This window comes from Schistocerca gregaria, chromosome 3 (genome assembly GCF_023897955.1).
Source record: "Schistocerca gregaria isolate iqSchGreg1 chromosome 3, iqSchGreg1.2, whole genome shotgun sequence".
NCBI lineage: Eukaryota > Metazoa > Arthropoda > Insecta > Orthoptera > Acrididae > Schistocerca > Schistocerca gregaria.
The window spans coordinates 747,242,973-747,315,061 of record NC_064922.1 but is presented as its reverse complement, the minus strand read 5'-3'; the positions used below and the strand labels follow the sequence as shown (position 1 = coordinate 747,315,061).

General features: G+C 42.3%; 2 protein-coding genes across 5 annotated transcripts; one reads left to right on the top strand and one right to left on the bottom strand.

Annotated features, from left to right (window-relative positions):
* The first annotated feature begins 13,371 nt into the window (after window positions 1–13,371).
* Window positions 13,372–17,992, top strand: LOC126355594 (trichohyalin-like). Its single transcript, XM_050005957.1, has 2 exons — window positions 13,372–13,403; window positions 13,651–17,992. The coding sequence occupies exons 1-2, from the start codon at window positions 13,372–13,374 to the stop codon at window positions 17,990–17,992; spliced, it is 4,374 nt and encodes a 1,457-aa protein (XP_049861914.1).
* A 13,864-nt stretch (window positions 17,993–31,856) lies between these two features.
* On the bottom strand, window positions 31,857–71,581 carry LOC126353866 (uncharacterized). 4 transcript variants are annotated; one of them, XM_050003038.1, is made up of 12 exons: window positions 71,467–71,581; window positions 71,237–71,321; window positions 70,840–71,043; window positions 64,894–65,019; window positions 51,682–51,793; window positions 35,758–35,946; window positions 35,169–35,521; window positions 34,943–35,053; window positions 34,798–34,859; window positions 34,656–34,715; window positions 34,208–34,447; window positions 31,857–34,116 (listed from the first exon to the last, which is right to left on the bottom strand). In XM_050003038.1, the coding sequence occupies exons 2-12, from the start codon at window positions 71,266–71,268 to the stop codon at window positions 33,443–33,445; spliced, it is 2,163 nt and encodes a 720-aa protein (XP_049858995.1). In that variant the 5' UTR covers window positions 71,269–71,321; window positions 71,467–71,581; the 3' UTR covers window positions 31,857–33,442. The 4 variants fall into 4 exon arrangements, with proteins under 4 accessions (XP_049858995.1, XP_049858994.1, XP_049858996.1 ...); XM_050003037.1 differs by having other exon boundaries at window positions 71,444–71,535; XM_050003039.1 differs by lacking the exon at window positions 70,840–71,043 and having other exon boundaries at window positions 71,467–71,573.
* Between the last annotated feature and the right edge of the window lie 508 nt (window positions 71,582–72,089).

The window sequence follows — 72,089 nt, the reverse complement described above, 5'->3', positions numbered from 1 at the left end:
CTTTAAATACTGAGCAGTGTTCCAGAAGCCAGTACCAAAAACGTCGGCGACAATGACGAAGGTACATCTAACATCACAGTCAGGGCCGACAGTGCAAACAAAGGTACTATCTTAAAGTTCCATGCGAAGGTAGTGGAACTAAAGGTGACAGAGCAAGGCTGGAGTAATGTTCTTAGGAAGAGAATGAAGGCCAAGGTCAACACGGCCCGCCACACAAAGCAAAGGTGGTGAAGGGTTCAGACGCAATGGGAAAGTTGCAGGTAGCGTGAAGTTGAGCTGTCTGAGCAAGATCTGAAGGCAAACTCCAGGTGGTCACAGAAGAGGGACATGCAATCAAAGGAGTCAACGAAGGAGGCGGCATGGGATGGATGACCACACTTGGCAGGCATACGGTATGCATATCTGCTAATGGAGGACGTCATGGCCGTACGACAGCGGTAGTTCAGCAGCTTCTGCATGCAGACTCTCAACCAGGCTAGTGTAAAAGGCACCAGTGGCCAAACATGCCACGATGGTGGATAGTATTGAGACAGCATAAGAGGGTCGGACATGAAAATGCGTAAACGAGACGCCCATACTCTAGTTTTGAACGGTCAAGGGACCAGTACAAACGAAGGAGGCTGGTTTGACCTGCACATACGGCGCTGGGGACCGCATACTGTGGGCTGCCAGGTTAGACGTGGGAGGACCAAGAAAGTTTCCTACCCAGAATAATCCCAGAAATTTTGTAGTTTCAACGAACAGAAGAGCAACAGGTCCAAGATGTAAAGGTTGTGGAAGGAAACAATTGTGCCGCCAGAAATTCAACAATCTGTTTTGTCAGTGGAAAAAAGGAAAGCCATTGTCGACGCTCCATTAGTAAAGATGACAGAGACATTTCTGAAGACGCCACTCAATGAGGGAAGTCCATGGAGAACTGTAATAGGTGGCAAAATAGTGAACAAAACTGGAGCCATAAATGCCAAGCAGGAGACGTGCCACTATAGAGTTAATGGCAATGCTCATAATGGAACAGAGAGGTACACCGTTTTCCTGGATGAAAGTGTCTAACAAGGGAGAGCTCACACATACCTTAAAAACTCTGTCTCTTAAAAATTCCTATGTGGAGAGTACAGAGGATACCAGTCCTCCAGAAGGTGTCATAGGCTTTCTCCAAATCAAGAAACATTGCCACTGTCTGGGATTTCTGCAGATAACCATTTATGACATGGGTGGAAAAAGTGATGAGATGGTCAACTGCAAAATGCCGCACTAGAAATCCACACTGTGCAGGGTCAGTAAATTGCGAGACTAGCCACTATACCAGCCTTGCACGAATCAGTCGCTAAAAGGAAGGCGTTTGTCTTTATGAGGCTTGGGTATGGGTATGATAGTGGCTTCATGCCAGCATCTGGGGAAATAAGCCTTCTGCCCAGATGAGGCTGCACATATGAAGGAAAGAGGGCTTGCACACAAGAAAAGGGTGGTGCAACCTGACTCAACAGCATCTGGCTCTGGGGCAGAGGATCAGGGTGAAGTGAGGTCATGATCTAGCTCCTCTTAGTAAAGGCAGCATTGTAACACTCACGATTCAAAGAAGAGAAGAATATTGTCCGAGCCTCCTCCATTCGTTTCCAATGGAGGAAAGCTCTCTGATAGTGGGAGGAGCTCGAAATATCTGCAAGGTGTTTGAGACTGAAATAGGATCCACGATGACACTGTCTGCTAGTCAGGCCAGAAATTGGGGAATTATCTTGGTACCGAAAAGCCATTGACGGTTTGCCCACATAACAGAAGAGTGAATCGAATTGTTGGAAGAACTAATGAATGAAACGCAGGTAGCTTTTTTGCTATCTCGAAGAATGCAACAACAATGTGCACACATCTGTTTATTATAAATTCAGTTTTTCCATCATAGGATGACAAAAATATAGGGAGCATGTCTCCATGTGCGATTGTGTCTGGCACGTATCAGTCCACCAAGGCACCAGAACATGGCATGGTAAAGAGGAACTGTAAGGAATCTAACGTTCTGCGGCAGTAAGGATAATGTTTGTAAGATGTTCCACCTGGTAATCACAATGAGAGAAATGTTTTTTGAAGGTCACCAGAGGAGTAAAGTCTTCATTTGGCCTTAGTAAGCTGCCATTTGGGTCTCCACATGAGTGGGGTATGAGTCAGCATATGGGTAGCACATGGGAAACGGTCACATAAGAATGTCAAAGAGAATGTACCACTCGAGGCGATGGGAAAGCTAGGCATTGCAGACTGGTAAGTCCAAATGGGAATAAGTGTGCATGGAGTCAAACTCTAGTTGGTGCTCCTGTGTTAAGACAGCAGAGGTTAAGTTGATTGAGGTGGTCAGCCAAGAGGGCACCTCTCTGACAGGTTGGGAGAACCCCAAAGGGGATGGTGGACATTAAAGGCACGGAGCAACAGAAAGGTGTGAGGTAGCTGCCCAATAAGCTGGAGGACGTCTCCCCTGGTGACAATGAAAGTTAGAGGAATATAAACAGTTCGAAGGGAAAAGCTCAAGTGAGGATGGAAAAGGCTAACTGCAACAGCTTGAAGGTGGGTAGTTAGGGAGATGGGTCGAGTATGAATTTCATACTGTATGCACAGCATCACTCCCCATTAGATGAAATGCCACCATCGGGGAGGGGAGGGAGGGAGGGAGGGAGGGAGGGAGGGAGAGAGAGGGAGGAGAATCAAAACGGACCAGGAAGAAATGCAACAACTTAAATTATCATGAGGACGCTATTTTGTGTCTTTAAGGCAGATAGCAAGTGAATGCTGCATGCTGCAATTTTAATTACAGCCATATATCCTCTGTTGGATTCAAGGTCATAAACGTTCCACTGGAGGACTCATAAAAAGGGAAAAAGTGGTCACCTTGGTGGCTGCCAAGTGCCAGCTTTCGAAGACTCGCTGCTACAGGCCACAGAGACAGAATCCTGTTCTATGAGGTCTATTGAAGCATCAGCATTCTTCTGTCAGCCTACAGAGTCCAGGGCATAAAACGGTTGGTGGTGTGCCCGGCAACACAGAGGTCAGCCAGGCGAGGGAATAAGTGGCGACATGTCCAAGAGGATCTTTGAGTCAGTGAAGGAGAAGACCGTTGACCTTTGTTCGATTTCTTCAAGTCTTTCCAATCATGAGGGGAAGACTTAAGCGTTGGTTGGCTGGACGAATGTAGGAAGTCTTCATGGAAATATTCCTTCTGTCCTTTCCAGCCTGCCAGTTGTGTGGCTTGTGACTTCGCCCTGTGAGGCAAGAATTTGGTAGTGTGTTGCACAGCTGGAGGAGACCGGGATGCTACCACGATGCTGGGCAATTTCACAGCTGCAGTGCTAAACTTGAAGTTGCATATCTGCAAGGCCATGTCCTTTGTGGAGCGAGATGCAGCAAGAACAGTACTGCAGGTGTCAGATGGTAGGACACAGTGTTTCCACTAACTAGCCAACAGCTTGTGAGCGACTGGGTAAGACTTTACCCTTTTCTCCTGTCTCCTGGACAGCCAGCTCATTGAGATACATGAGACAATCGCGGAAGGAGGTGGCATGATCGCCATTGCAGTTGATGGAGCAAGGAGATGGAAGCGGACAATCAACCTCATGAGCATCCCTACCACAGGTTACACATTTGGCTGGGTGTCATCAGGACTCTAGTGTGGTTGGAACGATGACACTGGTAGCAGTGCATTGGGTTCCGAATATTTGGTCTGACTAATAGCTTCAAAAACTGCTTTGATCCCTGCTGGAAAAACCAACAAATCGAAAGTGAGAGAGAGAGAGAGAGAGAGAGAGAGAGAGAGAGAGAGAGAGAGAGAGAGAGAGAGAGAGAGAGAGACTAGTGTAAATAATACCACAGGAAGAATGCAGCATTCGGTGGACCTCGACACCAAGGGATAGCCATTGAGGATCAAGTTGTCTCCAAAACCAAAGTGGCATTACATAAATGAGAGCATGATTTCATAGGGCCAGCAACTGCACTAACACCTTTCTGAATAATTAACAGATTTACCATAGTGAAAGACTGACCATCTTCAGTTCGTGAAACCTCATGGAACCACGGTGCAGTCGGGAGAGTCTGAATTGTTAGCCTCTTTCCATTTACGTTTTGTTGGCGTTGACTGTGCAGATGACTGGCTCATTGGAAAAAAATTCCCATGATTGCCAGCATCTCCAATGGCATGTTTCTTCCAACTGTGGGCCCCCTTCAGAAGGGGGCGCACCTACCTTAGGTGATTGTTCAAACCTCCTAAATACCTGACAGAGGGACCACTCAGCAATTTGGGAAGTTAGAAACTCAATCTCCCATCCCTAGGGCTGTCGTGTACCAGAGACCCTACCTGCCGACCTGGGGCTGTGAATTACTTGTTACCCTGTCATCTGTTATGCATTAGACTCGTGGGCTGGCCTTCAGGAGTGCATAGGGAGGAAGAAAAAGACGAATCTCTAAGGCCATAATGGAGGAAGGACAGGAGAAGGTGAACGAAGAGAAAAAAAGGAAGAGTGGACAGTATTATTATACTGAAAATGCAGAATACATTTACAGAAACAGCCCAAACATGCCCCCAAGGGAGGGGGAAAAGAACTGCAAGATGATACACATGCAACGTGGAAGGATAAAGATGCTGCAAACACTGGGGCCTTGTGGTAGCCAAACACAAACCTGCCAGTAAGAGGCGAGCCCCCAGGGAGGGGGGTGAGGATGTTAAAACAGAAGTTATTTCTGGCATTCCCCAAGTTAGTGTTACAGGCCCTTTGCTATTCCTTGTCTACATAAAGGATTTAGGAGAGAATACAAGCAGCCGACTTAGGTTGTTTGCAGATGATGCTGTCGTTAATCAACTATTAAAGTCATCAGGAGATCAAAAACTGCAAAATGATTCAGAAGAGATATCTGTATGGTGCAAATATTAGCAATTGACCACAAATAATGAAAAGTTTCAGGTCATTTACAAGTGCTAAAAGGAATCCATTGAACTTCGACTACACAATAAATCAGTCAAATCTAAAGGCCCTAAATTTAACTAAATATATCCTGGAATTACAATTACGAAAAAATAAATTGGGAGACACAGAGAAAAATATTGTAGGGAAGTTAGTCAAAGACAGTTTTATTGGCAGGACACTTAGAAAATGTAACAGATCTACTAAAGATACTGCCTACACTACACTTGTCCTCCCTCTTTCAGAATATTGCTACAGTGTGAGATTCTTTCTAAACAGGATTGGTGGAGTACATCAAAAAATTCAAATAAGGGCAGCATATTAAAATAGGTGAGAGTCACTGAAATGATACAGGATTTGGGGTTAACATTTAAAAAAAGGCATTTTTGGTTGTGATGCAATCTTCTCACAAAATTTCAAAGAAAACCTTTCTCCTCCGAACGCGAAAATACTGTTGACGCCGACCTCCATAGAGAGAAACGATTATCATCATAAAATAATGGTAATCACAGCTGGCACGGAAAGATGTGTTTTTTTTCCGTGCGTGTACTGCACAAGATTGGAATAGAGAATTATTGTGAAGGTGGTTCGATGAACCATCTGCCAGGCACTTAAATGTGATTTGCAGAGTATCCAAGTAAATGCAGACAAGTTCCAGAGAGAGAGAGAGAGAGAGAGAGAGAGAGAGAGAGAGAGAGAGAGAGAGAGAGAGATGGATGAAGGTTGGGTTAAGAAAGGTGTGGGGGAAGGGACTAAAATGCGAGGTCGTCGGTCCCTTTGAAGCAAGCCAAGCAATGTATCGTGTGTGATACAGAGGCGAGCTAGTGTGCCGGGACTTACACAGTTCACTGGTAGTAGCGCCACGTCACTTTAACGCGTCTGCGCGTAGCGCAGAAGTATTGCACTACAATGAGGTATGAAAGTAAAAATCAAAATTTACGTTTAAGACTTTATTAAAATATAGTTTAGTGTTATAATGTTTCAAAGATCAAGTCTTTAATATTCTAGACTTTACGTTTGCGTAAAAATGACGTTTTAAGAGAAAAAGTAGCGCTAAGTAATAGAGCTAGAAAGCAAGAATTTTGTCAGAAGGTGCCGTTACAGCTCATAAGTGCTGCAGGATTCCAAAACCATATAACAAAAATTAACACCGAAATCCACATTTTTGGGAAAAATCAGAGGCGCTAAATAAGACTTTTAGAAACTTGAAAATTTGTTTTATGCTTCAGTTCACCCCAGAAATAATACTGAAAGACCATTTTAAGCTACCTCATAGTTTAAGTAATCAAGTAAAAACCGGTTTTGTAACTAAAATGTACCCAATTGTTTTAGATTAAGTACCTATGATTTTAATGACTGAGAATTTTGGTTAAAGTGAATGATAAAACATACCAAGTGATAGAGCCATACTAAATTTGAGAGCTGTAGTATTAGTAACAGCTGAGAAGTTCTAGTAAAGGTATGGTTCACAGGTAACGATCTGCCGTTAATTCCATTATAAAAATTCTTGAAGACAAAGTTTTCATTCTAGCGAGCTAAAACCTTTTCGGTGATTTCAAACAACTTAACTGAATACAAATAAAATTAAGGGCTTTCCGAAGTAATTTGTAACCATGTTATTAAAGATTGTGTGCCCGAGGAAGCGGTTGTTCGGAAGCTGCTGCAGTATGCACATAGCCGTACACAACAGATGTTCCGTCGGTCGACCGCTCCGGCACCTATATAAAAGCAGCCCGAGAGGCAGTAGTGAGGTTCACTTCGCACATAGCCACTGTAAGATCCACGTCTGTTCAACGTCGAATCGTGCTCTGCCTCGGATGACGTCAGAGCCGAACTGTGACAAATCGCTTAGTTTGGGGTAAAAACGAGTAGTGAACTCTCAAGGACTGTATCGCTTAGGATTCGCCGAAGTAACTGTTAGTGTGCTGTCCGTGAGAGTTACAATTTGGCGTGGCATTTGGTGACTATTTCCACTTTCATGGCGAGCATTAATCTGGAACATTTATTACGAATTTTCACTGGGTAATTTTAGTCAGGGCGAAAGACAATCTGGTAGCGATGTACCGTAGTGGTCGCCTCTGAACTAAATGTGCCATTAGAATAAAAAGACTTAGTTTCAATTGAAAATAGTGAATTTCCAAGTGTTGTTTGGGAGAAAATTTATGCAATATAATTTCGAATGGAAATTTATGCTTTTATTTAAAATCATATACCTGATCCCGCAACAAAATAGGACAAACTTTTCTTTCAATGGGCTGCACCAGAATGCGGCCGCACATACTGGAAACTAGGATCAGTACGTTTCCCTTCGCTTTTTGGCTGACCACAAAAATAGTTGCCAGGCTCGCGTAAGAAAAACGGCAAACAAATTAAAGCAAATTAACTTTTGCCCGCTGCCCCACACCTTGTTCCCAGTAAAATAATTACACAAGGGATGGAAGAAAAGGAGATGTACAGCACAATAACAGGAAAAAGGAAGAACCAGAAGAACGACAGGACAACCAACACTTCTATGGACGAAACAGGAAATAAAACTATAGAGAGAAGCAAGAAACAGGTAGAAGGGGGTAAAAACAAGAGCAGATGACCGTGGCTGGCCGACCACGACAATAAAAAAGAAAAGCCAGCCACTCTGCGCCAAAGTACAACATCCACCCGAAAAGCATTAGAGCAGAGAACACAAAGGGACAAAGGTCATGGTCAAAAACTTACATAGGATGATAAAACCCACCGTCACGTACAAAACGTAAAACTAAATTAGCCGATGAGGCATTGTCACAGCTCACCAAGATATGGGGCACTGACAGATGGGCGCCACACCAACACTGAGGTGGGTCATCACGGCGCAGGAGGTAACCGTGTGTCATCCAAGAGTGGCCAATGCGGAGCCAACAGAGAATCACCGAGTCCCTATGAGAGGCCTTCATGGTGAACTGTCACATATTTGTAGTCTCTTTAATGGCACACACTTTATTGTGCGTTCTGATGTTATGCAGCGTAGTACTGAATGCAGGTCAGTTGCAGAGAAGCGCATCTCCACAAGCGGTTTCCACGGAGCCTGTTTGACCAACCTGTCAGCAAGTTCGTTGCCTGGGATTGCGACATGATCTGGGGTCCTAACATTACTTAATGACTGGAGCATTCCAGGGCATAGAGGGACTCCCGGATGGTCGCTACCAAAGGATGACGAGGGTTGCACTGGTCTATTACTTGAAAGCTGCTTAAGGAGTCAGTACATAGAAGAACCGACTCCCCAGGGCATGAACAGATGGACTCAAGAACACAAGACATAGACACCAGCTTGGCAGTGTAAACACTGCATCCATAGCAAAAGGAATGCTGTTCAGTATGTCCTCCATGGACATACGCAAAACCGCCGTGAGCATCAGCCATCAAGTTGTCAGTGTAAACCACTTCGTGGCCTTGGTACATGTCAAGAATCGAGAGCAAGTGGCTGAGGAGTTAACTGAGTCCTTAGGCCCATGTGAAAGGTCCAGGCAAAGCTGCGGCCTAGGTGTACATCATGGAGGTGTATGAATGGACCTCAAATAGGTGGTGAAGGCAAGGACTCCAATTTGGAAAGAAGGGATCGGACATGAACTAAAATTGGAAACCCTGACCTAGGCCACTGATGTGGGAGATGAACCGCCATGGGAGGGAAAAGGAGACAGTGATATGGATGAGAAGGAGAACTACGAATGTGTGCAACGTAATTGGCCAGCAGTTATGCGTGCCTAACCTGCAATGGAGGGACTCCAGCCTCCACAAAGACGCTGGACAATGGACTTGTCCTGAAGGCTCCTGTCACTAGGCAAATGCCAAAATGGTGCACTGGTTCAAATGGCTCTGAGCACTGAGGTCATCAGTCGCCTATAACTTGGAACTAATTAAACCTAACTAACCTAAGGATATCACACACATCCATGTCCGAGGCAGGATTCGAACCTGCGACCATAGTGGTCACTCGGTTCCAGACTGTAGCGTCTAGAACCGCAGGCCACTCCTGGTGCACTGGGTCGAGTAAAATTAACACTGAGGGCACTGCCAACCCATAAACCAGACTCCCATAATCAAGGCAGGATTGAACAAAGGCTGTTCAGAGCTGCAGCAGTGCACAGCTATCTGCAGCCCAGATGGTGTTGCCCAGGCAACGAAGGGCATCGAGGTGTTTCCAGCACTTATGTTTAAGCTGACGAAGGTGAGGAAGCCAAGTCAGTCAGACATCGAAAACCAGTCCTAAGAATCGAAATGTCTCCACTAAGGCGAGGGAATCGTCAGTTAGGTGAAGTACTGGCTCCAGATGAACGATACAACATCGACAGAAGTGCATAAGAATGGTACGATGTTGACAGAAGTGCACAACATATGACCTTCCGGCTGAAAACGAATCCATGGGCTAGAGCCAATGACTGCGCCTTGTGGATGGCTTCCTGCAGGCACCACACACTAGTACCGGTGGAGCAGTACGAAATTCTTAAGTCGTCTGCATACTGGGGTGAGGTGGTCGGCCCTACAGCTGCTACTAGGCCATTAATGGCCACTAAAAATACAGATACACTCTCTACAGAGCCCTTCAGGACCGATTCTCCTGAGTATGGGAGGGCGAGGGGAGGGGAGGGGAATATGGGAGACATCAACCTGGACATGGCAAGTATGAAGCAACAGGAAATTTTGGATAAAAAAATCGGGAGTGGGCCTCTGAGACACCACTCATATAATGTCGCAAGGATATGATGTCGCCAGATGGTGTCACACTTTTCATAAATCAAGAAGAAGGCAATCAGTTACTGGCGTCTGGAAAAGGCAGTTCATATGGAAGACTCATGAGGAGCTCCCACTCTGTAAATGGGGCGTTATAGTATTCACTGTGGCATGTAGTGAACAAGAGGACTTTCCCTTTCAGCACCGTTTGAGAGAGCGAAAGGCTGGGGGGGGGGGGGGGGGGGGGGGGAATTCTCAGACACAGAGGCTCATGCATGGTGCTCAGTGAAGTGTTCAGCAATTGCGTTTACATCGGTAGATAACACGCCATTTATGTTAACACTGGCAACACCTGTTTGGGGGGTCTGGTACCTGAAAACACATTTGACCATTGCCCAGACTTGGGAAGGTGACGTATGGCACCCAATGGTCGAGAAGTATCTCTACCTACACTCTTGCTTCTGTCATTTGATAATCTATCACACGTGGGCACAGAGCCATTTGAAAGTTATGACGTGCTCCAGGGAAGAGTGCCGCTGTAGAGCTGGTCGACACTTCTTAATTGCCTCAGTGACCACCAAGGGACTGCCTTTCGCTGGGGGGGGGGGGGGGGGGGAGGGGGGGCTAAAGAACGAGGGATCGCATTTTCTACAGCAGAATCGATTGTTGTAGTTACCTGCTCAACACCACACTGATGTTACCCTGTGGGGGAGATTAAACAGTGACAGCAGAGGTGACATTTTCCCAGTCCGCCTTGTTTAAAGCCCATCTTGGCAGGCGTCCTTGGGCCTGACGCTGGGGCAGTGACTGGAAGATGGGGAAGTGGTCACTACGACACGTCATGTGCTATCCATTGGATAGATGGGAGAAGTTCTGAGCTGCTAATTGATAAATCAATGGCCGAATAACTACCATGAGCCACACTGAAATGTGTAGCGGCTCCAGTATTGAACAGGCGGAGGTCGAATTGTGACAGTAAAGTTTCGACATCTCTGCCTCTGCCAGTAAGCACGGTGCCATCCCGCAAGTTGTTATGGACATTAAAATCTCCCAAAAGAGGGAAAGGTTTAGGGAGTTGATCAATCAGTTAATACATTCAGGGATACTGCACCATCTGGAGAAAGATACACATTTCTGACAGTTACTTCCTGCGTCGTCTTTATTCTGACACTTGACAGCCACAGCTTCAGGAGGGGTTTGAAGGGGCACCACTATAGACTGAATTTATGAACGCAAACTCCATGTGACACTGAATTGTAGTCTGTACGGTTTCTGTAGTATCCCTTATAGCCACGGAGAGCAGGGGGCCGCACTGCCAGTAACCATGTTTCCTGGAGGGCAATACAGAAAGCAGGTGTAAAGCTTAACACTTGCTGTAGCTCAGCCAGGCAGTGAAAAAAAGCCGAAATTCCTCTGGACGATGACATCAGGAGACTGCAAAGTCATGGAACATTCAATGAGGCATTTTACGCCTCAGTGTCACCTGCTGCCACTGACTTTTTGCCTGTGCTGTCTATATACATTGTGTCCAAGGGACCATCCTCAACAGACAGCATCACCTCCACCTGATCTGCAGAGATTGTAGATAGTGGTAGTGTGGATGCCACCACAGTTCCTACGTCTTGGGGACCTTTTGGATTTATCTCACTGCTCCTAGGGTTTCCCTGGCTGGGAGGCCTTCACTGATTCAGTCCCCGGACCTGAAAATGAGCATGAGGCACTACGATCAGCTACTTTTGGGCTCTTCAGCCACTGGCAGGTGTCATCTTTCCCACTAGCAGAAACCTGGGAAGGGAGTGACCCAAGGGACCCCTTTCGAGCGAGAGGAGCCTAAGGGACAGGTATAGTCTTCCTGCTCTGAGAGGTGACTGGGGTTGGCACAGCTTAAGTGGCTAGAATTGCTGCAGTGGCAGCACATACCATTTCATACGTGCAGGATGTTAAGTGTTCAATTTTGCTCTAGTCTCAGTATAGGTCAGTCAGTCCAGGCTCTTCTACTCCATGATTTTCCTTTCTTTCTCGAGAAGATGGAAGGCAGGGCACATGGAGTATTGGGATGTGATGGGCATCCGCAATCTCGACATCTGATGCTGGAAGTTCAGCTGGAAGACATATGGCCGAACTTTCAGCATTCGAAGCACCACTTTTGAGGAGGGATATAGAGCTTTACATCACAACAGTAGACCATCACCTTGAGCTTCTCAGGTAATTTATCACCCTCGAAGGCCACAATGAGGTCACTCATGGCAACCTGATTATCCCTCGGACCCTGGTGGACATGCAGAACGAAATTTATACTTCGCTGCTCTAAACTGGCACACAGCTCATTGACAGACCACAAAAGAAGGTCTCTCAAATATGATACCATGGACCATATTTAAGCTCTTATGGGGTGTGATGGTTACAGAAACATCCCCCAGCTTGTCACAAGTGAGTAACGCCCATCACTGGGCAAATGATGCTGTTTTGATCAAGACTGACCTGTAACTCATTTTGGACACGCCCTCCACCTCTCCAAACTACTACTCTAAATGTTAAACAAAAAACTGAGGCTTCATTATCATGAAAGATTCCTATCAGCTCTCTAACATACAAGGTGCTGTGGCAAGTAAGAGCCGCTGCCTTGCTTAGCCTGACATTCCTCCATGGTGTGGCCACAGAGGGGAACTATTTGGGGTCGTGCTTCTGTGCATTGAATTGAGCCCATGAATGCCTAGACCACTGGTTTTTGAACTCCAGCAAGAGACGATGTACTACACATCATATCATCTGCCCTGATGCCACCCACTCCGACCAAGGCCCTCTCCACGGGCGCTACCCAGCCGCAGCAAAGGTCACCTGGCAGGATGGCCATTGCCGTGTGTCCTGATGCCCCATGGTGACAGGCATCTACTCCTCAGCATACGTGGGGAGTTAATGGCGCAGGCATCAGCCGAGCAATCTTTGGGTGGTCTGAGGGCTACAACAAACGGGCTACATGACGGCCACACCACAACGGACTTGCTACTGTGCTGGATATCATGTGAAACCGAGCAAACAAGCCCATTACCATCGTAGAAAACGATACTGCACAGTCGATGGCAAAAGACACACCCAGGAGGGTGATCTCTCCTAATGGTTGGAGAATGAGAAGAAGTGCAGATCCACATCGAAGCATGTGAGAGGTCTCAGTGCATGATGAACACTATGCACCATGTAAGGCACGCTTCCCCAATTGGATTGCTCTTCAGGAAAATTTTGAAACATAGTCGAACCCTACAGGGACCATCACAAAGGAAGAAACATGAGCCACTCCTTTTAGTCACCTCTTACAACAGTCAACCAACACTGACCAACAGGATTGCCAGCAACAGAAACAGTTGTCCTTTCAATACAACAACCAAAACGGACGAACTGACATTCATGTAATACTCAGTCTCCACATCCAAAATAGATTTGTAAAGCATAGTCTTCCATCGGAAGACACGATGTATCCTACGACGAGGCATGCTGCCGACTGCGTCAGCTACCTCAGGCCTATACTAGCCCCCGGACCCACAGGGGGATGGATGAAGAGATGAGATTATCATTGAGGACAATGCTAGCCCTGAACTGTGTAACTAATAAAAAGAACAATGCAACTTGTGATTGAAGTCGAGCAGGAACTACGAAGCAGAGTAACACGACGTGAGTGGTATACTGAACAGAATCGTGCTAGGAAGATATTCCAGTGACGTATGGGCCACCAGACAAAAATATGAAGAGACGAGATGAAGTAAAAATTACCGAGTGAGTGAGTGAGTGAGTGAGTGAGTGAGTGAGTGAGTGAGTGAGTGAGTGAGTGAGTGAGTGAGTGAGTGAGTGAGTGAGTGAGTGAGTGAGTGAGTGAGTGAGTGAGTGAGTGAGTGAGTGAGTGAGTGAGTGAGTGAGTGAGTGAGTGAGTGAGTGAGTGAGTGAGTGAGTGAGTGAGTGAGTGAGTGAGTGAGTGAGTGAGTGAGTGAGTGAGTGAGTGAGTGAGTGAGTGAGGGACGGACAGAGGGACGGACAGAGGGACGGACAGAGGGACGGACAGAGGGACAGAGGGACGGACAGAGGGACAGAGGGACGGACAGAGGGACAGACAGAGGGACAGACAGAGGGACAGACAGAGGGACAGACAGAGGGACAGACAGAGGGACAGACAGAGGGACAGACAGAGGGACAGACAGAGGGACAGACAGAGGGACAGACAGAGGGACAGACAGAGGGACAGACAGAGGGACAGACAGAGGGACAGACAGAGGGACAGACAGAGGGACAGACAGAGGGACAGACAGAGGGACAGACAGAGGGACAGACAGAGGGACAGACAGAGGGACAGACAGAGGGACAGACAGAGGGACAGACAGAGGGACAGACAGAGGGACAGACAGAGGGACAGACAGAGGGACAGACAGAGGGACAGACAGAGGGACAGACAGAGGGACAGACAGAGGGACAGACAGAGGGACAGACAGAGGGACAGACAGAGGGACAGACAGAGGGACAGACAGAGGGACAGACAGAGGGACAGACAGAGGGACAGACAGAGGGACAGACAGAGGGACAGACAGAGGGACAGACAGAGGGACAGACAGAGGGACAGACAGAGGGACAGACAGAGGGACGGACAGAGGGACGGACAGAGGGACGGACAGAGGGACAGAGGGACAGAGGGACGGACAGAGGGACGGACAGAGGGACGGACAGAGGGACAGACAGACAGAGGGACGGACAGAGGGACAGAGGGACAGAGGGACGGACAGAGGGACGGACAGAGGGACGGACAGAGGGACAGACAGACAGAGGGACGGACAGAGGGACAGAGGGACGGACAGAGGGACAGAGGGACGGACAGAGGGACAGAGGGACGGACAGAGGGACAGAGGGACGGACAGAGGGACAGACAGAGGGACAGAGGGACAGACAGACAGAGGGACAGACAGAGGGACAGAGGGACAGACAGACAGAGGGACAGACAGACAGACAGAGGGACAGACAGAGGGACAGAGGGACAGACAGAGGGACAGAGGGACAGACAGACAGAGGGACAGAGGGACAGACAGACAGAGGGACAGAGGGACAGACAGACAGAGGGACAGACAGACAGAGGGACAGACAGACAGAGGGACAGACAGACAGAGGGACAGACAGACAGAGGGACAGACAGACAGAGGGACAGACAGACAGAGGGACAGACAGACAGAGGGACAGACAGACAGAGGGACAGACAGACAGAGGGACAGACAGACAGAGGGACAGACAGACAGAGGGACAGACAGACAGAGGGACAGACAGACAGAGGGACAGACAGACAGAGGGACAGACAGACAGAGGGACAGACAGACAGAGGGACAGACAGACAGAGGGACAGACAGACAGAGGGACAGACAGACAGAGGGACAGACAGACAGAGGGACAGACAGACAGAGGGACAGACAGACAGAGGGACAGACAGACAGAGGGACAGACAGACAGAGGGACAGACAGACAGAGGGACAGACAGACAGAGGGACAGACAGACAGAGGGACAGACAGACAGAGGGACAGACAGACAGAGGGACAGACAGACAGAGGGACAGACAGACAGAGGGACAGACAGACAGAGGGACAGACAGACAGAGGGACAGACAGACAGAGGGACAGACAGACAGAGGGACAGACAGACAGAGGGACAGACAGACAGAGGGACAGACAGACAGAGGGACAGACAGACAGAGGGACAGACAGACAGAGGGACAGACAGACAGAGGGACAGACAGACAGAGGGACAGACAGACAGAGGGACAGACAGACAGAGGGACAGACAGACAGAGGGACAGACAGACAGAGGGACAGACAGACAGAGGGACAGACAGACAGAGGGACAGACAGACAGAGGGACAGACAGACAGAGGGACAGACAGACAGAGGGACAGACAGACAGAGGGACAGACAGACAGAGGGACAGACAGACAGAGGGACAGACAGACAGAGGGACAGACAGACAGAGGGACAGACAGACAGAGGGACAGACAGACAGAGGGACAGACAGACAGAGGGACAGACAGACAGAGGGACAGACAGACAGAGGGACAGACAGACAGAGGGACAGACAGACAGAGGGACAGACAGACAGAGGGACAGACAGACAGAGGGACAGACAGACAGAGGGACAGACAGACAGAGGGACAGACAGACAGAGGGACAGACAGACAGAGGGACAGACAGACAGAGGGACAGACAGACAGAGGGACAGACAGACAGAGGGACAGACAGACAGAGGGACAGACAGACAGAGGGACAGACAGACAGAGGGACAGACAGACAGAGGGACAGACAGACAGAGGGACAGACAGACAGAGGGACAGACAGACAGAGGGACAGACAGACAGAGGGACAGACAGACAGAGGGACAGACAGACAGAGGGACAGACAGACAGAGGGACAGACAGACAGAGGGACAGACAGACAGAGGGACAGACAGACAGAGGGACAGACAGACAGAGGGACAGACAGACAGAGGGACAGACAGACAGAGGGACAGACAGACAGAGGGACAGACAGACAGAGGGACAGACAGACAGAGGGACAGACAGACAGAGGGACAGACAGACAGAGGGACAGACAGACAGAGGGACAGACAGACAGAGGGACAGACAGACAGAGGGACAGACAGACAGAGGGACAGACAGACAGAGGGACAGACAGACAGAGGGACAGACAGACAGAGGGACAGACAGACAGAGGGACAGACAGACAGAGGGACAGACAGACAGAGGGACAGACAGACAGAGGGACAGACAGACAGAGGGACAGACAGACAGAGGGACAGACAGACAGAGGGACAGACAGACAGAGGGACAGACAGACAGAGGGACAGACAGACAGAGGGACAGACAGACAGAGGGACAGACAGACAGAGGGACAGACAGACAGAGGGACAGACAGACAGAGGGACAGACAGACAGAGGGACAGACAGACAGAGGGACAGACAGACAGAGGGACAGACAGACAGAGGGACAGACAGACAGAGGGACAGACAGACAGAGGGACAGACAGACAGAGGGACAGACAGACAGAGGGACAGACAGACAGAGGGACAGACAGACAGAGGGACAGACAGACAGAGGGACAGACAGACAGAGGGACAGACAGACAGAGGGACAGACAGACAGAGGGACAGACAGACAGAGGGACAGACAGACAGAGGGACAGACAGACAGAGGGACAGACAGACAGAGGGACAGACAGACAGAGGGACAGACAGACAGAGGGACAGACAGACAGAGGGACAGACAGACAGAGGGACAGACAGACAGAGGGACAGACAGACAGAGGGACAGACAGACAGAGGGACAGACAGACAGAGGGACAGACAGACAGAGGGACAGACAGACAGAGGGACAGACAGACAGAGGGACAGACAGACAGAGGGACAGACAGACAGAGGGACAGACAGACAGAGGGACAGACAGACAGAGGGACAGACAGACAGAGGGACAGACAGACAGAGGGACAGACAGACAGAGGGACAGACAGACAGAGGGACAGACAGACAGAGGGACAGACAGACAGAGGGACAGACAGACAGAGGGACAGACAGACAGAGGGACAGACAGACAGAGGGACAGACAGACAGAGGGACAGACAGACAGAGGGACAGACAGACAGAGGGACAGACAGACAGAGGGACAGACAGACAGAGGGACAGACAGACAGAGGGACAGACAGACAGAGGGACAGACAGACAGAGGGACAGACAGACAGAGGGACAGACAGACAGAGGGACAGACAGACAGAGGGACAGACAGACAGAGGGACAGACAGACAGAGGGACAGACAGACAGAGGGACAGACAGACAGAGGGACAGACAGACAGAGGGACAGACAGACAGAGGGACAGACAGACAGAGGGACAGACAGACAGAGGGACAGACAGACAGAGGGACAGACAGACAGAGGGACAGACAGACAGAGGGACAGACAGACAGAGGGACAGACAGACAGAGGGACAGACAGACAGAGGGACAGACAGACAGAGGGACAGACAGACAGAGGGACAGACAGACAGAGGGACAGACAGACAGAGGGACAGACAGACAGAGGGACAGACAGACAGAGGGACAGACAGACAGAGGGACAGACAGACAGAGGGACAGACAGACAGAGGGACAGACAGACAGAGGGACAGACAGACAGAGGGACAGACAGACAGAGGGACAGACAGACAGAGGGACAGACAGACAGAGGGACAGACAGACAGAGGGACAGACAGACAGAGGGACAGACAGACAGAGGGACAGACAGACAGAGGGACAGACAGACAGAGGGACAGACAGACAGAGGGACAGACAGACAGATGTGGAAAGAATGTTAGAATGCTTAAAGGAATGAAAGAGAGAGACCAAGGATGGCAGCCTCAGACCGTAATACACAGGAATCAACACGAAATGTTAGAGATGAAACTGATGTGAAGAATATTTTAAGCACCTATTGAAATATGGGGAAATCCAGGAATTTGTAGAAAAGGAATAGATGGAGCAAGCTGATAGTGATGAAGAGGGACCACGATTGGAAGAAGTGGTTGTAGCTGTCAATGAGATTAAGAACTATGGAGCCGTGAGGTGAATGCTGCCTATGAAAATTGCTAAGACAGTGAACAAGAAATTTAGAGCTCTAGTATCCCATGCGATCAAAATTCTACCTAGTCAGTAGACACGATACGCGATAAATATACGCAGTGCCTACAAGTGAAACACGCAGTGTCTACAAGTGAAACACCATGTTAAACTGTATCTGAAATTGTAGTCTCCACAAATACTGCATTGTAGCTATGAGTATTATGGAAATAGTTCCTTTCTCTTCAATTGTTTGAGTATTTGAAGTTCCTTACAGAATGCTGAAAAACAAATTGTATTAACAGCAGCATACTCACTTTCCCCTTACAACACAACAAATGCCATTGCATCATGTAAAGTAGCCTCGTATGTGAAATGATTTTCTTCACAAAATCTATGCTGTAAATTCATCGAACCACAATTATAATTTAAAATTATTTGGAATTATGTTCAGCACAAATTTAAGCTTATCTTTCAAAAGAATAGAATCATTAACGTCCACATCATTCCCAATCCTTTGTCTACGCATTAACTGTGTCTCTAGCTCTGTGTTTCATTCTAATCGGTTAGTGTTCTTTGATGCATATGCTAAAACAAATAGTTTCTGTATAATAAGGGAATTCATAGGTATTCCAACTGAATAAATTAAAAATTTGTAACATTTCAAATTTTGGGACAGCATGAAATGAACACTAAGCTAGTTCTGTTTACTATTAGACGAAAGAAAGTGAAGAAACTATGCTAATAAACATATTTGCCCCCATGACTTCGCTGCCATTTTGTTTTCCATGTCTGATAACATCGACAATGTAGGAGTTGTGGCTTTGTAACTGCCCAGTGTGTGGTATTTGCAAATGAACTATCTAAAACATATAAATATTAAATCCTTAGAATGCTATTTCATAGAACACTGTGGGTCATTATTTCTACCTGATCAGTACACTTGGTAGAAGTTGGTTGCGATGTGGCAGACAGAAAATCTGTATTTGTATGCCTCCTAACTCTTAATGCCTATGAAAATACTTTTTTGGGGCACAACTATGTCAAAGTTCCTTTCAAATCAGTACCTCAATTTTTCTGTTCATACCCTAATATTACACAACACAGAAGCCACAATTGGGAAATACCAGTGGTTTCAGGAAAGAAAAAGGCAGCAACAGATCACATGTTCACCGTTAGAATTATAACGGGGAAGTGTTATGAGTACACTACAAAGAAGCATCATCAACTATGTGGATCTGGAAGCAGCTTATGGCAGTGTCAAAAGAAATTGGCTTTTCAAATAATTAACAGCCATGGGATACCACCGAAGTGAATGAGACTTGTGGAATTCACTAAGTAACACTAACTGCAAAATTCAAGGTAATTGTAAATATTCCAGTAATTTTCCGGTCTTTCAAGGACTGAGCAAGGAGGTTCTGTATCACCATCTTAACTTCATTCTGGAGCCTTTCATGCAAAAAAACTAACAAGCAAAACAAATTATACTACTTTCCATGACTCAGAATATTTCATTTGTAAACTATATAGCCATGGTTGGGACAAATAGAGAATATTTGCTGGTGAACTATGTAGTTTTGGAATGCAAAGCAGCTGCACTTGGCTGGTCGTAATTACGGAAAAAGCAAAATATAATATAATTGATGCAAGAAACAGAACAAGGTGGAGATGTGTTCAGCAGTTTGAAGGGAGTCAGTCAGTTTAAGAATTTGGGAGGAATGTTTACGGAAGGTAAGATGGTAGCAACAGAGTTGAAGACAAACGCAGTTGAAGGTGCTAATACAGCTTCATTGACATGTGATCCTCCAACACCTCAAGTCAACTAAAGACAATAGTTAACAAAACAATTGCACAACTAGTTATGTATGAATCCAAAATCTGAACATACCACGTCATGGATGCCGTAGATTTAAAAGCACAAAGGTTACAGTGATTGGAGCACGTCCACAGAATGGAAGAATAAGTGCCAATGACAGTGCTAACTGCAAAGCCAGAGGGTAGCTGCTCAGTGGGAAGACCAGGATTGCAATAGCTGGACAATGTACAGACAGATCTGAGGAAGTCAGTAGTATGTAACTGGAGAAGAACTAGCGAAGCCAAAGGATGACTGAAAGACATTGTCGACAAGACCTGTGCCCTTCACAAGCTGTGGTGCCAGGAAACAATTCCTTGTGTGTATCAAATTTTAATTTTATTTCGTTTATACTCTGACAACCTTCAAGTCCTATATGTACAAAGGAAATCTAACAGAGCCACTACATAATGTCCCTTTCTTAGGTCAATTAATTCATTAAAACGTAAGCAAATATTAAGTTCCGTTTCTTCTACTGATGGAATCTATAAATTCAGCCACTTAAAATTTTAAGTAGTATCAATTGCACCGTCCCCTCAACAATCTCTCAAATGCTGATTTCAACACCAAACTATCACTCAGCCTCACTGCCAATCACTTATTGCACTGTCTGCTCCTTCCATCCAGTTCACATAATAGCTGTACAAAATCCCGGAAAATTAGTGTAAGAAATACTCCCCAGATCACGTGTTGACAACTTTATAGCTGTCCCCTACTGATCACCACTGATCTCCATGTGTCATTAAAACCTTTTAGGGACAGTGCAGCTCCCTAGTACAGATATTCCCAACCACACTCGTTGGAGCCACCTTGTTATCCATCAATTAGGACACAGTTTTGTAATTGATGGGTGCAGGAACCTATCATGTGGGATAATAGTAAGCACTTTTTCAGGAAACTACCTATAATGGTTCAGAACCCACTGAAGGTAAAAACATACCTAAAGACAAAATGTGGACCTGATCTTTTTGAAGGTGTCTACATTGAAACTACTATCAGCCACTCTCAGTTGCAGCAGTAACTGATTACAGAAGTACAGAGGGCAGCTAAAAAAAGTATAAAGATTTAGAAGTCTGACAGACTAGTTACAGAGGTCTTGTCATATCTCAAGGAGGAACTCCTTACATTTATGTCTCGCCAGGAGTATAAACAGCAACTGTGAATCAATTTTAGAAAAGTAATTTATGATTGATACTTTTCAGTACAGCTCGTACTGGGAGAGACCCCTGGAAGCCTACAGTCAAACTTCTAAAGAAACTAACAACTGCATAATGAATGCCATACAGTACAGAACACTACATGAAAAGAAATGGCTAAAAACCTGTGTGTGCTGTCAAAATGGCAAAACCTTCAGTTAATAGCATAATAGCACAACAATTTTGAAAGACTCACAAAACCCAATGAAATTATTACCTAAAAGATGTCTTTGGTGCCAAAGTCAGTGTCCATGAATGTCGCAGGAACAATTTAGAATAGCAAAGCATAATCGACAATGCTTTGCTTTATGAAGGAGAAAGCGTTACCGCCTTAGTTCAAGTCTCTGCAAACGTGAGATATTTAGATAATTGCCACTGGAGTCCTGAAATAATGAAAGAAGAGGCTAGTACCACTAAAAGATTTGACCAGAATGTGAATTAACCCTCATTTTAACCATTGTATAACAGATTATAGAGAGCCAGCCTTCCTCCTCAGACACTGTCATGAGAAGCCCTATATTACATACCTGGTAGCCAGTATTAATGTCAATGTATTTTTTTCATAGATGATGCACTTAGCTACAGTGAAGTAGTGTGGGGGGAAAAAGCTGTACAAATATTCAGTCAGCTCTTAATACAACTTGAAAATAGTGCAAATGATCAGAAACATGTTACTACAATACCAATGAATGACAAAAACTAACAGAATGAACTCTTACAAATACCTGGAGCCACTCTACCAATTGGACTGTTTACAGAACACTTTTACCCCAGCTTACAACATTGCTCAGATAGGGCTCAAGAGATACTGAATGCATACGGAGGACAGCACAAGTGGTCAAAGGTTGGTTTGATCCTTGGGAGAACATCACTGATATCAAAAAAACCTGATGTTGGATAACCTGAACTAACAGATGTTTGGAGATAAATGAACTAGCTCATGGAGCCAGTCTACCATGGAAGCCTACTTATGAAGTTTCAAAAACAAAGAGCAATCTAGGAAGATAAGTGTTTATAGTAATTACAGCACACACAGGCTGTTTTATTTTTCCCACATACCCCTTAGCTTTTGTCATTCAAGAACATCTAGTGTAGCAGAAACAGGTCGTCATTTCCCTTTCAAGCACACCGTAGCAATGGCATAAGTAATCTGGTGGGCAACAGAGCTAGAATATACCTCAGTTACATTTGACCCACAAAAATGCAGTAGATAACAGCAATTTTTTTTTTTAAGTTTCACAAAATGTTCTCTCAGTTCAATTGGTAAGTAATAATTCTATTAGAGACATGAAACAAACCAACCATCACCTCAGTTCCTCTCGAGAAATAAGCTTCAAGCTTCATCACCCAACTGACGTATTTGAAGTATACAACTTAATTCTGATTTAGATACAATGGATGTGATGTGCACATAAGGTGGCTGGTGAATATGTAGTAGCAAGAGGTAGTACATTAACACCAGTCAATAGCATTACCTTTTTGCATCTGCAACATGCACTTAAGAGTTCACAGAACAATTACAATTATTTATGTTAGTGTAGGTGTGGTGAGGTTAAGATTTCATAACCAACTACCCCAAGAACTACAGCATTAACAAGATTAATTTTCTAAGTAGAAAAATTGGAGAGTGGCAGGAGAAATGTTTTACTCCTACTGCTGGAGGAAAAAGAATGTTCAAATGTGTGTGAATTCCTGAGGGATCAAATTGCTGGGGTCATCCATCCCTAGACTTACTACTTTAATTTATGCTAAGAACACACACATCCATGCCTTAGGGAAGACTCAAACCTCCAGCAGAAGGGGCCCCAAACCACATGGCAGTGGAGGAAAGGTACTTAGTACACTAACTTAAAACAAGTCAAACACAAAAAGCAGTAGAACAGCAAAGAGCTGAATTTACCAGGCTTTGTGACGATGTGGTTTTATTTGAAGCCACCCATGATATTTTGATTCTGTGGCAAGAGCACAGTGGCTACAGTCCTAACCACATTTCTGGATGAATATGGTGCTGCAATCCAGCTATGAAAATTTGAACTACGTCTATATTTCTCACATGGTTGAATTTCGCGATGAAGTATAAGTGCTATTATTGTTTGTGGTGTGCTGGTTCTCTTTTTCTTGGTTTGTGATTGAATTTGTCTTTGAAATGTATGTTTCACACATGGAACAAATTCATAATACTTTCTTATTTAAGTACATGCTATATGTGTTGCAACAACAATGAGAATCGTGTACTTTTTCCATATTTACTCCAGTGGTTTAGTTTGAAACCACTGCAGCTGCGAACGGTTTTCTCGCAAATTGAAGGATGAGGAAGTTCTGGATTGTCTTTTAGAAGAAATTCCTTCTGGTGTGGGCTCAGATCTACAGTACCAGTGATAATGAAAGTGATATTTTGGCTGAAGACCATGATCTTGATTCACAAGTGCCAAGACCAATTATAGCTAATGTTTCTGAAAGTGACTATCATTCTGAAAATGACAGTGATTACCGTTTCAGTTCTGAAGATAACGTGCCACTAATAAGGTCTGAATTTTACATAGGCAAGGGATGACAGTACGATGCATTCTGTTTATTTTTAGAGGAAGTTGGTGTCAAAGGAAAACTGAAGGTGAAGGTATGCTGCCAGTTAATTTTTTTTTATATAAATTTGGGAACAATATGCTGGAACACACAATATTCCAGACTTCATCTTTTTCAAGAAGTCTGTAACTCTTACCTTTCTGAGTCGCATAAAGAGAACTCAACGTGTTTTTGGCTATAAATATTCAAATGAGTATCAAACAACCTTGGGCATATTGTGATTGCTGGTCATCACACAATGAACCCTGGAATCAGTACATTTCTTCACTTATATCACTGATAAGATTCAGCTGGATTATATCTAATATACATGTAAATGAAATGCCCTTATGCCACAAAAAGGGAATAAATGTTATGACAAATTGTGTAAAATTCGAAAACTAATAAATCACTGACAAGGTTGAAAGAATGTTATGCTTCAACTAAGGAGCAATCTGTTGAATGCATGGTGAAATTCAAAGGGTGAGTATCATTCAAACAGTATATGCCTCAAAAGCACATCAAGAGAGGGTACAAAATATGGGTCACAGCTGACAAAATGGAATATATCTGCAATTTTGTGGTATATACTGGAAAATCAGATGGTGCAGTGGAGAAATGTTCAGGCAAAAGGATTGTAAGAGATCTGTGTAAAGGCTTAGAAGGTGGAGGATATATATTTTGATAATTTTGTTCCACTTTTGCAGACCCTAGAACTTTATGGTATCCTAGACTGTGGTACCATTAGAGCCCACAGAAAAGGACTTCATCCTCTGAAACAAGACAGAGTTGTGAAGAGGATAAAGTGACTGGCCAGTTCGTTCTGATGGGATTGCATGCATGAAATGGAAAGATAAACGTGTTGTCATGTTACTATCAACAATTTACTCACCTGTAATTCTGAAAGAAGTAAGCAGGAAAGAAAAGGATGGCACAATTACAAAAATACCTTGTCCACAGATACTTAAATCTTATAATTCGAACAGGGGATGTGTAGATAAAGCGGACATGATGAACAGTTTCTTTGCAATTGACAGAAAATTTAGATGCTGGTGACTCAAGACTGTTTTGGTATATGTTTGATATTTCTATTGGAAATGCATTTATATTGTTACGAATAACCAAGCTGAACGGGGGAAGAAAAAAAAGGCTAAAAGAATTTCGGCGGTGTTGTAACTGGCCTTGTAGAATCCAGTGTTTTCAAAGACAGTCCTGGTCACTGAAGCGCAACATCTGAACCAAGCACCAGAAAGTGTAAAACTGTTGTTCCAGTGGAAAAACAACACAACAGAATCAAAACATCTGCCCCATTTTATTTTTTTTTCAATAGCTTCTATTCTCTTCTTGCCTAAACTATTTATTGTCCATGTTTCACTTCCATACATGACTACACTCCATACAAATACTTTCAGAAATGACTTCCTGACAAATCTATACTCTATGGTAACAAATTTCTCTTCTTCAGAAATGCTTTTCCTTGCCATTGCCAGTCTACATTTTATATCCTCTACTTCAACCAAATAGCAAAACTCCTTTACTACTGCAAGTGTCTCATTTCCTAATCTAATACCCTCAGCATCAACTAAATTTGACTACATTCCATTATCCTCATTTTGCTTTTGTTTATGTTCATCTTATATTCTCCTTTCAAGAACCTCAAAATGTTTATTTCTTCGCCATGGATTTTAATACCTACTCCAAATTTTTCTTTTGTTTCCTTCACTGCTTGCTCAATATACAGATAGAATAACATCGGGGAGAGGCTACTCACTCCCCAACTGCTGCTTCCCTTTCATGCCCCTCGACTCATAACTGCCATTTGGTTTCTATACAAATTGTAAATAGCCTTTCGCTCCCTGTATTTTACCCCTGCCACCTTTAGAATTTGAAAGAGTATTCCAGTCAACATTGTCAAAACCTTTCTCTAAGTCTACAAATGCTAGTAACGTAGGTTTGCCTTTCCTTAATCTTTCTTCTAAGATAAGTCGTAGGGTCAGTATTGCCTCATGTGTTCGAACATTTCTACAGAATCCAAACTGATCTTCCCCGAGGTTGGCTTCTACTAGTTTTTCCTTTCGTCTGTAAAGAATTCGCATTAACATTTTGCAGCTGTGACTTATTAAACTGATAGTTCGGTAATTCTCAAATCTGTTGACACCTGCTTTCTTTGGGATTGGAATTATTATTATATTCTTCTTTAAGTCTGAGGGTATTTCGCCTGTCATTCATCTTGCTCAGATGGTAGAGTTATGTCAGGATAGGCTCTCCCAAGGCCGTCAGTTCTAATGGAATGTTGTCTACTTCCAGGGCCTTGTTTCGACTCTGGTATTTCAGTGCTCTGTCAAACTCTTCACGCAGTATCTCATCTCCCATTTCATCTTCATCTACATCCTCTTCCCTTTCCATAATACTGTCCTCAAGTACATTGCCCTTCCCTTGTATAGACCCTCTATATACTCTATATACTCCTTCCACCTTCCTGCTTTCTCTTTGCTTAGAACTGGGTTTCCATCAAAGCTCTTGATATTCATACAAGTGGTTCTCTTATCACCAAAGTTCTCTTTAATTTTCCTGTAGGCAGTATCTATCTTACCCCTAGTGAGATAAGCCTCTTACATCCTTACATTTATCCTCTAGCCATCCCTGCTTACCCATTCTGCACTTCCTGTCAATCTCATTTTTGAGATGTTCATATTTCTTTTTGCCTGCTTCATTTACTGCATTTTTATATTTTCTCCTTTCATCAATTAAATACAATATTTCTTCTCTTACCCAAGGATTTCTACTAGCCCTTGTCTTTTTACCTACTTGATCCTCTGCTGCCTTCACTACTTCATCCCTTAAAGTTACCCATTCTTATACTGTATTTCTTTCCCATTCCTGCCATTTGGGCCCTTACACTCTCCCTGAAACTCTGTACAACCTCTGGTTTAGTCAGTTTATCCAGGTCCCATCTTAAATTCCCACGATTTTGCAGTTTCTTCAGTTTTAATCTACAGTTCATAACCAATAGATTGTGGTCAGAAGCCACATCTGCCCCTGGAAATGTCTTACAATTTAAAACCGGGTTCCTAAATCTATGTCTTACCATTATACAATCTATCTGAAATCTGTCAGTGTCTCCAGGCTTCTTCCATGTATACAATCTTTTATGATTCTTGAACCAGGTGTTAGATATGATTAAGTTGTGCTCTGTGCAATATTCTACCAGGCGGCTTCCTCTTTCAGTTCTTAGCCCCAATCCATATTCACCATCTACGTTTCCTTCTCTCCCTTTTCCTACTACCGAATTCCAGTCAACCATGACTATGAAATTTTCATCTCCCTTCACTATCTGAATAATTTCTTTTATCTCATCATACATTTCATCAATTTCTTCATCTGCAGAGCTAGTTGGCATATAAACTTTTACTACTGTAGTAGGTGTGGGCTTTGTATATCTTTGCCACAATAATGTGTTCACTATACTGTTGGTAGTAGCCTACCCGCACAATTTTTTTTATTCATTATTAAACCTACTCCTGCATTACCCCTATTTGATTTTGTATTTATAACCCTGTATTCACCTGACCAAAAGTCTTGTTCCTCCTGCCACCGAACTTCACTAGTTCCCACTATAACTTTAACCTATCCATTTCCCTTTTTAAATTTTCTAACTACCTGCCCAATTAAGCTATCTGGTATTCCCCACTCCGGTCCATAGAATGCCAGTTTTCTTTCTCCTGATAACGACTTAATCTTATGTACTTTACAAACTTCAATGTAAATAACTGTATAGATAAAACTATCTACTCACCAAGTGGTAGCAGAGTGTAAAGGGATGGAAGATGGGTAAAGGGAAAGGACTGGAGTGGTTTAGGAAAAGGGAAGACTTACTGGACAGGATGAGAAGGATAGTCCTTCTCATCCCATCCAGATGTCTCCCTGACCCAAGGTTCTAGGTGACTTTTCCGAACTCCACCCCTTCTAAATCTTGCTTGCCCTTTTCCACCCTTCTGTCAGAGGGAGCCACTGACTTTGAAACCATCTATATGTACAACTTTTTTATATGCATGTTCTGCCCACTTTGTGAGTACATTTTTTTATCCATCCCATTACATTTTATTGTCAGAAACCAATCATTTTCAACGTACATACTAAGCATGTCCTACCAACCAAAGGCAGGAGACCAACACCCCACCTTACCACAAACAATGCATACATTTTATATTGAAAATGTCTAGACAGTGCACTGAAATGGTACTCAAACTAAATAGCACTAGTTGGTGCAATGGGAGAACTGAAATGTTAAGCAAGAAGCAATTTTACATACATAATACTTCCGAAACAGGTCACAAATTGAAATTGGCATAAGAGGAAACACAGGCACCTACATTTAGTAGTTTCAGGCCTGTTTGTAGTAGGCATAAACACTTCCACATGAAAATACTACATCCATAAAATTTTCCTCTGCTGATAAAATATCACTTATCTTGCTAAGAGCCACTCATTCATGATTCAAGACATCTGTACCTGCTTGCCTTCATCAATGGTTGAACACCAAAGTCGTCCACATTTCATAGTCTAGTTATTAGCAACAATGCCTCTAGATCGTGGGGTTCCAAAATCTATTACTGGTGAAGTTAGCAGTTTTCGTCTTTCATGGGCTCGGTGTATGTTTTGTCCAAATCATAATTTTCTATTCCTCAAGACATGTCAGTAGCTGAAGTGACAAAGACCTCTATCAGGCAGCTGAACAACCCTAGTCAGTCTCCCAGACTACACCATACAATCATTTCGCCATCTTGTCCTTATACTGTAAGTTTCTCTACAGATAATTTGATCAGAAAATACTACATACCAGAACAGATACAATGGCTTCTTTAGATGACTGACAAAGTAATTAACATTTTTCACCAATATGCACCTTGATACCAGTAATGTTATGGTGAAAATTCACTGAGATTGTTTGAAACGTTTATATTTTATTGTTGTTCGCCAATTAGTTGTTTTCCATGTCAAGGTCAATGTTTCACTATTTCACCCAAGAGAGAAATGATTTCATTCCTAAGAAAATGTAATAAATCATGCCATTACTAGAAGTATACCTTATACCTGCTACAGTGGTTAACTCATCACAGGAAAACTGTCAGTATGAACTTATATTACTACAATATTGATGAAATTAAGCTTTGTTTCCACTATACCATTTTCAGAAGCAGAGTTTCCTGTGTTCTTTTTCAGTGTGTACAGTACACTCAACTGTACAAAACACTTTATTAAATATGCCAATTTTTAAATAATTCTTTTGAATGGAGGTGCCAGATTGGCTGTTTCAGAATAACTGCTGACAATGACAAAATTGATATACTGGAAAAATTTCATACCTTTGAAACAAAGTTACTCAAGATTTGCACATAATGTCCCTTACTGAAGCATGCGATAAGGGAGGTGCAGATCCAAAAATTAAATGGGGCTGAACAAAAGTGTTGCTTCAATTTTTATTATATTATGATATACAAATCAGATGCAGGTGTGTAAAAGGCCATTTAAAAGTTTCATTCCAATGGAATGAAGCAAGTGTATCTCATACATTCAGATTTATTTAACTGCCACACGGTAAACACAGGAAGAATACAAAAAGAAATGAAATTCCTGGAAGCGGCCTGAAAATATGAAAATATGATCTTTTCCTCACATTATGCTGGAACACAATCAGTATTTAGATTCTCAGCGGTGCGTGAAAATTTGTAAGGTGTACTCTGCTGTGTATCACGAGTCAACTGTAAAATACAACTTCTGCAAGGCAGTATATTCAGGAAAATTATAAGCGTACATTCAGGAGATCACAGATGGATGTTCCTTCTCTTTGTGAGGAGTTTGGTGTGAGGTTAGGAAAGTAACAGTGAGTTTCTGGAGTTTGAAAGTTTTGAAGCTCTTCAAAATTTTTGAATCAACAGAAATTTGCAGGTTCATCCTCAAAATAGTCAAGTTCCAAGAGGCCTTCAAGGAGGCCACATCTGTGTATCTTCAAAAAAATAAAGAAATTAATAGCAACTGCCTTTGACTATATGCAGAATTTCCTTTAAGAAGACGTATGCCGATGGAAAATGGAACACCTAAGAGATAAAAGCAGGTATTTTCTCCCTTAAAATTCATCTAATTTAAAGTACTGTAAGAACAAGATTGGAGAGAGAAGTATCTGCTTACAGTGACCGTTAAACACTCTCAGAAAGCCGAAGTCATTGCAAAATCTTGCAATTAAGACGTAAAAAGAATACAGTGCTCAATCTTTAAGAAGTTACAAGACCCTGGAAAGAAAATGTTCCTCAGGATGCTGTGGAATTTTTGACACACTGAAACAGCCAACAAGAGGCAGTCTAAGTGAATCTGTATGAAGCCTTCTATCAGGCTTTGTATGTATGTATGTATTTCTTTATATAATATAAAATGTATTTATCTTCATTTCTTCAGGGGTTAAAATTATAGTCACAGTGGTAACACATTTTGTAATTATTACTCCTGTTCATTAATTTGTATTTCATAAAACATGTGGTCAATACACCTAACTGAATTTATTGATCAATACAGGTCATGAATTTTCTAAAGCCCGCAGAGCTGAAAACATTAAGTTTGTTTTTTTAAAACTGAAATAAATACCTATTGTATTTTAAGTATGAAAAGTTATGTTCTATCTTACAGATAGATGCAACGATCTATTTTGTTTTGTCATCTACATATTTTCCTCCTGGAAAGTTGTGAAAAAAAGTCCACTCCAATCACTGCAATTCTAGTGCCTCTCCACAAATGCACCATCTTTTGAAGAAGTAAAGTAGAATAATAACATTGCACCACTCAATGCAGTGCTGTCTGCATGACAGGAGTACCCAAGGCTGAGGAAAAGAAGCATTCATGGATATAGACAGACGTAAAAATGGTCAAGCACTGAAATATTTTCCACCCTTGGTGGACAGCATCCTGCTCAATCAGTAATTTTGCCCTGCCATATAGCAATGAATCAGTCATGTCGATGGCAACATTACTGTTGCCACACCACCATAAAACAAAACCAACACAGCCAAGCCCTGGAATAACAATGTTCAATCCCAATAAATCCAACTTGCTGTTATTCAAAAAATACTACTAAAACTTGTCAAGAATTCAGGCCATCTTATCAGTTTGTACCCCACGAAAATTGTCCTTTTGCATGAAGTCTTGTTGTGAGTCTTTCACTTTGTCAATTTATTTATCAGTTACAAAATCCTCCCTCCTTTAATCACTTTAGTTTTTGATTTCGTGTAACATGTATTACATATTACACTTTATCAACTTAACTTCTGAATGTCGAATGAACTGCGAAATACATGCTTTACAAGAATGCACAATTTTGCATTCTGTCATTTGCAAATGTGTTGGTTCACCATTAACATCTTTCACTACATTGTTTTGGAGAAACTTGCCAAATGTGATTTGGAAGAACATTTTGAAAAAATTTACAGGTGCATAGAACAAAATTGCTGTGATAATGCCATCTTGTATAGCCAAGACACTAAGTTTATGTTTAAGGATAGCCATCAAGGTGCTTTACAAAAGCAACGCTACATAACATTAATGAGGATGTCTTTATTCACATACTGATTGACATCTATCGCATTTTCCCTGCATTACCCACATCTTATCTGCCATTTAACAAATTCTCTGCACAAATTGAAATCTGCAGTAAGATGGTGCTGTGTCATTGTGTAATTTTTGCAAGCTAGAAGTAGCGCCTAAAAACAATTTACTGCCTAATCATTATTTTAAAGTTGAGATGAGTGAACAGGTCACACTGCTGCATTACTGTGGCACATTCCACCATCAACACAAATCTGAACTAACATGGCAACTATTTCATATTGCCAATATAGCACTGTAATTGCAGTCCATTTGCTCCTCAAGTACTGAATGTAATTTTTATAGTATAAATTTATCGTCTTAGTTCTTGAATACTTTAATAAGCAGCATGGGGCAAAGCCGCTAAAATAAATAGACATATTAAAAAATAAGCTGACATATATTGAATCAAAGTACAAAATTGTATGCAATAACTTTTTACTACCATAATACTGTAATACATTTAAGAAATGCACTTTAAAGAAACCTACAGAAGAGTAAGGTACTTCCCACACTTCCAGGAAGTGTTATCTATCTCTTTCACAAGGGTCGTAACATGAAATTATGATATTATGTCATGAATCATTACAAAAACCAGCACATCTGCTAGTTTTACTGAATACTTTTCAGCAAGAAGACTAGTCTTCAGTTCAGTATGGTATTTAGAATCCACACCATTTTACATAAAAATTCTTACACTTACACAATCTAATGAGACTGCATATTCAGACAAATTACTTAATATAACTCAAACCTTCTGCACGTCCTCCAATGAGAAAGGTTGGTGGAAAATTTCCCAATTAACCATGGAAAAATATTTCCGAGTTAACCATGAAACAGTCACGCAGTCTAATTTAGGTACCTATGCTAAGTATTCTCGTGATTTACATTAAGAAACAAACAAGAAGCATTAGAACAAACTCTCAATACAGCACAGCAAATTTTAAAAAACAAAGTCTCATAAGTTGTGCTGAAGATCAGCAGCACTGTTGCGACAAAAATCCTCTCCAGCATTAAGATACTTAAAATATATCCTCATATCAGTCTTTGAGAAAGTATCACATACTACAGACTATAGTTAAAACATTGTGTTCCCTTTATCAAAATACTGTGCACAAGTGTTGGCATAGTTTGAATACCGACCTTTCTCTTGGACTTGCAAATATAAGTTTAAAATTACTCTAAATCTTATATCACAGTACTGAGTGTATATTGAGTTATGGGCCACAATATGAGCTCCAATTATATAATAATTTATACATTTGAACGTTTAGTAAACTACTATTTACACGACCCTTGAGGGCGGACAGATCTTCAGGGGGTTAAGGAACATTCTTTGAGAAACAACCATTAGAATTATTGAGAACACAGAAAAAACAACAAAGACTTAAATATTGTCTCGCATTATGCACAATGCATACTGCACTTTTGCATTTCTTCCCAATGATGCCTTTTACTCCTAATGATACTGGAAATAACAGTACCAGCTGCCTGAAAATCTTTCATATTACAAACAGCTCATTTGGTACTCAAGTGTGTAACATATGAAAAATAAAAAATCAATTTGCACTATAACAGTAGTCTATAGTTCGGCATCTAGTAAGAAAAGTACCTATATTATCCTTATATTAACAAAACATATTATTAGCCCCCAACCCACCCCCCTTCTGAATGTTTCGTGCATCTCAACAGCATACAGAAATATTTAATCTCTACAAGATAGTAGTAACGGAAACTGGAATGTGGCTATTAATTTTCAAAATCTGATTGACACCAAATACTGAGAAAGTACTTCCCACACACCGATATTAAGATGAAACATTAAAGAGAAAACTGATTTAACTACATGAATTCTACTGAACGAAATTTACTTCTGAACAATCTACAGTTTAAAGAGCACAACTGGAATTAAATGAAGCAGGACTTGTTGAGGCCGTACCATTCTAAAAGGGAGATGGGTTGGGGGCTTACTGTTGAACAGCTGCAGGCTGGCTGTAACTGTATGCATATGGCATTGGCTGGTGGTATTGGCCAAATGGATTTGTTGCCATGTTTTGGTAAGCACATGGATTTGCCTGTGGAGGTGGCCTTGTTGACTGGAAGAACTTGTGGCCTAATATGCTCTGTAAGTTAGCATCTGCTGTACCAGCCTGCATCATAAATGGTGGTGGTACAGCATACATTCCTTGGGCTGCAGCCTGATTTCCACCAGTTGTGGGACCATAAGACTGAGCATTGTTTCTCTTTATTCTTTGGCCCTGTTGGTAACCATTTCTCCCAGACTGATTATTATATGGTCTTCCATTCTGTGGACTGTAACTCTGTGGTGTGTACATATTCTGCTGGCCATATCCGTTCTGATGGGCAAACCCTGACTGACTGTAACCATTCTGCTGTTGCGGCTGCTGTTGCGGTTGCTGTTGGTGCTGCTGCTGTTGCATATATCCATTGCTGTTTCTGTAGCCACCTTCAGAATTATTTTTGAGATTTCCATTTGCGATATATCTCGGCACAGAGGAATGACGATATTCTTGATCATTGACATTCTGCATAGGCTGCCAGTTGTTTGATATGTTTCTCGATACATTTTGTGTACCAGTGCCAGTTGAATCCTTGCTACGTGTATTCCAACGATTGCGCCCTGTTAAAAAAACCACAATTACTCTCCCTGACCATGTACACCATGAAATTGCATTAGCATATTTCCCACCTATTTCATATCAAAAGCTTACCCTTTCCACTAAAAGCAGTTCTAGCTAATGCCGCTAAATCGATCAGTTTTGGGTTGACTGGCTGATTGGCTTCCTCCAAAACAGCAATAAGTTCTTTCGCTTGGCGTGCATTGTTTGGTGTAAAAAATGCATATGCTGTCCCACTTAGGTTACAACGACCAGTTCTTCCAATACGGTGTATGTAGTCCTCTGATGTGTTAGGATAGTCAAAATTGATGACATATTTCACATCTTCAACATCTGAAATTAATAAGTTAAATAAATTCACAAAAAATTACTTGTTTAAGTGAACACATTAAACCAGAATTTAATTCCAAAGCTTATTTAAAAAAAACTGTGTGCAGAAGGTTGAATGCTTCTGAATATGAAAGTGAAAGGGTTGAATAGCAGATCCGAATCTAAAAAACAATATTTTTTAAAATAATTACTATCAATTTAACCAACTTACCCAGACCTCTGGCTGCAACATCAGTGGCAACTAGAATGGGACACTTCCCATTCCTGAATTCTGAAACCAAACATAAAGGTGTGGAGAAGCCTATCAAAAACTATTATTCAAGGATTTAACATACATTAACAATGCAACCAACCTGTTAACACATAATCTCTTTCAGGCTGTGACTTGTCTCCATGAATACTGATTGCTGGCCACCTGGAACAATTTAGTTAATCAGTTACTAGTTTTAGATTACAATTACACTTACAATGAAGGCAAAGTACAAGATATTATCTCACCCTTCTCTACGAATGGATTTAGTTATGTCATCAACCTTCTTCTTTGTCTCAACGAAGATTATCGTTTTATTCCCCTTCTCAGAACATATCTCTCTCATCAGCTGTGACAGTCTGAGTAACAAATAAAACTTTATGAGTAACAAATTAAATACAAGACTTACCATGAACTTTACCTGACCAAGAAAAAGTACAAAATTTCAAAGAAGCACAGAAGACCGCCACTTACTTTGTTTCCTTTTCATGCTCCTGGCAAACATCAATAATCTGCATAATGTTATGGTTGGCAGCAAGTGTCAATGAACCAATATTTATCTGTATATAATCTGTAAGGAAGTCTTCTGCTAATGCCTGCACCTCTTTAGGCCATGTAGCTGACCACATCAATACCTGGCGATCTGGTCTGATCTGTTCAATTATTTTTCGAATCTGTGGTTCAAATCCCATGTCTAACATGCGATCTGCTTCATCAAGCACTAAGTACGTACAACGCCGCAAGTTTGTAATTCCCCTCTCCAGGAAGTCTATGAGACGACCAGGTGTGGCGATCACTATCTCCACTCCTCTCTCCAGATCACGAGCCTGTATAAAAGGAATTTAAACTGATTACATCACCGCCATGCAAAAAAAGATTATCAGTATAAATGTAAAACGAAGTCTCAAAGTAACACATATATGCTATGCTTATTCACAAAATTATTGATTACAGAATTATTTATCTCAGCAATTTTACTTTGTATTAAATGTTGAAATTAGTGGAAGACCACAAAAACTACACCTGCTCATTTCACAACATATTAAGATAAAATCTTACTAACTTGTGGTCCCTTTGGGGCTCCTCCAAAGATGCATGTATTACGAATCAATGTCGATGTCCCAAAATCTCTGGCCACTGTCTGTATCTGCTGGGCCAATTCTCGTGTAGGAGCAAGAATAAGGACAATAGGACCATCACCACGAGACAACCTTTTCTGGTTGTTGATGTGTACTGTGGCTGGCAGGACATACTGCAAAAAACAATATTAATGACGAATGTTAACAGATACGGTGAAACCTCTTACACTGCCAATTGGTACAGCAGACCTAAAAATACAAAATTGAGGAAAATGCATAACTGAGGAAAATGTTAAAACCCACAAAATGAGCAAAAACACATGTAATTACCCTATACTATTGAAAATAGCAATCTTCTCCAATACTTTGTATAAAATGTGTGTAAGTGAAGGAAATTAAAAGCACAATACAATGTTTATACAATAATATGTGGTAATAAATTTCACCAGTTCTTCAAAAATCAGATGTAAAACAGCAAGTAAAAACTTTTCAAAAGATTGTTAATGGTATCTGGGTACAAGGTAATCAAGCTGTTTTCCGACAAGCTAAGACTCAAAATCATAAATTCAAAACATGTGTTTTAGAGATTATCCTTTGTGCTTTCCCAGAAAAAATCAAAATTGATGAACATATTGAATTAAACCAAAAACATCACAGTAAATAAGTGGTTCAACCATAAGCATACACGCTTACGCCTGCTTCATGACAATGCCACCATTGCTGATACTGTTTAACCTGTTAAGTGGTGAGTTTGCACACATGCGCCTCTTCCGCAGTGGGTAATATACACCAGCCTGCCCGTATGCTGTGGCACTGCATACTGATCTCCCGCAGATGTTTTCCTTCACGCTTTCGTTGTCGAATTTAAAATGATATCGGAAATGAATAAAACATATTGCAGAAGTTAACAAAACTATTTTCACAGTACTACAAGTCATTTTCAGTGTAAAATATTTTAAAACAAGGTGCTGCACACAAGGAAGCTTTGCTTTCTTTGCACCAGTATAAAGTCTCTTAGTGAAGGTCTTTTCTCGTGCACACCACACACCTCCTTGGTCTTTTTTGTTGTGGGCGGCAGAAGGTCTGGAAAATGCCTAGCCATAAGGCGTGTTTTCAGCATTCGAGGTGGGTGTCCTACTGATGTCGTCGTCGTGAAGATATTGTCAACTGTTCGCCACAACTAATTATGAAACTCTTTCTACTTTGAGCATCACCATGCTTCTTGTACAGAATGTATGCATTGAAGCATGCAATGTCCAACAAGTGGCGGAAAAGCTTCTGATAATTTTTTTCAGCCTGCTCCTGGCCATCTGGTAGCTTTGTAACTGAGAATCTCAACTATCTGTGCCCCCATATTCTTGCTGTTGTCAATGAAATGTGGCTTTTGAACAACTCTATTTGAGTTTACATTTAAACACTTATCATGGAAGCTGCTGACCATTTTGTCTCTTGTCTTCCCATTTCATTACCATCTGATTGCCTCTGTACCCTGTTATGTACTTCCCCTTTCTTCAGTTTTTCCTTTTTAGAAAGTCAGGGGACCCCTTCCTGTCTTGCCACATTGTACCGACAACATTGGTGTTGTCCACTAAATCTGGGCTGGTACCAGTTGCCAAGATAAAAGCAGTGGCCTTTCCCGGGTAGATTGTGTGCAAGCTCCAAAAAAATTCGAGAGGGGTTTTTCTCCATCCGGGTAGTGGCTACCATAATTAGTGTCGTTTCCAGTGTAAACAAAGTCCCATACATACCCGGAATTGCTTTCACAGGATTCGTACAATTTGATGCTAAATCTGTTGCACTTTGATGGAATATACTGCCTCCATCCAAACAGTCCTTTCCAGAACAACAATTTGTCAATGGCGATGTTCCTTTCTGCCATGTATACTGATCTGAATTTACGCTTCAGATGCTCCATAATGGGATGAATTTTGAATAGTTTTCTGCTGATAGTGCCTAGTGGGTCATACGAGGTACGGTCGGGGAAGATTAAGAATTTCACTGAAAGGAACGCTTTTCACCCATCAGTTTCTTGAAGAAAGGCGTGTTAACTAATTCTCCATATTTTGAAAACTTTGAGAACTCTTAATGATACTATCATTACTTTCTAAAAGCAGCTGCTAAATCTCCGAATCTGATGAATGACTTTTCACCACTGCGAAAGTTCACTCACTAAGCAGCAGTAAACACAGATGAAAAAGGTGCACTTCTGCGGCTGCTTCATTGCATGCGCACTCATGTTCTAACTCGCCTAGAACATTCTCTATTGCCTGAAGAGAGCTGCCATTTAGTGGATGAAGCTCAACTAATACCACAGTGTCAACAGCAGGCATTCTAAGAGCGAACTGGGAATCGGCCAAAGAGTATGTGGCCTTTAATAAAATCCAATGGGCAGTGGGAACATTCCAAATGTTCAAGTCACCTGGCCCAGATGAAATTTTTCCAGCTCTCCTGCAACAGGCAGGAGAGAATATTCTGAAAGTACTATGCAGGTTATTTAGGGTTAGCCTAGCAGTAGGAATCATCCCAATGTTTGGAGGGCAGAGAAGGTTGTCCTCATTCCAAAGCCAGGGAGAACTGATCATACGAAGGCCAAGGATGAGACCAATCAGTCTGTCCATTCTCAAAACATTGGAAAAACTGGTTCATCTATATGTTGGGCTCTACATTCAAACCAAAATTCATAACAATCAGGTAAATCATGTGAGAGCTCTACACCAACTCATTGGGAGGGTGGAGAAAGCACTTCATGTTCCTGGATATTGAGGGGGGCCTTCAATAACACGACCTTCGATTCCATCGTAAGAGCAGCAAAGGTGCATGACATAGGGACCAATATATGCACCAGGGGGGACCCAAAAATAACCGGAATTTCTTTCTAGAAAGCATATATTTTATAGTTTTCAAATACAACCTTAATCTCCTTTGAAGTACTCTCCAGTAGCATTAATACACTTGTCAAAACATTCATTCCAGTGTTCGAAGCACCTTTTAAATTCGTCCTCTTTGGTACCTTCTAGCACTTTCATGACATTGCATTTTACATCTTCCACATCTGCAAAACGCTTCCCTCAAGTCTCTCTTCATCATCGGGAATAAGAAGAAGTCCAAGGGTGCTAAATCTGGCAAATCGAGCGTGTGGGTCAAGGTAGTCATCTTCATTGAGGCCAAAAACTGATGAACGCTGAGAGCTGTGTGCAGGAGCGTTGTCATGATGCAGGAACCACACGCCAGAATCCCAACGCTGGATGTTTTTGCGACAAACTTCTTGGAAGCCATTTCATAACCTCCACATAGAATTGTTGGTTTACTGTCTGGTTTTCAGGGACAAATTCAGAGTGTACAATCCCTTTGAGGTAATTATATATATATATATATATATATATATATATATATATATATATATATATATATATATATATATATATATATATATATATATATATATATAAACATAGTTTTCACATGAGCGTTTTTGGTTAAGGTGAGCCAGGTGACTTCCACTGTGATGACTGTTTACTTTCTGGATCGTACCCATAGCACCATAACTCATCACCAATAATGATTTTGCTGAAAAAGCTGTAACGCGGCGATCCCTTTGATCTCCGGTAAGAAGCTTCGGCCCGAATTTTGCTGCCACTTCACATCCCCAAACCTATGGTCAAGATGCACTGAATTGAGCTCCAGGACAACCCGGACACATTCGAGTTGGTCAATTATCCTGTGTCGATCTTCACTGATGAGATCACAGATTTTGACAATGTTGTCCGATTCGAGCAGTTTAAGGTAAACCAGAACGGGGCTGACCTTCAACCACCATTTCTCCCTTTTTAAACAGAGAAAACCATTCGCACACTTGCGTTTTACTAAGAGCATGGTCTTTGTAGGTAACAGTTTCTGCTGCAATCTTGCCGAGCAAGAAAAAACTTCACTGCTGCACATTGTTCGCAAGAACTAGCCATTTCCTCGTGTCACGTCTGCACTGTACGCACACTCAAAGAACTGCCAAAGGAACCACACTTCTCCCTGTTGGGTGATGCTGCGTGGCAGAATGACTAAGCAGAGCTCCTACTACAATCCTCTAGCGGCACAACCTGCTACTACAAGTACAAGATGTGCAGCATTACGATTCCAGTTACTTTTGGGTCCCCCATTCATAGGTGGACTAGGACCATGCTTAGTGGAAAGAAGGTAGAGGCTACCATAATGAATTAAAATATGGTTAAGTAACTTCACCAGAGGCTGCCCACAAGGAGTTCTGTCCCCTTCATTGTGGAAGCTAGTGATGAACAAACTCACTCAAGAACTAAATTCCAGACAATGCTTCTGCCAAGGACATGCAGAGGACCTTATAGTAATAATTGGCAAACTTACTGACAAGAATATGGCACACAGAGGATTGGATATTGTGCAAGATTGGTGCATTAAGCACGATCTGGGGTTAGAAGACTATTGTGGTGCCATTTGCGAAGAGGCATATCCAACAATCAAGTTGGAATCTAAAGTTCTTTGGTGAAACTACACCTGTGAAGGGGATAGTTAGATATCTAAGGGTAACCTTATGAGAAACTAAGGTGGACCCTTCACATTAAGAGTATCTGCCCCAAGGTAAAAAGTACTCTAGTGAGTACCAGAAAGGCTTGGGTTAAAAACTGGGGCCTAAGCCCCAGAGGTATGAACTGGATATACACCACAGTGGTTAGACCTACAATTTCTTACATAGCCATAGTGCGGTGGAAGAAGAGAGCAGTACGTTGCAGCTAAGGAGCTTGCTAATGTGCAGAGACTGGCCTGCTTAGCCATAACTGGCTGAATTAGCAGCACACCAACCATTGGGATGAAAGCCATGCTTGACATGCCTCCACTACATCTTTGGGTCCAGACAGACAGCAGCTGGGGCATACTGACTTCAAACTGGCAAAAATCAGATCTCATCAGGATATTCAGAATCCCACAATAAAATAGTGAATGAGGTAAACATAATTGGAAGCAGGGAGCAGTGGGAAAACACAGTTCAACACCCTATGGGGGACACTGTTTAGTTCACCAATGGGTCGAAATCAGGCCAAGGCGTTGGGGCAGGGGCGTAAGGGGTTCAGCCAAGACTGGAGTGCATAATCTCTAGGAGAACTAGCCTCTGTATTCCAAGCTGATATTACTGCAATCAGGGCATGTGGAGGAGAATATGCGAGGGTGCTAGCAATGACCGCAGCGTCTCCGTCTATTCAGACAGCCGGGCAGTTCTGAAATCACTGGCAGCTCTTGCAACAAGATCTAAGACTGTTGCAGAATTGCCACAGGGCTTTGGCGGAGCTAGGGGGAAGCAACAGGTAAACCTAGTGTGGGACCCTGGCCACTAAGGATCTGTGAAAATCAACAAGCTGACAGATTGGCCAGGATGGGGGTAACAACTGCATTTATTGGACCACAATGTGTCCTGACAACCACCAAGGCTACGATCAAACTAGAACTACAGAACTGGCTCAGGAAACAGCACGTAGAATATTGGACCAAGGTCCATAAACAACAACATGGTAAGATAATCATGCCCAAGGCATGTTTGAAAAGAAGCTCTGTAATCCTGGGATTGCACAAGGAAGATCAAACATGACTGGACTAATGACCGGCCATGGGAATTTCAAAAAACACCTAGATACAATGGGTGTAATGGAAGAAGACCCTAAATGTAGGGATCAGTGATGAGTGTGAAGAAACTGCATCACACCTAACCCTCAAATGCATGGCACTGGAAAGCAAAAGATACACATTTTCTTCAGGTCTAGTTGTCCAGAAGATACTGTAACAGAAAACTGGTAAAGGGACTCCTGGCACTATTTAAGGGCATTGGTTGGCTTAGCTAGATACACAGGAAGAAATACCACACAAACTGTTTTGGTGTGGGCAGTGGCAGGTCATACTTAAGCTGTTTTAGCTTCCCTGTCAAAATCAAATGAAACCAAATTCTGATCATAAATGCAACTATTTGTCTTAGGGGAGAAACTGGAATTAGTTAACCCAACAGGCTAACCTACAGGTAACCTCAACATTATAATGTTCAAACACTAAATGCTGTCAGCATCATTTCCTTGTACATAATATACTGAGCAGGTTACATATGCATCATAACTGCCTGATGAGCATGGCAATCTGGTGTGGGTGGTGAAGGCAAGGAGGCAGCATGGAGAGGGGAGGGATATCAAGTTGGTTGGGTTTAAAAAAAAAAATAGGGGAAAGGACCAAACTGCTGTCATTGGTCCCTTGTTCCACATAAAACAATGTCACAAGGATGAGAACAAAACAAGCGGGATTGACAACACAAAACAGGCACAAAAGAAAAACCAGAAGAACGGCGGAAGGGCAATAAACACTTAAATGGACAAAAGGGGAGAAGAAAAACACAGAAACCCAAGAAACAGGTAGAAGATATTAAACTACAAAACAGATTACCATGGCTGGCTCATCATGAGAATAAAATGGAGAAGCTAGACACTTTGCAACACATTAAAACATCCACCCTGAAAGCACTAGGGTAGAGGACACACAGGAACAAAGAACATGCACTAAAAGTTAGATCAAATGATAACCCCACCCCCTCACAAATAACATGTAAAACTAAATCAGCCTATGCGGTGCTGTCAGAAAATTAGCGGCAATGAGTCCTGTAACTGAACATTTTGTCACAGAACAGTCAAAGTGGGACAGTGTACCAGAATATGGCCCATTGTCAACTAGACACCACATCGACACTGAGGTGGGTCTTGACAGTGCAGGAGGTAGCTGTGGGTCATCCAAGTGTGGCCAATGCAGAGCCGGCACAGAACCAGAGTCCCTGTGAGATGCCCGCATGGAGGACTGCCACACATTCATCATCTCCTTAATGGAATGCCATTTGTTGTGCATACTGAGACTATGCCATTCAGTCTCCCAAAGCCGAAAAACCTGGCAACATAAAAATGAATGCAGGTCAGTTATTGGAATGCCGTTCTCCATTAGTGGTTTCCATGCAGCCTTTCAGCAAGTTCACTGCCTGGGTTTCCAACATGTCCTGTGTCCAAACGAACACCAATGAACGACCAGACCATTCCAGGGTGTAGATGGACTCCTGGATGGTCACTACCAGAGGATGACGAGGGAAGAACTGGTCGATAGCTCGTAGGCTGCTCGAAGAGTCAGTACACAGAAGATACGACTCTCCAGGATATGAATGCACATGCTCAATTGCACAAGATATAGCCACCAGCTCTGCAGTGTAGGGCAAGGAATGCTGTTCAGTATGTATTCCATGAACATACACGAAGCCGAGATGAGCATCAGCCATTGGCGTAAAGCACTTTATGGGCTCAGTACATGTTAAAAGTCGAGAGGAAGTGGCAGTGGAGAGCCACGGGTTTAACTGAGTACGTAAGGCCATGTGATAGGTCAAGGCGAAGCAGTGGCCTAAGTGTACACCATGGGGGTGTATGCATTGAGTACAGGTAATAAAAGCAAGGACTCCAGTTCAGATAGAAAGGATCTGAGGCTAACTGCAATTGACAGGAGATGAATTGCTAAGGGTGGGAAAAGGAGACAGGTGATTCAAATGCGCAGGAGAACTACGAACATGTGCAACACAACTGGCCATCAGTTTTACACGCCTAACCTGCAACGGAGGGGCTCTAGCCTCCCACAAGGACTTCTCACCGGACTCATCCTAAAAGCTCCTGTCACTAGGTGAATGCCACAGTAGTGCACTGGCTCGAGTAAATGCAATGCTGAAGGTGCCACCAAACCATAAAACAGACTCCCATAGTCAAGGCAGGGTTGACCAAGGGCTCTGCTGAGCTGCAGCTGCATAGAGGTCTGCACCCCAGTTGGTGTTGCTCAGGCAGCAGAGGGCATTGAGGTGCTGCCAGCACTTATGTTTAAGCTGGCAAAGGTGAGGAAACCAAGTCAGATGTCTAAAATGAACCCCATTCTCATGTATATTGGGGGAGGGGGACACAGGAGGCACCAACTTGGACGTGCCAAGTACGAAGCAACAGGAAATTTTGGACAAAGATCTGGAGCAGACCTCTGAAACCCCACTCCTACAATGTAGCAAGGATATGGTGTTGCCAGGTGGTGTCATATGCTTTTCGCAAATCAAAACAAGATGGCAACAAGGTGCTGGCATCTGGAAAAGGCTGTTCGGATGGCAGAGCTCAAGGGACAAGATTATCAGTGGTAGAGTGACCCAGGCGGACACCACCCTGGCACGGAGCCAGCAGGTCACATGACTCCAGGATCCACCAACTGCCAACACACCAGACGTTTCAGCAGCTTACGAAGAACATTGGTGAGGCTGATGGGCCAATAGCTAGCCACATCAAGCAGGATTTTGTCAACTTGAGCACTTTTAAGATGGTGCTCTCCCACCAGTGTGATGGAAAGACGCCATCACATCAGATCTTGTTAAAGATCATGAGGAGACGTAGCTTGTAGTGAGATGAGAGATGCTTAATCACCTTACTGGATTTGGTCTGGCCAGGAGCTATGTCGGGTCAATGTGCAAGAAGCTCCCACCCTGTAATGGGGCGTTGAGTTCACTGTGACGTGAAGGGAACAAGGGGACTTTCCCTTCCATCTGCCATTTGAGAGTGCGAAAGCATGGCGGGTATGCCACTGTAGAGCTCGCCAATGCTTCTTAATTGCCTCAGCGACTTCCAGCAACCACCAAGGGACTGCCTTTCGCTTGGGAGGAGGGGGGGGGGGGGGGCAGCTGAGGAACGAGGGATCGTGTTTTCCGCCGCAGAAATAATCGTTGTTACCTGCTCAACCACACTGATGTTACCATGTGGGAGAGATTCAACAGTGACAGCAGAGGTGAAGGCTTCTGAGTCTGCCTTGTTTAAAGCCCACCTGGGTATGCATCCATGGGCCTGACACTGAGGTAGTGACAGGAAGATTGGAAGTGGTCACTACGACACAGGCTGTCTAGTGCTCTCCAGTGGATAGATGGGAGAAGGCCAGGACTGCAAACAGAGATATCTATGGCCAAATATGTGCCATACTGAAATGTGTGGGGGGACCTCTGAGAGACAGGACGAGTTGTGACAGTAAATTTTCGACATCTCTGCCTGGGCCATTTAAGCACAGTGCTACCCTATTAGGGGTTATGACCGTTAAAATCTCCCAAAAGTAGGAAAGGTTTGGAGAAAGATAAACGTTGCAGACAGTCATTTCCTGCTTCATCCTTATTGTGACAACCACAGCTTCAGCAAGGGTTTGAAGGGGCACAGGTTCACTGCATACCGAGTTCAGACAGAGAAACTCCACCTGACACTGTTCACTACAGTTCTTGTAATATCCCCTATAGCCATGGAGAGCAGGGGTCCTGTTTCTGGGAACCAGGTTTCCTGAAGGGCAATGCAGGAAGTAGGTGTAAAGCTAAGTGTTTACGTAGCTCAGTGAGGTGGTGGAAAAAAAAACGTTGCAATTCCACTGGAGGATGATGATAGCGCAAGGCTGAGAAGTCATGCACACAAGAAAGCAGGTTATACCTCAGGCTCACCGACAGTATTTGTAGCCATTTCTATGGTGGATGAGGCATCAGTGAGATCCAGGTCCACAGGGGACACTAGGATCTCCACCGCATCCTCAGATGCAGAACTGATAAGGAGTGAGTGTTGGAGCCAGCGGAGGGTCCTGTTTCTTAGCAGACTACAACTACTATGTTTGCTCTCTTGCTTCTCTTTAAAGGCTTGCTGGGAAGATTTCTCCAAAGCAGCTTCAGGCATGGAGGAAGACCGTGAAGCTCTTCATCCACCATGGCATTAGTTGAGACATTGGGAGAGAGCACCCCAAGGAACCCCTTCTGCACGAGAGGAGCCGGAGGAGGCTGCTGCTTCTCCGGCAAGTGGTGGGGGAGGTTGGGAGGGGAGATCAATGTCCCCTTATTTGAGGGGCCTTGCTCTCAAAGTAGCTGCGGCAATGGTGATATAGCTGCAGCATATGTCGCATCAACCAAATAGGGTGTAATCTTTCAAACTTACATTTATTCTCTGTAAGTCAACTGGTTCAAGGTCTTTTATTCCACATTTTTAGGCTCATTTCGAAGTACTGGGCAGTCTGAGAAACAGGGGAGGTCGTGCTCTCCACAGTTTATCCAAGTGGGAGGTGGCAAACAAGGAGTATCTGTGTGCACTGGACGTCTGCAGCCTCGACAAGTGGCATTGGAAGTGCAGAGGGAAGACTTGTGCCCGAACTTCCACCACTTAAAGCACTGCATAGGAGAAGGGACGTATGGTTTAAAGTCACAGTAGTAAAACATGAAACATGAAACAACCTCAAAGGCCAAGATTAAGGCACCAGTAGCAACCCTGTTGGCTTTAGGTCCCATGTAAATGCGCCAGACGAACTGAACACCCACTGTTCTAAATTGGCATGGAGAATGTCGTCTTAGTGCAAGAGCAGATTGCGATGGAAAATGATCCCTGTACCATGTTGAGGCTTTTATGGAGAGTGACAAAAACTGGAGTATCACCCAGTTTGTCACAGGTGATCAAGGCTTGGGATTGGGCTGGGGACGGTGTCTGAATCGATACTGCACTGTTTCGCATCTTGGACGGTGCTGCCACTTCTCCAAACTTATCCTTAAGGTGTTCAACAAGAATATAAGGCTTCGTAGGTAGAAACGAGTCCCCATTAGTTCTGCTACAGACCAAAAACCGAGGCGAGGATTGATCTATTCTGCAGCCCTACATTCCTCCCATGATGTAGCAAGGAAGGTAAACGATTTAAGGTCATACCTGTCAAAATTTTATTCAAGCTTGCCCATCTTAAAAGACTGCTGGTGCTGTATGGTCACCAGGAGGTGAGGACTTACAAGGGGAAGGCCATAGACATGGTCAACCGATTCAGCTTTCATTTGGTAGGATGTTTGTGTACAACCTAAAACAAAGTACTAAGATATTTTGGTTCAACACCCTCCTGTTTTTGTGAAAAATCAACCCTAAAGGTTATGATGAGCAATTGGCTCAACATTGATGGGATCGATAGGTAATTGTAAATAGAGCATTTTTCATCATTAGTTATGGGGTCAGCGAACACAAACTTTCCCAGAAATTGAGGAAGACACTTACAACTGCCGCTTACGTGCCCACATGGTAAACTCTTTCCTGAGAGCACCAATAGCGCTACAGCCAAGGCAACTGGCTGAGAAGCAGATAACCTGGGATCAAATCTTGAAACTGTTCAGTTTTCACTTCTTTGAATTTTTGTTTCTCGTTTCAGAATTCATAGGGATAGGAAGGTTAATAAGGTACCCAACTCAATGCGAAATAATAATAGTAATTAGGTAGGCAAAATAATTTCCTATGCAACATGAATTAGTACAGAGTTGAACTTTTCAGCCTTGCCACATGAAAACAACTCTGCGTAAGAGCTGTGAATTCCTCACAAGGGACCACAGACAGCAAACGGCGCGACACTTGTCTAAAGCGAGGCACCAGACAATGCACATGGGGAGAGGTATGCTATCCTGGTTGCCTGTTCATCATATTATAACCATGAAAATCGAAGGGTGAGGGTGTCCAGCACGAAACTTATAGAAGTCAACTGGAAAGTTGTTTTCAGTCATTAGGCTGTCACAAACCTGGAGAATACATGTAATAATTTTTCATCGATAATCCGCCAAATGAAATAAGTTTTGTGAAAAAATACAGTGAACTTCCATAAATAACATGACTTTCACTGCATGTAGTTTGTAGTAATTCACTTTTCTGTTTATCCCGTACTAACTATTTGTTTGTTGTGTCATATCTTACAGTTGCATCATTGAATAATGGAGGCTGTACACCCTACAACCAGGGCTGAATTATATAGTTTGGAGCCTGTCACAGACAACAGCAAGCAGGAAGTTACTGACACTGTGTTTTGGTTTGTGGAAGTGTTGCAAGACCGACATATTATCAGTGTATTATCGGAAGCAGGCACTTCTGTTTCTCAGTGTTCCATGTTGATAGGAGGGGCTATCGTCAAGTGATTTATGGAGCTCACAATTGAAATGACTTGTTGATACTGATGAACTACACCATGGAGGCTAAGCAGGTGATTCAGTGGAATACATCACGAATAGTGAGTCACAAAGTGGTCGTAACACCTTGGAAATGTCCACATCGCAGGCAATCTGTGCATCTGTTCCCGATTGTTACTACTAACCGGTTACTAAACGATTTAAGTACGGCACTGTATCTCTAAGTGAAAGTTAAGGCAGTAGTGCTAGCCAGGAATCATCCAAATTGGAACCCACAAACACTGCATAAGAGTGGAGCAACAGCCCTGAAAGGAAGGACTGCCTAAAATTGTGAGAAAATGATAGCAAATGAGTGACAAGATACAACAAATATGAGGTGATAAGTGGAGCTATGACCGATTTGTCAAATCTTTTTTTTGTAACGAGAATGTAACAACGAGAATACTCCAGGAGAGTGCTGAAGGTGCAGCACTTCAATATACGACCAACCAGGATTTTACATTTGCTGCATCATCATCTTGGGCATCACATATTACAAATTTTTTAATCGTGATTACGTGATCGCACCAAGCAAACAGCATGCGAATATCGGGTGAAAATTCAATGCAAGTTATCACATGCAGGAGTAAAGATGAACCCTCGTCGCATTAGTTTATGCCATCATAGCCTCTGGAAAAGTGTTGCACAAGGTTTTCATGTGTTTACAAGGAACAAATGCTGCATTTGATCCTCAGGTTATAGAAGAGGTCAATTGCTTAACAGACTCATTGAAAAATATTTACATTACTCGCTCAAAATCAGGGTAATTGACAAATGTGATTTACATAACATTTCTTGACAGTGTTTTAAAACTATATGTTGCTGGTAACAAGTTTTGTCTAATGTTGGATTCCTGGTGTGGACAAACGAATACTCTAACGTACGACACCACATTTATAGATGACGAGGGTCAACCGACGTGCACAGTTAAAGTAATACCCTCGAACTGCACACCTGTGTGCCAGCCGTGTGATGTTTATTTCTATCAACACATTAAAACCATTTCGAGGCTTCAGAATTGCAGTGTGCTTCTGGAAACCCAGCAGGAATTGCACAACCGCATGGATGCAGTAACTGTTCTCAACATAATTGATAACCAACTTTCAGCACCAATTTTTCAGACAATCATATGCTTGGTACACATCAAAATTAATTCCTGAAAAAGACATTTTTAAATGTGAACCAAGTTTGTTTTCCACCGACTCCTTGGAAGGAATAGTGTAGCCGTCGAAAGATTGCATTCATTAGATTTTCTTGGTGCCGTGAATGTGTGTTTTGAATGTTTATATGACAAGTACCAGCCATGTAGTTGTTTGGAGAGAAGTGAGACTTGAAAAGACATTGAAATGTGACCAGCAGCAACATTTTACTTGTTTACTATCCCAAATGAAATTTACTTGCCTACATTTATTGATTTACTTACCTTATTAACCCTACCACCCCTATCAACTGAGCTAAGGAAAAATACAAATGGGAAGAGTAACATCCCTATGTTTCCTCGAGATTTGATCCCGGGTTATCTGCTTCCCAGCTAGTTACCTGAGCAGTTGCCCTATCGGCACTCTCGGCGAAAGGCCTTTACCACGTGGATACATAAGCGGCAGTTGTAAAAGGTTATTTCCTCAATGTTTGGAAAAGTATGCATTTGTGGACCCTGTACCTATGATGAGAAATGCTCTACTTACAATTATCTATTGATACCACCAATTTTGAGTCAATTTATCATCTTAATCTTTTGAGGTGATTTTCTCAAAAACAGGAGGGTGTCAAGCCAAAATATCATAGAGCCCTTCCTTTTAGGTTTTACACAAGTGATCTGTCAAATCTTGAGCCAAATTGGTTGGCCGTATCTGAGGCCTTCCCCTTGTTAGTCTGCTACATTGCGGATCATCCGCCCTGATGCCAACCACACCAATCGGGCTCTCCCCTGGGCACCACACGGCCACAGCAAAGGCCAACTACCATGATTGCCATTGTCAAGAGTCCTGATGCCCCAGGAGGACAGGCATCTACTCCTTGGCATACATGGGGAGGTTACAGCTCAGGCATCAACAGTGTGATCCCTGCATTGTCAGGGGGCTACCACCCAAATGGGTACACGACGGCCCCACCCACAACGGACTGGTTACCGTGCCAGATATTGGGCACAGAAATCCAGTTTTGTCATTGATGCGAAAGAGGGCAGGAGACAACGTAAGACGATGACATACCCCAGAAAGTGTCCTTGCCCAAATAGATGAATTGCAGTGAATTGCAGGTGATGATGCAAAGCCACAACAAGAGATTCAGGAGATAAAATCTAAGAGCATTATGGATAACTCATGTACCACCACATAAGGTGACCTTCCCCACAGGGGGTTATGTTGGGATGGGAAAGGCTCAGTGCTGCTTGTGAGACTGCAGGTAGACAGTAGGGCTGCCAGTTGTCAGATTTGGAGAGAACAGGAGAGGCAGGGAAGAAGAGAGGGAGGGTTAAGGGAGGAAAGGTGGGCGCAATGGCAGAATAGAAGGCTGTGTTGAGCTGGAGTAGAAGCAGGGAAGGAGACAGGTAGGTGGAGAACAGGGACTAAGTTAAGTATATTGTGCTGGACAACATGTTGACATGTACAACTGTGTGTTGGCCACAGTTTGTTGCAGCTATTATGTGGCCAGGCAGCTTCTTAATTGTCATGACCGCATAGAAAGCAGCAAACTGGTTGCACTTTAGTTTATAAATCCCAGGTTGCTCTCCCCCCCCGTCTGTGAGGGGGGATGGGAGATGGCTGTGACCAGACTGAAGGTGGTCTTACATCCAGTCTATTGAAGGGATACGAGATATGAGGCAAGATGTTCAGAGCAGCACTGGAGTAGGGACAGACAAGTATATTGGTAGGTGATTTGGTGGGTGACAATATCGCTATGGGAGGTGGTAGTAAAATTAGTGGATAGGAAATTCCTTGTTTCAGGGCACAACAAGAGGTAGTTTAAAGCCTGGCAGAGAATTTGATTCAGTTGCACCAGTCCTGAATAGTACCAAGTCATGAGTGAAGTGTTCCTTTGTAGCCAGATGGTTATGTGGGAGGTTTAAGGCAACTAGAGGAGGCACAGGACCTATGTTTCTGTACAAAATATTCACCCATCTCACGAAACCCTTCGTATGTACGGAGAGGGACTGCTGGCCACCAGACTTGACAACACAAGCTGTATTGAAAGGGCTTCCTGGTATGGAATGGCTGACAGCTGTTCAAAATGGAGGTGCTGCTATGGTTGGTAGGTTTAATATGGACAGAAGTACTGAATTTGTGAAAGTCAAGAACCTAAACATTTAATTCAATAAAAGGTAGCCAAATTAATTTAGAAACACTTTTGTGTCTTAACAAGAAAATGAAAACCATGAGATCAGTAAATTAGGACCTACAAAAACAACCACATGGCTAAGATCCAACAATGTATTGCCATGACTGGACTAGCAACAGTGAACAAACTGAAAAACCAATGACTAATCAAGACTGTGAAACCTCTTAATTGAAGGCACACACCTTAAGATTCATGGTATGTTCACATCTGAGTACCTATGTGAAGCAAATTTTGTTTCAACTCCGGATTTTAAGATTAATATGAAAAAAAAAATCAAGTGAGGTTGCAAGTTTCATGAAAATCTGATCCAATTAATAACAGGAAACTGGTAGTACTTCCTACAACCTAAGGAGATGAATGTGCACAAATAAGATGAAGTACAATCCCTGGACAAGCCAGCAGTATTGTGATTGAGAAAATATTTTAATTCCACTGAAAAAATTCAATGTAACACTTCAAAAAGTAGGAACATATTTAATAGCAAATGGGTAATCTACAATTACAGCCCAACATCCAAGTAACTTCAAAGTAAATTGTGTCTTACAGCAAGAGTCTTCCCTGATCCAGTCTGGGCTATTCCAACCAAATCACGGCCACTTAATGCAATAGGCCACCCCTGGGCTTGAATTGCTGTAGGCTCTGACCATCCTTGCTTCCTACAAAGAAAATTTTGACATGCATGAGAATCCAGTAACAAAGTAACAATACCCAAATGATTCAACAATATACATCTTTATCATTAAACATTTAGTGTAGAGAATTTCGTACGACTTAATACTAACTACATGATTTTACCCTGTTCTCAGCTGGCCTCTACAGGAGAAAATAGAACTTAATTTCAATTATACAGCCATTTTGCCTCCAATTTGATCAACCACACCACTTCACATAAAATATTAATGGCTATAATCTGAAAACATTTTGTCAACATAATTAACTGCATATGATTCAACATGACACAGAATGACAACTAAGGCAGTTCTATTACCCCCTACACTTTTAGGTTCTGTGTCCAACCAGACAAGGAACACACTGGCAAAGCTACACTAAGAAACCAAAAATTTTAGCCTGCAAATATATTCACATTCTTAACACAAAGAACATTCAAAGTCCTTTCACCCAGTCTCTCTTTCTGATGAAGCTTTCACACTGAACTTTTTTTCACTGCTACCATACCATCCCACCCCTACTGCCACCTTTAGCATCCCTCAGACCAACTATCAGTGTGACACACTTTCTCCCCCATTTCCACTAACTTCCTTGCTTACAGTCTGCTGTTTTTCAATTCAATCACAACTGTCCTTTCTCCACCCACACCCCTGGGGATGGTTTATTTGACGGGTTCTGACTCAGACCTGGAAATAAATTGTGGTATATGGAGTAAGGGAATGTGGGCAAATTTTTTCATGTTTAAGTTCACTAGTGTGGAGTTAAAAGGTGGGAGTATAGTCTCCACTGATTTGGATTTTTCATTTCCAGTGTCTTCTCTGTTCTGGTCCTACTGCTGCTATCTCCACACACACACACACACACACACACACACACACACACACACACACACACACACACACACACACACACACACAGCCTCCCAAAATCAGTCATCTCCCTTTCTCTACCTCTGCCACTGTCCTCTCTTCCGTTATCACTGTCCCGTGCTACTCCTTCAGTGCTAGGATATACACTCCTGGAAATTGAAATAAGAACACCGTGAATTCATTGTCCCAGGAAGGGGAAACTTTATTGACACATTCCTGGGGTCAGATACATCACATGATCACACTGACAGAACCACAGGCACATAGACACGGACAACAAGGCATGCACAATGTCGGCACTAGTACAGTGTATATCCACCTTTCGCAGCAATGCAGGCTGCTATTCTCCCACGGAGACGATCGTAGAGATGCTGGATGTAGTCCTGTGGAACGGCTTGCCATGCCATTTCCACCTGGCACCTCAGTTGGACCAGCGTTCGTGCTGGACGTGCAGACCGCGTGAGACGACGCTTCATCCAGTCCCAAACATGCTCAATGAGGGACAGATCCGGAGATATTGCTGGCCAGGGTCGTTGACTTACACCTTCTATAGCACGTTGGGTGGCACGGGATACATGCGGACGTGCATTGTCCTGTTGGAACAGCAAGTTCCCTTGCCGGTCTAGGAATGGTAGAACGATGGATTCGATGACGGTTTGGATGTACCGTGCACTATTCAGTGTCCCCTCGACGATCACCAGAGGTGTACGGCCAGTGTAGGAGATCGCTCCCCACACCATGATGCCGGGTGTTGGCCCTGTGTGCCTCGGTCGTATGCAGTCCTGATTGTGGCGCTCACCTGCACAGCGCCAAACACGCATACGACCATCATTGGCACCAAGGCAAAAGTGACTCGTCACTGAAGACGACACGTCTCCATTCGTCCCTCCATTCACGCCTGTTGCAACACCACTGGAGGCGGGCTGCACGATGTTGGGGCGTGAGCAGAAGACGGCCTAACGGTGTGCGGGACCGTAGCCCAGCTTCATGGAGACGGTTGCGAATGGTCGGTCTTGGCGTGCATCCGTGCGTCGCTGCGGTCCGGTCCCAGGTCGACGGGCATGTGCACCTTCCGCCGACCACTGGCGACAACATCGATGTACTGTGGAGACCTCACGCCCCACATGTTGAGCGATTCGGCGGTACGTCCACCCGGCCTCCCGCATGCCCACTATACGCCCTCGCTCAAAGTCCGTCAACTGCACATACGGTTCACGTCCACGCTGTCACGGCATGCTACCAGTGTTGAAGACTGCGATGGAGCTCCGTATGACACGGCAAACTGGCTGACACTGACTGCGGTGGTGAACAAATGCTGCGCAGCTAGCGCCATTCGATGGCCAACACCGCAGTTCCTGGTGTGTCCGCTGGGCCGTGCGTGTGATCATTGCTTGTACAGCCCTCTCGCAGTGTCCGGAGCAAGTATGGTGGGTCTGACACACCAGTGTAAATGTGTTCTTTTTTCCATTCCCAGGAGTGTATTTGTGTGTCGAAAGTTTTGGTGAGAAAGGCAGTATGAAGACTGAGGCAGCTGGTTCCCTAGATCATTCCATACAAAATCAACCAATGGTCTGGTTCCCAACATCCTATATTTTGATAATTTTGTTGCACATCTGTAGTAGTAGTTTGCATTAAAAATACCAAATTCAATTTTTTTGGGGGCTGGTATCAATTTGACATCAAAATTTACCTAGGGGCACAAAGCAGGATTGGGAACACACATTGTGTGTCGAATTGAATATTCAGATGCTTAAAGTTCTCTAGTTTGAAGCCCCTGTCCATGTTTTGACATGCACCAACAGGTTTTTTTTTTTTTTTTTTTTTACAATATTTACACTGTACGTGACCAATACATAGGATCCCTTTTGCCTGTTAAACCAATTCTGCACTTCTGTATGGGATACACTTGCACTTTATCTGCTATTGATTTGTTGTTGTACTGAGCTAATTAAGGTGTTTTTATACAAGCCCATACAGTCACTAACAGGGTGAAAAACCCTCTGGACAAAACACTGATACTTCTGAATGAATATTGCAGAAAAGTAATAGATACAAAAACTTTCAAGTTCTATTGTTTTTAGATATGTATTGCAACAGTGCACCCAAATTCGTAGACAAAGACTTTCAAAATCCCTCCCCACTATTTTGTTTCTCGTTCCAAAATTTTTTTAATGTAAAATTGTATAGCATTGTGAACACCAAATTCAATCTTATGTTTAAGATTTTAACTCCGCACCCCCCCCCCCCCTCTCCCTCTCTGTGTGTGTGTGTGTGTGTGTGTGTGTGTGTGTGTGTGTGTGTGCGCTACATTTTACAGCTTCAAATTTGTTTTTAACAATGCCAAAATGTAATGGTTTTCCTACTAAAGATCTGTCATTTCTTTTCTATCATATTTATCCTTAAAGTTTAAGACTTTCCATTAATGTCATTATTGGTAACACCTTTAGTATCAGATTTCAATGATTTGATTACAATAATTTCTTTGCTAATGGTCATAGTTTCCACATTATATAGTGGCTGATCGAACTCTGTACACAGTAAATGCAAAATATTTTCTTGTTTGTCTTTTCCCAGTACACATAACTGCACTTATACAAACAACAAAATATGAGATAAGGAAACAGCAGACTGCACATCCAACACTGGGCATGTCTTCATCACAAACACACAGTAATTTCCTCACACAACTTGTCTCATCTCTGCTGCCCATGCACTTTGGCACAGTTGGTCAACCAATAGAAAGAGGAATTTGCCTCTTCCTTCCTATTACTATCATGAAATCTAAACTGTCCAATGATCTTGGTCTGCAAAATCTTTGTGCATTCAGCATTTCATATTCAAAAATACTGTGCTTCCTAATTATTGTACAGATTTACAACAATAATGTGCCAACAATTTCAAATACAGCAACTCTGAGAAGGGTACAACTTGAAAACAAAAATGCACCACATGTAAAAAGAAAACAAGTACAACAAGATACTTTATATTTAACAAAATTGGGAGTATATAAGTAAACGATCCTATATGTTTTGCTACTAGCGTGTTCCAGTAAGCACTTCATTTCCCTTATCCTTGTTTTTGGAGGACTCCTGTTAGCACGATTCAAGACTGCAGACATATTGGATTCTACACACATAATTCACAAGCCAAGTCCGAAGTTATTCAATACAGCACAAACAAGCCAGAGTAGATTACTCCACAAACATGAACTTGTCGGTCATAGATGGGTCCTGGCACTGGAAGCCAGCTGAAGCTAGTGAGACACCACACACTATACACCATGTGGCAAGCACACTTGTAGCACTGATCAGGTTACAGTACCCCTTGAACAGTAGTAAGTAAATTTATTCCAAACCATATGCAATTAGGAGTACAACTGAAGAAGTGTGCAGTCATTTTGAATCCGAGGTAATTATGATTCAAGAAGATCATACCACACACAGCTCCCACTCTTCAGGTTTGCAAACCTGATGTAAAGCATTAAAATACTGCACCAATACCCTTACAGGGTACTTTCAAGTTTCTCAACACAGAGAAACTTGAAATTTATCTTCCATGAGCAACTAACTCCATCCCACAAAACAGGAAAGAAATATATTATCAAGAGCCTTAAGAACAGCAAGGCCTCACAAAACTGGCATAGTAACAGATATAGAAACATACAGATTAACAGTGTAAGGGGAGCATCCACCAGATAATACTGGTCACATGGGCCTCATCTGAGATTATCCCCTTCAAGGAAGGGTATGAAGATCAACCTCATGTGCTGCAGAGGCAAATCTCTATGTCCAGTTTGTCACATACCTGGAAGGTAGTTGCAAAAGATGACACCAATGCCACTGCAATGAGGACTGCAAGTATTCAGCTATAGTCTATCCTTCAGTACAGACACCCTACTGAATGAAAGAGGTTGTACAATTATGGATCTTTGATGGCCCAGAAGACTACAGAGCTTGGCCCACACCAAGATGCGCACACACCCAGGGAGGAGACTTAGCACTCCCAGCATACCTTCTTACTGTGTGTACTTAAATAAGATTTGGCACAAAGTTGTTAAAGTGATAAGCTGGTCTGCAAATGATCGAGTTTTAGGACTCTTCAGTAATCCTTAACAGCTACTGCAATGTCTTTGGTATGCCGAGGCAGCAGCCATGGAGGGGTGTGGGGTCCATTTTTCTTTGCTGAGAACACTTTTACAGGATGCATATACCTCTCTATGCTACAGAACTTTCTTTTCCCACAGGTAGATATGGAGTTGAATGACTTCATTTACCAACAGGATGGGGCACCACCACACTAGCATCAGGAAATGCAGGAATTTTTAAATCAAAGTATTTCTCATAATGGGTGGGTCATGCCGGATCAAATGGTTCAGCCTTACTTTACTGTCCAAGGTCACTGGACCTGACTGGTTATCTTGTGGGGATTTATGAAAGACTGTTTATGTGCCTCCAGCACCAACAACACTGAATGAACTGAGACATCACAAAACAGCAACAATGGAAGCTTTGAGTCAAGACATGCTCACTGTTGTGAGAACAATTTGAATACCAAACTGACATTTGCCACGCATCCCAAAGGGAGCATATTAAACACCTACAGAAAGGTATGAAAAAAGTTTCCCATTCATCAAGAAACAAAATTAATTGTATATGTTTACAACTAGATTGAGAAATAGACGAGCCAAATCAGTTTATTCTTTTTGACACACCCTATATTACGGAACTATTTTATCACATATTTTGCAGCAGCATGGAACAGTGCACCCATTTTCCATCACACTCACAATCCCTACAAAAAGGAATTTCTGTACCTGAATTTACGTTTCTTAGTGTTTATTAGCTGCTCATGACTGCTGTATTTAGCTAGAGTGGTGATCTTTAGACTGCTTGAGCAACATTGTTTTCAAAGTATTACTGCTTGCAGCTACACCTAACACCACTAACAAACACTTTCTAGATCGGTGTAGACATTCGCATTCAATCTTGCAAACTCTTAATTTACCTCAGGGTTCAGCTATACCATGCCCTGTTCCTCCTCTGCATAGAACTACTTCCTTCGATGTAGATTTCTGCAAGTGAAGTGATTGTAAAATGAAATACTGCTTCTCTACTAAAGTAAAGTGTAGATTGGTTCCAATACATTATATTATTACAAGGTACGGACATAGTAAAATTCGTGAAATTGCAGCAAATACAATGGCTACGACACATGCAGAAAATGGCAGAGGATAAAAGTCCAAAGAAAATAATGAAGGGTGCAATGCACTCAAAAGTGGAAAGGGAAACCTAGAAGATGGATTGAGACAGTGGATCTCACCAGTATCTGAGTCCAGGGGTGGAAAAGAGTGGTAAACAACCAAGAAATATGGAGGAAAATCAATGGATAAGCCAAGGCTAACCAAGGGCTGAAGCTCAACAGAAGAAAACTGTTTCCCATTAACTCTGCATATTGTCACAACCTCTGGGAACAAACTAATATCACTGTCTCAACAACCCCTCATTAGCTTTGTGAGTAAATAACAATGGCTTATATACATCATATTTGTCTGCCTCAGTGCTGTAAATCTTCCACGGTACCAGAGGTCCTTCATTCCTCCTTGCTCCACAAATATTACAAATCTTCTCCAGCTGGTAGATTTAGCATCTATTGATTAATACTTTCCCACATGTGGCCCAATGTTTACAAACTAATGGCGCGCACACACACGCACACACAACCTTTACTCAGATCTACATGCCCTTTCGTAAATAGCATGTATCACTTTATCACTACAATTGGTGATATCAACAATCCTTTATTAATCTCTTCCTGCCTGAGGGGCATTTTTAGGACAGAGCAATGTCACTCAAGATACTGATAATGCTCTGCATACATTACATGAAATAGATGATGGATGAAACTTCCTGGCACATTAAAACTGCACCAGACAACACTACCTGAGGATGTTTGTCTTTTGCAATAGTAGATGAGAGAGTGGCAGCAGTAAAGCTGTGAGGATGGGACACGAGTTGTGCTTGGGTAGCTCACAGCCTACAAAGCACTTGCCCACAAAAAGTAAAGTTCAAGTCTCAGTCTTGCACACAGTTTTGATCTATCAGGAAGTTTTGTACCAGTGAACTCCAATACAGGGTGAAAATTTTATTTTAGGTATATGTTGTCTTTTGAGTATTTAAGAAGAGAGATTGTTAACCATTTTAATGAACACAATGAAGAGATTTCAGATGAACAAAAGTTGAAAAATTGAATGTAAGACAATGTACATACAACTCAAACATTTTTTATTTAATGCTTTTTCCCATGTGCTTGGAATGTATCTTTCTACTTAAATGTGTGATTTAACTTTTCATATTGCACATTCTGCCACAAATGGTACACAATTCCAAGATGTTTGAGTTTTATACTGCATTTGTATCTGTATCCAGGATTTAGTATTTTGCGTGTTACCTGTACTACTGTTTTAATATATCCCATTTTACAAGCTAACATACAGCAGTTAGATGAATTGGTCTCACTGGCTGAGTATTACATTCAATCACTCATCAAGCTGACAGAAGACAATTTCTCACTCTATACACATATCTTAGTTTTGTGACTGAGCAGTGTTGTTGATTTGGCTGGCTCTTTGCTGCCTCGTATATAATAAAAGGCTCATGCACTCCCAGCTTCTCTCAACACATTTTCAATGTAATGTTTCACATATTTTCAACATAAGGCTAATAAAAAATTGAGAGTCACTGTGCAACTTAGTTCTGATACATGAAGTAATTGCTTTGAGCAAATTGTTATTTCTTTAGTTTAAGCTATGTGTTTTTACACCTCTAATGATTCAATAGTGCAATTAAATTTGTTAACATGTATGCTATTTCATTTTTAGACACTGCCCATGTCATGTGAAGTTATATTTGAAATAAGAACTACCATGTTTCAACACATTCGTGCCAGCATGTACCACTGGTGGCTCATGTTGAACTGCTGACCCACCAATTGTGATCCTAGCATTACACTAATGTATGTAGGTTGCCATGAAAGTAATGCACCATATTTTTCTTCAACAATTCTTTATTGAACATAATGAAAAATGGCATTCTCTCTTTACACCCTATTTTCCACATAATCTCCATCCTGTTCTACTGACTTCCTCCAGCACAAACGAAGGGCACATATGCTGCCGCGTCAGTAGCAATTCTTGTCCTGGTCTGAAGAGTCCGGGCTTTCCAGTGAATCACCACCTCATCGTCCTCAATGTCTTCCCCGAATGGCATCCTTTAATGGCCCAAACAAGTGGAAGCCCAGGAAGTTTAGGTCAGGTGTAACACCCATGGATGGTCTCCCCAATCACTAAAAATCGCGAGCTCCACCGAACCACCTTCTGATGAACTCATCCTCTGTTCCCAGCGACCAACTGTACTTCTGTCAAAAGCAGATGCTCCATGGCCTTTGCACAAGTGTGTGTGAAAATTTCCCAGTTCCTTTCTCTGCATTGAAAAATTCAATGACCGCACATCGCTTTTAACGTACATCACATTACAGATGCCATTTCGAAACTGTCCAGCGGCTACACTGTGTGTGAAGTGACAATCTTGGTGCACTAACTCAGGAGACTTCAAATGATACGTATGAAACGTTTCACATAGCATTATTTTTAGATGAAAAAGGTGTGCATTACTTTCCAGGCAACCCTCATATAATGTGTTATATATCAGCCACACACGACAAATGTCAATACAACTGAGTTATCTTCAGTGTCTGGTCACCTAGTCTGTAATTTAGAGTAAAATAATTTTACACAATATCTCATTTTAAAAGAATGAGATTTGTGCCACTTAAGGTTTAGTGTCTTTGAATATAACCACCTCCACACAGCAAGTAACACAAAGCATAGATGCCAAATTAGGGAAGAATGAATGCACATACCACCCCACAGTGAGAAAATTCTCAGTGTGAACGTATTACTGTTTACAGACAAAGCAACAAAGGCTCACATATGGGTTGCATTTTATAATTTTACATATGGAATCCACATCTGCACAAGTTGAAATCATTTATCATTAACACACCCAATTCATATTTTTTTGTATTTTATGTTAACTGTACTCAGTGATGTACATGCAGGTTGTATTCATCAGCAATGACTTCACAAGTAACCTTTATTTGTAATACAGGTGCTCCTTCCCCACACTAACATATGTAAGATAAGATGTGATTAGTCTTTCACTGTGACAGGTGTGTAGAAAGTTTTCATGTGTATTTCTGACTTTTTGCTTCTTTAAGCTGCTAAAACTTGCCATTTATTTCACCATCAAGTAGCTTGAAAATGCTCAAAGAGCGAAATTAGCTAAAAATGAGGAAGTGTGCATTTCAAAAATTAGAACAGCCTAAGTTGGACACTGAATTCCCTAAAAACTTCCAGGTTTGTAATAAACTGATCCGATATGCTTAACCCAAAATTGTAAATGTATCTAGTATCTTTGGCACCATTTAACATGAGTGACAATTTCCATCATCAATTTCAAAAGGTAATTGAGGCTCAAATTGTCTTCTGAATTTTATCTGTCTTCATTTCGTAATTTAAGCATGCCATTTTGTTGCTCGTTTTAAATTTGCAATTATAATTATAATAATGAGTTGTTATAGGCATTATTGATCAATAACAATAAGGACTTAGTATACATTTTACTGCTGAAAATGATACCACTATACTATACTAATGTTGCATTTCATTTTGTGTAGATTTGCACCCTAAAAATCAGACCTTGCAGTCTAAATTTCTCATCACAAACTCCAATCAATGTTTCTAGTACAATGCAAATTATTCTGTTTCATTATGCTTCATATGATGACAGTCTGCCACCACCAAATTACCGACACCCAACAATGACAACCTGACCACCACGAAATCTAGTACTGGAAGAGTTTCACTTTATCGGCTGAAGGGAGATTCGCTTTTTAATTAATGTATTGTAGTGCATCTCTCTTTGTTCTACTTCTATTGTGGTCAATACAATATATCCCACTTTGGAACAATTAACTTTTGCAAGAATGTAACCTTAATATTTCACGCAATTAGCTTTTTCTACTTTTGGATGGGATATTGCAGTAATAGTATCCCTGTCAGTTCAAGTGCTTACGAAGTACTGGATAATTTTTTCCACTCACAGATGTCTGCCTTTTCCCTCTTCCTGTGGGTAGCCAGGGTAGGGAATGCAACAGGAGTGTAAGTGTCCACAAATGTCTAATACTGGTTGGTGAGGCAGCCAGTGTTAAGGTGTAATCTGGTATGCTTCATGTCCATCTGCCATGGTGGCACCTGCACCAACAGCTCTCCACAGGCACCATCCACTCACACCCGTGATCATATGGCCCAACTGACATTGCCAGAATTGGATGCTGGCATCTTAGATATGTGCTAGTAGCATAGGTGTCAGCAGCAGAGATGGGTAGTTCGCGAACGAAAGTGTGCAAAGGAACGGTTCACCAAGATGAACGGAAAGACCGAGGAACAAATTACAAGGAATGATCGGTTCCTAGTTCACTTCGGTCGCGGCGGTCACTTCTCATTCCAGCCTCGATCGCATGCTCGTCTCAGTCTCCCTCGGCTGCACTCTTTCTTTGCATGACCACCTGTGTCAGTTCCACTGCCGACTGCTCCTAGTTAGTTCAGTATCCAGTTCGTTTTGTTCACTGTGCTCGCCCATTTTACATGTGTTCCAAACTGTTCTCTTGCACTTGGTTCTGGCTATTCAGCGTCCATGACCAGTAATCAAAAAGTATTTTATAGTTATGTAAAAATTACATTGTATCTAATAGGTACGTCTTTTCATGTAACAAAAGGGCGTATCAGCTCACTTCATTATATCGATTAACAGCAGAAGACATACTTATAACAATCCAAGTTTCTTGTTATTCGTGTGTTTAAGTTAGGTTGTTTCCAATGTGCATTACCTGCTCGATTGGTTTCTTTGATAAAAAAAGAAAGTTGTGGGTCATTTTGGCTGAGTAGGAAAGGCGGTGCCTCTCCATTTGAAAAGACATACTGCCATAAAATCGTATTTACTTATCTCAAAAACATTTGTTCAGACGGAGCTTTCAAACGAGAAACTTTATTACTGCGAACTTTATTATTATCGCTACATTAACTTTAATAATGCAACATAAAAACCTAATTCTTACTAAACATGTGACAAGTGTGATGAGAAAACCACATTTTATTTTATGCTTCCATAAAGTCTCTCCTACTAACTCAGAGACAACGTGAAGTATATATAGGGTGCAAACGATTATTGTTTACAACGTAGCACAGCTATGTAGTGTAAGTAGAAACAAAGAATTTTATGAAGACACTTGTGGTCTAAGTTGGGAAACCGCCACCAACAGGTCTACACGACTACATGAGCTATAGCCCACACGCATCGCCTGAGATTTTCATGTTCTCTTCTCCAGCTCTACACATCGTTACCGATTGTTTCACAATTGTTGCTTGTATTAGCTTGTTATTTCTTCACTGCCAAATTATTACATGTTTGTCTGTTGTATCTGCTCATAACAGGCAACACGACCCGTAATCGGGGCCGGTTTTCCATGCGCCACCCTATATTATTCCCCTGTGAACGTTTTCCAAAAAAGAACGATCAGCAGTGATGTAGTTCCCAAAGATGAACAAGTTTGCCCATCTCTAATCAGCAGTTTGTTAATTTTTGTCAGGCCTCAACCAAAAGGGGTACAAACTCCACCATGTTAGAGAGGCTACTGTGTTGGCTTTACAACACATTGAGTCTATGCCAGTAATCTGCACTCATCTTTAACACTGCTTGCAGCATGCATTAAGGTTCTTCTCCAGTCGGTCCATATCCACACTATAGGAAAAATTAACAAAACCATGTGAGAGAGGACAGATAGTGGTGGAATGCAGCACAGAAAGAAAGTGCTGGGTCACCATGCTCACCGCGCATGTACTCACGAAGTCGCAAGTCCCCAGATGGGAGCTCTAACTGTTCAAAGCACTTGACCCTGTGAAAAATATTAGACATTGAAGGTGCCTCAATCCAAACCTCTTGCTTATTACCATATCCGAACTCTTCTTTTGTCTATATTTATAGCTCATTTGGCATTTTTCACTGTATGAAACTTCTTCAGAGATTAAAAAAGATTTGACACTTCAAGAAGAAAAATTCAACTACTGATTCTAAAGCGATAGGTATTTTGTAACATGCCCGTTTGACGTACTTGCATGTTGTACTTCACAATTATAAGGACTGTTGCTGTTACAGCTTTGAAGACACTGATGTGTGTGACAAGTATGTCTATATGCACAACTAAGGCCAACAAAAGTTTAAAATTTGTGAGACTACTCTGCAGACTATTTCTGTTTTAGTCATTGATCAGTCCCCTGTCAAACCTGCCTTCAGTAGGTCTAAGTGATTGTCCTACATGAAACAAGAGTTTCCCCACAAATATGTGAAGCAAAAATAGAACTTTTTATAATTTTTGTATCAAACTTTTCCTTCACCCATTTAAATTTTCTCTCAGTCTCCCCACTGTTACAGTGAGTGCAACCACAACTCCATCTTTACACTCATTTTATTGTCATCACACCTTTTATCATCAATACACTTTTTTACCTCCAGAACCAAGAGCTCACTGTTCACATAATGCATATTGCACATCAACAGTGATATGTTCTCGTCTGAAGTGTGCAAGTGACTAAACACTGATTGTAAAATGGCTTGTGCACTTGCTCAGACAGCTGGAATTCCTGCCAAAAGGAATGCCAGCACATTTTTCAGTGTGCAATCTGTAAGGTGTATCCCACCCCACAGTAGCTGTGGGAATTTTAGCAGTGTGTGGCCACACTCAATCTACTTAGATGCTGCAGTTTTATTTTTACAGTTTTTTTTCCAGTTTGAATCCTGCTGGGAAGATCCATGGGCTTTAAAGGATCCCTGTAACTGGGTCATTAGCCAGTTACGTTGAATGTAAGTGAGCACAGCTGTCAGCAGTATAATGCCAGAGAAAACACCACAGAAAGCTTTAAATTCTTCATACTGACCAAGCTAATGTCAAATCTTTTACAAGGTCACTGTAGTACCTAATCCTCATCTTTAGACTGTTTCAAATCTTATTACATCTAGTATCTATTCTTTAACTTTCAAGTCATGATGCACAAATTGCTTAAATTTACAGTCATTATGTATTAAAAATATTCTTGAGGTACTTACATTATTTCTTGCATTATATAGTCAGGAAAATTTCCTTCTTCAAAAAACTGACTTGGGTGAGGAACATTATTTCCTTTCACAGTAATTGCATGGTTACTTCGATATTTGTTAACTTCCTCCACCGTCCTACAAACAAACCAACAATTTTAATTCAATCTAGGGCACACGAACATCTCCTTGCAGCAACTGTTTAATTTCTTAAGTACTAAATGTCCATTTACTCCAATGAGATAATTTGATACTCCTGAAAATAAACTACCAGGATTTAAAGAAGTCAATCAAGTTATGCTGTTTCAATGTGGACTTAAATCATAAAATTTTCTTAAACATCAAACAAGCAAATGCTAACACTGCAAATAATTTACTACAATTACAGATATGAGGAAGAACAACAGTAAGCAACAGTGCATCATGCCATCTAACTGCAGACTTGTCTATATCCGAGGCAAAAGACTGCTCGAGCTATGAGAAAAGCCAAATATTGGAGAAAAGAAGAAGTGTTAAATGTACAATATCAAAGTTAAATTATATTTATGATAGACTAATATTCTAATACTGTCAATGCAGTCTAAGGGACAAAGATCTGACAGGGCAAATGTGTGAAAGGAAACTGCAGCCTTTTTTAAGTGAGGGAAGAAGTGCTACCCAGAAGTTTCAGAATACAGCACGTAAAATTACACTCAAAGTGAATCTTATTCATAAAGATCACCTTTAAAGTAGTCCCCTGAGGGTTTATATACTACTCCGCAATTTTTCCTAACTCTAAACCTCCTTGGTATGCTTTTTTCGTAAGCCTTTTTACTAAAACTTCGGATTCTGATAATATCAAATGTGTGAAAATTTGTTTAACTTGCGTTTCATTCTGGGGAATAAAACAATCAGTTCCAGGCTGGGTGAATATTACAAATGGAAACAACTGTTTTGTTTATCAACAGAAACTATACAGTGATTGACAGTGTGTGACCTCACAGTGTCATGATGCAGGAAAATACTGCATGTGCCACTTTTGTCAAACAAAATTCTCCGATATATTCCGTAGGACAGCCCCATAACATTGCACACATCCTGGTTGACTTTCCTATGGTCTTCCAGCACCATATTTCCAACAGGTGGAACATTTCCAGCAGTAATGCTGGCTACAGCCATCCTGAATGGAGATCGTCAAATGTTTTGCCACCTTGGAAACGATTATAGCAGTTGTGACTGACCTAAGCTATCTTCTCAACTGCTTCAAAGTATTTGTTTATATAGCAGTTTTCCTGAGTTGGAAACAATTAATGCCCACACATCATTCATAAACACTCACCACCATCAATTTTGCAAGCCACACAACACATGAGAAAGGGAAATTGTGCACAGAAATTAGTCGAGATGGCGGAAGTAGATCCTGACAAATCACAGCGCTGTTGCCAAAAAGTTTCAACTCCACAGTACTAATGACTGCATGCGAAAACATTAGTCATCTACAGAGGCTATGACAATACCGAGGCATTGCTAAAGAGTCTTTTATAAAGTCTTGTTACTTTATTTGGTGAGCCAGCCCAAAGATTCTGCTGCACCCAGCCCTCTACAACTGTTAGGGTTCAACTTGTGCTGACTCAGCTACAAATATCACCACCTAGCAAGCCAACTGAGCCATTAACTGTTTAAGTATGATGTAGCGACTGGCAGCGTTTTGACATACTAGTTGGAATTCATCAGCTATACACTTATTCTGGGAGCTTTTGGGTAGCACATCGCATTTGCTTTAATTTTTTAAAGAAAAAGGAAATCAAAATCCAGACAGAAATAGGGTGAAAACACTCACTGTTGACCAAGAGAATACAAATGGTAGGCCTAATTAGGAAGTATTCTGGCGCATCAATACCATGTAGAGGTCTGTTGTCTATAGTGATAGCCACATCAAAGCAAGGAAAATATTTCAGCAAAGGATCCAAATACAACTCATACTGATTCATTAGATATGCTGCAGCTGTCTCCAACTACCTACACGGACACTACAAGTGCGTTCAACCATTAATAACATTTATAGTCAATTATTAAGGCTCCGACATTCCCATAATCCTGACTGAATTCCCAATAAAGAATTTACATTGAAAAATGTTAAGGGAAAGTGTTTTCATTATTTGTTCTGTGCTTTGTTTTCCCTAGGTCCATTTTCTACATTGGGCTTCCCTTCACCTTAAAAACTGCCACTTCACTTGCCAAGAGCTTCACACAGCTACACTATATGATCATAAGTATCCAGACACCTCCAAAAAAAAATGACATTATTCACATTAGGTGCATTGTGCTGCCATATACTGCCAGGTACTCTATATCATGGAACCTCAGTAGTCAGACATAACAAGAGACTTCAAACGTAGTCAGGTAATTGGGTGTCACTTTTGTCACATCTGTACATGACATTTCCACTTTTTTTTAAACATCCATAGTTCCACTGTTTCCTATCTAATAGTGAAGTGGAAACATTAAGGGAGAAGTACAGCACAAAAGTGTACATGCCAACCCCATCTGTTGACAGACAGTTTAAGAGGATTGTAATGTGTAATAGGCAGACATCTATCCAGACCATCACACAGGAATTCCAAACCACACCAGGATCCAATGCAATTACTACGGCACTTAAGCAGAAAGTGAGAAAATAGATTTCATGGCCGAGCAGCTGCTCATAAGCCACACATTACGCCAGTAAATGCCTAACGACATCTCACTTGGTGTGAGGAGCTTGAACATTGGATGATCGAACAGTGGAAACTCTTCCGTGGAGTGACGAATCACATGGTGTGGGTGTTGCACATGCCCGGTGTTTAGTGCTAACAGTAAAATTCCGAGTTTTTCACAGAGAGGGGGGGGGGGGGGGGGGGGGGGGGATATGGTGGCAGCTTGCACCCCTTGTTTTGTGTGGCACTATCACAGCAGAGGCCTACATTGATGTTTTAAGCACCTTCTTGCTTCCCACTGTTCAAGAGCAATTCTGGGATGGCGATTGCATCTTTCAACATGATCGAACACATGTTCGTAATGCACAGCTTGTAGCGGAGTGGTTGCCCAACAATAACATTCCTGTAATGGCCTAGCCTGCACAGAGCCCTGACCTGAATCCTATGGAACATTTTGAGCGTGTTTTGGAACACCGACTTCATGCCAGGCCTCACCAACCATTATCGATACCTCTCCTCAGTACGACACTCCATGAAGAATTTGTTGCCATTCCCCAAGAAACCTTCAAGCATCTGATTGTATGCTTGCGGGGTGGAAGCTGTCATCAAGGCTAAGGACGGGTGAACTTCATTCCAACATTACTGATGGAGGGCACTACCAACTTAAGTCATTTTCAGCCAGGTGTCCAGATACTTTTGATCACACAGTGTATTTGTTTCTGCATCGTAGGTGTTCCTGAGCTCTTCAGACAGAGTGGGAAGAGGCAGCATATACAACACTTAACTCTATGCCTCTACTTTGAGTTGTTAACATTTCTTCCAGAGTTATTTAAGTGCAGCAACTAATAGAAATTCCATGCTTACACTAGACGGCAAAATAAAAAAAAAGTTTAATACTACCTATACAAATATAAGTAGTTCACTTAGCAGGTGGGAAACTGCATATAATTAAACAGTCTTTCTTCCCTTGCCAATCAACTGAGTCACATTCTTAATGTTAATTACAATAATAAAACTGCAGCAAATTTTCATATGTTTACAGATTAGAAAGAATCCAGCATAAATTCATATAATGATTTACTGCTTAATTATTTGAAACCACTATCAACACAATGAGTGTAAATTTTGCATTTTATCCTACCTAAAATCAGCAGCCAACAAGAATGCAAGATATCAGGAAGCAACCACTGATGTCACTACTTGAGTTCGAGCTTTTGGTTTGTTGTTTGAAATGTTTGGGGGACAGTTCAGGTCATTTTGGGTAGATAGACCTAGGGTTCCCAAGTGGAAGCAACAGTCTTCAAGAGCCACCACCAATCCCATCAACCCTACTACTACTCTAGTCTACAAACAGTAACTAACCAAGAAGATCTGAGTATCACAAGAGCTTACAGCAGTGGACAATCTTCAATAGGCGAATGAAAAAATATGCGTGAAAAGGAAATTTGCTCCATCATTTTCAAACTATCCCGGCATTCGTCTCAATACGAATTAGTGAATCCAAGTTAACTGTAACTAAGATCAGACAGATTTGATCTATAATGTGATACTGGACCAGCCTCCTCCCAAAATCTGGGCTGTGATGACAGACTGGTCTGTAGTATACACCAATGTTTATGTACATGCCATATTTAACGTGATTGTCACACAAGCTAAACCTGCAAAGTACACTAAGAAACTTTATATCAGATAATGGACAAGACCCCAGCAAGTCTTTTGCTGCACTTTATGTACATATATTGTACAAAAACTATGATAAATATGAGGAGCACTTACTGTGAATCATTAAAATCTAAGGAATAACTTCAGCAGTTTAGTCAAAAATGAGGGGAGGGAGGGAGGATGAGGAATAACAAGTTCACGTCTAGCGATAGACCTCCACTCCCTGAAGTCTAAAACCCATAGAAAAGTTCGATAAAAACCCATGTTGCAGTTCAGCAAATTTTAACTGGACACTTCAATTATATGCTGTCAGTTCACAGTTATAAAGTGTTTTAAGAGGGCTTATTGCTGATCTTAACTCTCGATCTATTTGAAACAAAGTTATCAAGCTCTAGACTAAAGCCACAGAAGGAAAAAATTCACGAAACGCAAAACTCAATAACCAACAAAGGTAACACAAATACCTTTTTCAGAGAAATCTTTGCAACTGAACCTGCCAAAACATAAAATCATGACACTAGTGACTACATACTGATATGATATATGCAATTTAAAATCTTGTATTTACTACACAAGCAATTGATCTGGGGTGCAATTTTATTTTGATTTCGTCTCCCCCCCTCCCTCCTAAATTCCTGTACACTTGTGGGACACAGCTTCTTCTGATACAGAAGCATGTATTGAAGAGCACGCCTACTCAATCTAAGAAAGAAGGGGAACAGTGCAGTGATCCTTTTGTCACAATGGTGGATTAGCTTTACATATATGCAATGGTTAGCACACAGTGCAAGTATATATCTGTCAGCAAGCTCAGAAGCAGTTCTAACATAAATGTTAAAGATTAACAGTACTCCATGTCAACCGAAACCTCCGTTATAGCAGATTGACCAACGCGGTATTCTACACCTTAGCTTTGATTAAACGCTAATGGTTTAAGAATAAGCAAAGCCAATGAACATGCATACGAATGGTTGTCTGCTGCATGACCCTACATCTATGTTCAGCAATTGTTCCGTAGGCTCATACAAGAAAATACTTTGTAATTAAATTTGTGCAGGCGCTATCGTTAGCTCTTCCCAGACAACTTCACATTCAGATAACGTAGCCAATAATGTTTGTCTGCGAGAATTTAAAACAAAAAAATATAAATATGGGACTCTGAAGAAGACAAAAGATCCCAAGAGGCAAAACCGCAATGAACTTTGCCACTACCAGAAATCCAAAGATAATACCCTTCGTACATCTATATACTTCGAAAAAATTCTAATAATGTTACCATGCCGCTTCCCAAGTTTACAGTATAGAAAACATTTTTGCGGCCTAGTTTCGCAGATTTACTCAATCTGATTTTTCATTAAGTTTCACTCCGCACTTCCTAAACCCAATACTACATTAATAATCTCCATTCACAAGCAGCAACGTTTCCCATACTGAATCGGTATTTCGACAGATACCATTCAGAAGCGATTGCAGCTAGAGGGGGGAAAAAAAATCCACAATAGTTTAACGCAAAGTGTTATCTTTGTCAGCTGTCAAGTGTCGATAAACATCTGCACGTTGTAATTAAGTGCTTTGACAGCTTCCCCACAACCATCCCTCCGATAAAAGGGCAAAAACTTACCTATTAAGTACATTCGCGTGGGGGACGTAGAAGTTCTTCAAAAAAGGCTGAAGCGCGGTTGTATCCCACTGCGGTTTCTTTAGGTTTTCTCCGGGTTGTTTTTTCTTTCCATTTTTTGCAGCAGTTCCTTCTGTCTTACTGGCGAAGTTCTGATTGCTCCAAAACCGATTTTTATTCACGAACTGATCTCTCTCCCCTCGAAACCTACAATAAAAGTAATACTCAAACACTTCAAAGCTATTCAACTTACTTCTGTTACTAACTATCCTCGCAAAGTTTGACGTATACTGGAACATCCGAGAAAAAATGGCGGCATAAGCCACTAAGAACTAGCACGCAACAAACTACCTCAATGCTAAAACAATTTTAAAAACTGCAAGTTTTAAGATATACGTACATAGTTTGGTTGGAATAGCCGTTGCTGCACATTTTACAGCAACGTTGCAGACTGGTTTCCAAGTGTCACTTGCCACCAACCAACTCTGTAACAACAACAAAAATGACTGTATGAATAATCTTTGTTACCCCTTTTCTCACTGCAGTTATAAAACGCAAAAACGTCGACAATTAAGCCCTCTAGACACAATAGACTAATATCACTCACTTGACTTCTACACCTCCACTCACCTGACCGGCGAACAAAACGATAATGGCTGACTCTCTCAGCGCAGTACTAACCTTCGTTATACACTTCAGCCTGCCACTTTTCGACCAATCACACCAGAGCTCGCACAACCTCATTGCAACCGGCAGAGGTCTCATTTTTCGGTACAAGCGGGTCGTTTGAGACTTCGTTGGATTGTCAACGTTATCATTTCGTCTGAAAATTGCATGTTGAATCAGAGATATTTACTCAAAATCAGATTTACTGACAAATAATTGAGGAATTAAGTGATGCAGGCTCTGAAAACATTAAAGGAAGGCTCTGAAAACATTAAAGGAAGCTACACTTTTCTTTTGCGAAATGTTTGAGTAAACGTTAATTCTTTACGTAGTTCATTCAGTGCAACGAAGCCCATACGATATTCGCAAATCAAGATTACCAGAAGCGTTTGAGTGCTAAAACAAACCTTTTCGGCACGGCAAGCCCTTCTTGAGCATTGCATCTTTGCGGAAGAACTGGAATATATTTTAATTTTTCCAAGGCACCACAATTTCTCCTAGTTAGGAAATATTTTTCATACCAACTCGTCTTTCTGTAACATTAGCAAGCAGTTAACGCATTAGCAGCCTAGAATTTTCAACCAAAA

What these genes read in the sequence shown, in the direction of transcription:
- LOC126353866 (XM_050003038.1), bottom strand. Translation starts at nt 71,268, where the DNA reads ATGTGCAGCAACGGCTATTCCAACCAAACTAT. An exon ending in TATATAATGCAAGAAATAAT is followed by an intron (nt 51,794 to 64,893) that starts GTAAGTACCTCA and finishes TTTTCTTTGTAG; the next exon opens with GAAGCAAGGATGGTCAGAGC. An exon ending in GAGCATGAAAAGGAAACAAA is followed by an intron (nt 35,054 to 35,168) that starts GTAAGTGGCGGT and finishes TTTGTTACTCAG; the next exon opens with ACTGTCACAGCTGATGAGAG.
- LOC126355594 (XM_050005957.1), top strand. Translation starts at nt 13,372, where the DNA reads ATGAAGAGACGAGATGAAGTAAAAATTACCGA. An exon ending in GATGAAGTAAAAATTACCGA is followed by an intron (nt 13,404 to 13,650) that starts GTGAGTGAGTGA and finishes AGGGACGGACAG; the next exon opens with AGGGACGGACAGAGGGACGG.